At 37.5% G+C, this 69,649-nt stretch overlaps 8 protein-coding genes across 15 annotated transcripts; 3 read left to right on the top strand and 5 right to left on the bottom strand.

Moving 5' to 3' along the window:
• Positions 1 to 3,688: 3,688 nt before the first annotated feature.
• LOC103966943 (arginine decarboxylase) lies at positions 3,689 to 6,585 on the top strand. The gene is given in 2 exon segments (XM_009380179.3): positions 3,689 to 4,270; positions 4,273 to 6,585. Coding segments are annotated over 2 exon segments (2,190 nt in total). The 5' UTR covers positions 3,689 to 4,152; the 3' UTR covers positions 6,345 to 6,585.
• A 4,144-nt stretch (positions 6,586 to 10,729) lies between these two features.
• On the bottom strand, positions 10,730 to 11,608 carry LOC103966955. The gene is made up of 2 exons (XM_009380195.2): positions 11,476 to 11,608; positions 10,730 to 11,340 (listed from the first exon to the last, which is right to left on the bottom strand). The coding sequence occupies exons 1-2, from the start codon at positions 11,606 to 11,608 to the stop codon at positions 10,730 to 10,732; spliced, it is 744 nt and encodes a 247-aa protein (XP_009378470.2).
• A 10,507-nt stretch (positions 11,609 to 22,115) lies between these two features.
• LOC103966942 (ubiquitin recognition factor in ER-associated degradation protein 1) lies at positions 22,116 to 26,803 on the top strand. 2 transcript variants are annotated; one of them, XM_009380177.3, is made up of 10 exons: positions 22,116 to 22,215; positions 22,789 to 22,840; positions 23,399 to 23,476; positions 24,261 to 24,285; positions 24,374 to 24,406; positions 24,517 to 24,638; positions 24,779 to 24,909; positions 25,181 to 25,398; positions 26,135 to 26,385; positions 26,497 to 26,803. In XM_009380177.3, the coding sequence occupies exons 2-10, from the start codon at positions 22,838 to 22,840 to the stop codon at positions 26,593 to 26,595; spliced, it is 960 nt and encodes a 319-aa protein (XP_009378452.2). In that variant the 5' UTR covers positions 22,116 to 22,215; positions 22,789 to 22,837; the 3' UTR covers positions 26,596 to 26,803. The 2 variants fall into 2 exon arrangements, with proteins under 2 accessions (XP_009378452.2, XP_009378453.2); XM_009380178.3 differs by lacking the exon at positions 22,116 to 22,215 and adding an exon at positions 22,244 to 22,392.
• A 6,480-nt stretch (positions 26,804 to 33,283) lies between these two features.
• On the bottom strand, positions 33,284 to 38,995 carry LOC103966941 (epimerase family protein SDR39U1 homolog, chloroplastic). Of its 2 annotated transcripts, none has more exons than XM_009380175.3 (13): positions 38,724 to 38,995; positions 38,596 to 38,649; positions 38,105 to 38,180; positions 37,687 to 37,746; positions 36,748 to 36,866; positions 36,534 to 36,578; positions 36,323 to 36,401; positions 35,809 to 35,870; positions 34,907 to 35,009; positions 34,505 to 34,565; positions 34,122 to 34,192; positions 33,741 to 33,880; positions 33,284 to 33,665 (listed from the first exon to the last, which is right to left on the bottom strand). In XM_009380175.3, the coding sequence occupies exons 1-13, from the start codon at positions 38,799 to 38,801 to the stop codon at positions 33,552 to 33,554; spliced, it is 1,062 nt and encodes a 353-aa protein (XP_009378450.2). In that variant the 5' UTR covers positions 38,802 to 38,995; the 3' UTR covers positions 33,284 to 33,551. The 2 variants fall into 2 exon arrangements, with proteins under 2 accessions (XP_009378450.2, XP_009378451.2); XM_009380176.2 differs by having other exon boundaries at positions 38,105 to 38,190; positions 38,724 to 38,802.
• Positions 38,996 to 40,158: 1,163 nt separating this feature from the next.
• LOC103966940 (30S ribosomal protein S31, mitochondrial-like) lies at positions 40,159 to 40,630 on the top strand. Its single transcript, XM_009380174.3, has one exon. It carries the CDS (start codon positions 40,206 to 40,208, stop codon positions 40,497 to 40,499), a length of 294 nt encoding a protein of 97 aa, XP_009378449.2. The 5' UTR covers positions 40,159 to 40,205; the 3' UTR covers positions 40,500 to 40,630.
• Positions 40,631 to 41,785: 1,155 nt separating this feature from the next.
• Positions 41,786 to 43,217, bottom strand: LOC103966939. 2 transcript variants are annotated; one of them, XM_018652304.2, is made up of 2 exons: positions 42,420 to 43,217; positions 41,786 to 42,099 (listed from the first exon to the last, which is right to left on the bottom strand). In XM_018652304.2, the coding sequence occupies exons 1-2, from the start codon at positions 42,739 to 42,741 to the stop codon at positions 42,020 to 42,022; spliced, it is 402 nt and encodes a 133-aa protein (XP_018507820.2). In that variant the 5' UTR covers positions 42,742 to 43,217; the 3' UTR covers positions 41,786 to 42,019. The 2 variants fall into 2 exon arrangements, with proteins under 2 accessions (XP_018507820.2, XP_018507819.2); XM_018652303.2 differs by having other exon boundaries at positions 41,786 to 42,102.
• An 832-nt stretch (positions 43,218 to 44,049) lies between these two features.
• Positions 44,050 to 47,457, bottom strand: LOC103966938 (NADH dehydrogenase [ubiquinone] 1 beta subcomplex subunit 9). The gene is made up of 6 exons (XM_009380171.3): positions 47,268 to 47,457; positions 47,114 to 47,155; positions 46,796 to 46,877; positions 46,171 to 46,226; positions 45,357 to 45,431; positions 44,050 to 44,295 (listed from the first exon to the last, which is right to left on the bottom strand). Exons 1-5 carry the CDS (start codon positions 47,397 to 47,399, stop codon positions 45,390 to 45,392), a joined length of 354 nt encoding a protein of 117 aa, XP_009378446.1. The 5' UTR covers positions 47,400 to 47,457; the 3' UTR covers positions 44,050 to 44,295; positions 45,357 to 45,389.
• Positions 47,458 to 49,422: 1,965 nt separating this feature from the next.
• LOC103966937 (kinesin-like protein KIN-7E) lies at positions 49,423 to 56,713 on the bottom strand. 5 transcript variants are annotated; one of them, XM_048581071.1, is made up of 16 exons: positions 56,187 to 56,713; positions 56,043 to 56,088; positions 55,703 to 55,801; positions 54,725 to 55,028; positions 54,403 to 54,492; positions 54,220 to 54,320; positions 53,970 to 54,083; positions 53,803 to 53,884; positions 53,666 to 53,733; positions 53,507 to 53,572; positions 53,254 to 53,396; positions 52,409 to 52,745; positions 51,775 to 51,876; positions 50,833 to 51,684; positions 50,123 to 50,430; positions 49,423 to 49,968 (listed from the first exon to the last, which is right to left on the bottom strand). In XM_048581071.1, exons 4-16 carry the CDS (start codon positions 54,942 to 54,944, stop codon positions 49,647 to 49,649), a joined length of 2,805 nt encoding a protein of 934 aa, XP_048437028.1. In that variant the 5' UTR covers positions 54,945 to 55,028; positions 55,703 to 55,801; positions 56,043 to 56,088; positions 56,187 to 56,713; the 3' UTR covers positions 49,423 to 49,646. The 5 variants fall into 5 exon arrangements, with proteins under 5 accessions (XP_048437028.1, XP_048437026.1, XP_048437025.1 ...); XM_048581069.1 differs by adding an exon at positions 55,132 to 55,161 and having other exon boundaries at positions 56,043 to 56,713; XM_048581068.1 differs by having other exon boundaries at positions 54,725 to 55,161; positions 56,043 to 56,713.
• Between the last annotated feature and the right edge of the window lie 12,936 nt (positions 56,714 to 69,649).

Consider the following 69,649-nt stretch of genomic DNA (forward strand, 5'->3'; position numbering starts at 1 on the left):
CATGGTTGTTAGAGATAGAACAGCTGAGCAATTTTATATTTACACACTTTTGGGTTCATTGCCTCATTGGGTATGGAAGAAGGTGAGGAGGAGAGAGAAAATATTAAAATTTAATTAAAAATTAAAAATTCTTTAAATAGAAAATTCGAATTTGTTCAATTGTGGGATCCAATTAGTATATTATAAGAGAGAGAGAGTAAGACGTTGGTAGAGTTCTGCAAGGACTCACTTTATAAACGAGTCTTGCTAGTAAATTTCTAAACTATAAGATAATATATGATCGTCCACGTGATAATAAATTTAAAATATTGTAAATGCGTTTCTAACAAGAATTTTTAATTTCAATTTAAGGTATGAAAATCAATATTCATATCCTTTTAATTTTAATTTAATTTAACTCTATATGAACATGACATGCAAGAAAACACAAGGGAAGAAAGTTCCAAGTCAAATAGTCAATTGCAAGAAGTTGCGGGTAAGAGAAGAAGAAGAATGTAATGTCAATTATATCCTCTTGATTCCCCCTCACCCACCGCTCTTTAGTTCATTGGCCTAATTATATGGAAGCAAAGGTCTGATTGGTCTTCATCTTTGACTCACCATTTCTTGTTAAGTCAGTTTTTGTCATTTCCCTAAAGACCACTTTACCCATACCTATAGAATATTATATGTATTTATACCATGGTTTCGTTAGCCATTGTTTTTTGGTATTACAGTTTAGTTGTAATTCGATAGATAATCTGATTGATGCATTAGGGCATCTATAAAAGAGGAGTAAAAAATTTTGGGGTAAAGTAAAAAAAAACCACCTCAACTATTGGTGTCACAACACTTTCATACCTCATCTTTTAAAATTAATAAGGTCATACCTCATCTTTAGAATTTGTGCCAATGTTATACCTTCCGTTAGCTTGGTCGTTTATTTTTCAGTTAAATGCTGATGTGGTTTGATCCGGACCCATTTTCTATTAAAAAATTAATAAAATATTATTAAAAACTAGAAAAATACAGCTTCAATGTTTTCCAACCGAAATGCCAATTCCTACGTGGCGTGATATGAATTGACATCAAAAGTGATTGCTATTGAATTTAACAGTAATTTCAAATCTATTTTTAGTGATTAATAAATACTTTTTACCATTTTAATTATTAGTTTTTGTTTTTAGCATTAAATAATTGTTTAAAATTAACATATCAGATGAATTAGAAAATTTACAACAAGATTAAAGTGTCACGTAACGTAATAGTTTAAATTTGACACTTCATTTAGAGATGTTCTTAGGGCTTAATCTACTTGTTGTTTTACCATGGAAAAATTCTATTGTATGGGAGCTTTTGTGTATTCGTGGTCTGTATATTAATTTAATGCAACAAACATTTTATCTGAAATGGATTAGAATCAAATAGGTCCATAATTCGATTATCTTTAATGTAACAAAAAAAAAATGAAAACAACTTAGAAGAAATATAAATACTGAGATCTTTCTATAGAAGAAATGAATAAGGACGTCATAACCGAAATTACAATTGCGACTTAGCCTGATTCAACTGAATAAGTTTTATTTTGGTTTTTTTATTTGTCTTTCTTTATAAAATTCTTCCTTGAGCAATAATCCATGGAAAGAATTTCGCTGCTGAAAAAATTAGCAGCAACTCCTGTTGGTGGCCAATCACAACAGAACATGTGTCCAAATTATGATTAAAAATCCAGTTGTGATTGATCATCAATCGGAAATGCTGTTGATTTTTCAGAAGCCAAGTCTGGTTTGTAATCAATGCCTCCTAATCCAAAGTAATAATTGAGTCCAATCTGACGTCTCAAATGAAAAGATATAAAAGTAAAGTTTCATTTGCCTTTAATGACAAAAAAACCAGTGACTTTTAGTAATTTCAAGAACAAAACAAAATCATCTCACAGCAAGGTCAATGTCGTCCTCCCAAAATAACGCAACGCGTCCAGGATTTGGTAGTTCCCCACACGATCGTTGAAAATCACAAGCGTATTGGGAGGACTCAAAGAGATAAAGGGCATTTCGGTGAATTCCTACTGACATTCACGCAAGCCATGGCGTCCTCGCTCCAGAACAACTTACCCAGATACCACCCCCAGTGAGCAAGTCCAAGCTCCAATTCTTCTTTCGATTTTTTATTTTTTTCAGCCCATTTATTATATAATAATAATAATTAATATTGAGTATTTAGAATTTATGTGACTGTTAAAATTTATGTGACTGAAGAGAGAGAGAGAGAGAGAGACAGATTACTTCGTCAAACCTTTGCTGGATTTAGTTTTTCTGTTTTGGTGTTTGGGTCATGCTTTGTAGTTTCCCAATCTTTTGTCTTTGAACGTTGTTTACGTGTGAGATGCGCGTCAAATAAATTAGGCCTCTCACTGTCAAGATTTTTTTTGCACCTGTAATGTTTTTAAAATTTGCCCAAAAAATGGGACAAATACATGTCAAATTTGCAGATTCTATCACAGATAACGTGGATACAAAATAAAAGTACTAAAGAATTATTTGATAATTATTTAAGTTTTCAATTTTCAATTAAATGGACCACTACGCAAATGATTAGGAGGACCTTAGGTCTTGTTTGGTAGAAATTGTTAGGTTGTATTTAAGTCATTTTGAAGAGAGAAATAGATGACAACCTCCTATGTTGTCTAAATTAAATATTACTTATAAAGAAAAGTTCTCTTTTACTTCTCCCTTCGTTGTATTCATCCATCATTCCATCTACTTTATCTTGATATTTAAGTTACTTGTAATAACATTCCTTGAGATTCTATGATTATAGAATTTCTTAAAATTTGAAAAACACTAATACCGTATGAGGTTTCAAATTGACCATACTTTAAATCGAATAACGTAATGGATGATGTTTTATCACAATGACGAAATCAATTATACTTGTATATCCGGTATGAATTCAATATCCATTGATCATTTTTTTTATAAATTAAATAACAATTAATTATCTAATCCACTAAAATTATTGCTTTACAAAAAAATACATAACGTAAAGTGATAAATGAAAGTGAGGAAGGAAAGTCCAGCGAATCTAGTGCATGACCTGCACGTGACATTCTTCAAACCTGAGTTAATGTTCGCTGCGCGTTTTGGAAAACGTCAATGAGGCGAGTGGCAACGAACTCATCCATACGTGGCACTATCCTATCCGTCCATCGTAAAAATAGTCCCCAGAAGTCGCCTCCGTAAGAAACTTCGCGCCACTTTCCTGCTCAAAGTACCGCACTCCTCTCCCTCTCGCGGCGATATTTTAAAACCCATCCCATTTTCTCGCCACAGAATAAGTTCGAACCAGGAGACGCCTCGGGCGTCGCTCCTCCCCAAAGAGTGGGTCCCAGTCCACGCCTCAGTGGCCACGCGGCAACTCGACGCTGTCGCCGATGTGAGGCTACGACAGCCCCTCCCACAAATAATCGTCAAAAAGGAATCTAAATCTCACGAGAAAGCCAGTTGAACCACGAAAGAAAAAAAACATTAAAGTAAAAGATATTCATTGATCGAGGCCCAAATCAAAAGGCGGGTCCCACCGGCCCAACCCTAATCCCTTCGATTCCCTCCCTATATAAACACCCCCGGCCTCCCATGCAATTCTCGCCACTTCCTCCTCCTTTTCATTTCAGGATTCTTGACAACCTCCGAGGAAAAGAAAAGGATCCTTGATTTTTTTTTCTAATTTTCCCAGCAATTTTCTCGGCCTTTCCCGGAAAATAAAATTTCCCAGTTTCCATTTTTCTCAGGTGGCAAAGAAACCACAACAGCCCATCCCCTCATCCTTATCCTGTCACATGCACTGCATGGCTTCGTCTGATTTCGGTGCTTAAAACCTGTTTTCTGGGCAGCACAATTTCCACCGCTGTTATTCCGAAACGTTTCTCTTTCTCTCTCCTGAGGCTTCGGCGTGGGGATTTCGGATCCGACTGAAGGGGTTTCTGGATTCCTGACTGCTTTCCGTACACCCCTTTACTGCTCCGTTTGCGGGGGTAGCCGGGGCTCCGGCCTCGGCGGGTTCTAAAGCCCCCATTCATTACAAACTCACAATTTAACGATTCAAACCCTAACCCCTAAATTTCTCTAATTCTTAATTTCATTTTTTGATTGATTAATCGTCGCGGAAGAAGAGATGCCGGCCCTGGCTTGTTGCGTGGATGCTGCTGTGGCGCCTCCCGGCCACCACTTCGCCGGGGATAGCTCTCTTCCCGCGTCGCCGTTCTCAGGCGTACCACCGGCGACCATCACCACCGCCCCGCCGCCGACAATTCCCATTGGTCCCCGTCCCTCTCGTCCGACCTCTACCGAATCGACGCCTGGGGTGGGCCCTACTTCACCGTCAATTCCTCCGGCAACGTTGCCGTCCGTCCTCACGGGAGGGCGACTCTGCCGCACCAGGAGATCGATCTGCTGAAGATCGTGAAGAAGGTTTCGGATCCGAAACCGGACTGCGGGCTCGGGTTGCAGCTACCGCTCATTGTTCGCCTGCCCGATGTGCTCAAGAACCGGCTCGAGTCGCTCCAGGGCGCCTTCGATCTGGCGATCCGGTCCCACGACTACGGCTCCCACTACCAGGGCGTGTACCCGGTGAAATGCAACCAGGACCGGTTCGTCGTGGAGGACATTGTGAAGTTTGGATCGCCGTTCCGGTTCGGACTGGAAGCCGGGTCGAAGCCGGAGCTCCTCTTGGCCATGAGCTGCTTATGCAAAGGTAACCCCGATGCCCTTCTCATCTGCAATGGGTTCAAAGACTTGGAATACATTTCTCTGGCGCTGTTTGCTCGCAAGCTCGCCTTGAACACCGTGATTGTTCTCGAGCAAGAGGAGGAGCTCGATTTGGTCGTTGATTTGAGTCAGAAGCTCGGCGTTCGACCTGTGGTTGGCGTCCGCGCTAAGCTCAAGACCAAGCATTCGGGCCATTTTGGTTCGACGTCGGGCGAGAAGGGGAAGTTTGGACTCACCACCACTCAGATTTTACGCGTTGTGAAGAAGCTTGATAAGCTGGGTATGCTTGATTGCTTTCAGTTGTTGCATTTTCATATCGGGTCTCAGATCCCGTCGACGGATCTGCTCGCTGATGGCGTATCCGAGGCGGCACAGATCTACTGCGAATTGGTCCGCCTCGGTGCCCACATGAAGGTCTTAGACATAGGAGGCGGTCTGGGTATTGATTATGATGGTTCCAAATCGAGTAACTCGGACATTTCGGTCAGCTACAGCCTTGAAGAGTATGCCTCCGCTGTTGTCCAAGCAGTTCGGAACGTTTGCGAACGGAGGTCCGTGAAGCACCCGGTGATTTGCAGCGAAAGCGGCCGAGCCCTGGTGTCCCATCACTCGGTTCTGATATTTGAGGCTGTTTCTTCCAGTGCTTGTGACGATGCTCCTCCCATGTCCGCCTATGAGCTTCAGTACTTCATAGAGGGGCTGACGGAGGAAGCTCGTGCCGATTACCTGAACCTCTCCGCTGCGGCAATCAGAGGTGAGTACGAGGCTTGTTTGACGTACGCTGATGTGTTGAAGCAACGGTGTGTTGAACAATTCAAAGAAGGCTCTGTTGGTATTGAGCAATTAGCCACCGTTGATGGACTCTGTGATATGGTTTCGAAAGCAATCGGAGCATTTGACCCTGTCCGCACATACCATGTGAATCTCTCGGTTTTCACTTCAATTCCAGACTTCTGGGGTATTGGGCAGATGTTTCCGATTGTCCCGATTCACCGCCTCGACCAGCGGCCGGCGATGAGGGGGGTATTGTCAGACTTGACCTGTGACAGTGATGGGAAGATCGACAAGTTCATTGGCGGCGAGTCTAGCTTGCCGCTGCATGAGCTGGAAGGCAATGGTGGGAATAATGGCGGTGGGCAAAAGTACTATTTAGGGATGTTCTTGGGCGGGGCTTATCAGGAGGCGCTCGGAGGAGTCCACAACCTCTTCGGTGGCCCGAGCATTGTTCGGGTCTCGCAGAGCGACGGTCCCCACAGCTTTGCAGTGACGCGGGCTGTGCCAGGGCCGTCGTGTGGGGACGTCCTGCGGGTGATGCAGCATGAGCCCGAGCTCATGTTTGAGACGCTGAAGCACCGCGCGGAGGAGTGCGGGCAGGGCGATGATGGGGGCATGGCGAGTGCGGCTGTGGCCACCAGCCTCGCCGGGTCCTTCCACAACATGCCGTATCTGGTGACAGCTTCTTCTTGTAGCATGAGTGCAATGAATAACCATGGGTTCTACTATTGCAGCGAGGATGATTACGACGGTGTTGTTTCGGATTCGACGGGGACTGCTGCTTCTGCTTGTGAGGAGGAACAGTGGTCTTATTGCTGTGCTTAAGAAGTCTCAAACATCCCTTTAGTTTGATGTCGGTGTGTCTGCTGGGGCCGTCTGTTTTTAAAATTTAGTTTTAATCTTTTTGTTTTGGTTTTAATCCTGCATGAAGAGCAAGAAAGTCCTTTGTAATTTGTGGCAAAAAAGTTGGGGGAATTGGGAGCCGAATTCGCCCTTTTGTAAATTGAGGGGCTTATTCCCCTCTTCCTATGTTTTCTTAGTAGTCAAATATTTTTGCTTTTTAAGATATTATTGTTTTCCAACCAAATCTTAATTTTTGCCTTTTGTTCCCCCTTTGCATGGTACTCATCATGTTCTCGATTGCTTTCTTTCTTTGCATGTTAGGTCAGTTAACCAAAATAGTGTTCTCGAATTTGAATTCTTTTGTTAGCTTAGAATGCTTCGCAATTAGAGCTGACAAATCAACTTATTGAATTGGTAAGCTCCGTTAAATTTGATATCAAATTAAATGGATCTTAATGATTATCCATTAATAACCCGATAGGTTGATCTGCCACTTCTACTCACAATTATGCCTTGATTAAAATTAAATTTGGGATCTTGGGGGGAGGGACTTTGTGGGCGATTTGGTTTGGGTATTGTTTAAGTGTTACTACGTTTTCTTTCCAAAGCTAGTGACGGCGTTCTTTTGATTACCCTTTTTTCTTTATTCAAATTTGCGTTCTTTAACATATATATATATTTATATTTATAAAAACCACCTGTTCTAATTAAATTTCCTTCATTCTTATATTAGTCATTCTTTAATATATTAGGTCAGTTACCAATTTCTTGTAAATTAGAATAATTTAGAACAATGTGAATGTGGAATTATTTGGTAGGGCCTCTTGTGGCGGTTTGGTTTGGGTAGTGTTGAAGTCTTTGATAAAGAAAAATGAAATGGAATGGGGTCGGTGTGTTTAGAAAAGGGTTGGACAAGGAGATTCTGAGATCATGGGTAGTTGTGGGGTCTGCTGTGTGTTTAGTTTCTGTCTTTTTTGGGTGCCTGCCAATCATTTTGCTTGATTTTGCCTTAAATCGGAGAACATGGAACAGGATCACCGTCAATGTGATATTTTTGACATTACTTTATTGGACTAAAACTTCTTGTGATAATGAACCAGTTTTATGTAAGGCCTTCTGCATCAATTGAAAAGTTTCTGTCGAATAATGAATGAATAATGGTTGTTTTAAGGGTTGGGTTTAGTTCGGAAATCGAATCCAAACTCTGATCTGGAAAATCGAACTGAAAATTTCAGTTTGAGAAAATTACATACTGAAATCGAATCAAAATTTTCAGGATCCCGAAATTTGATTTAGGAGAAATAAGGGTCTGGTGGCGGTACAAGGATGGTGTCGATCGAAAACTGGAGTGGACGGAGTGGTGATGGCCGGGTGGCCGTGTAGAACGAGACGAAAGGAGTCTTCTATTCAAAACAATGGTTGACAAATAATCTCAACCAATCTGACGGTTAGTATTATTTAGGTTATAGACATATTAATAACAAAACTTAAATATACAAATAGATATAATATTTTAATATTTGGTTCGGATCGGTATATTGAAAATACGGCTCATGCGGTCCAGTACCGAATTATTGGAATTTTTCAGTATCGGTTCCCATTATTTTCAAGATTTTCTGTTTCGTTTTATTAGGTAGTCGTTTCGAGATTTTTCGAGTCTGAATTTGGGTACAAAAATTCCAGCCCTAGTTGTTTTATTCAAATTTAATATACACATCCTATAGAAATGGTGAATGCTTCCATGACCACAATTTTGTGGGCCTGTGGCATAGGCTTGTAGCATCAAGTCTCGAGACATGCTGTGGTCAAGATTGGCTGTGACACATGTTATATGCAAAGACTACAGATGCACGAAAACTACATATTCAAGTAGGAAACTTGGAAACTCAACAACTATGTAATGTATGACTAGTTAAACCTGTGCTCGAAGTTTTGTGTTTGATTTCTCCCTCTTGTTACATCATTTGTATCCAACAAAAAAATACAAAACAAGTATAGATGGCGATTTGAAATGAAGGAGGATAAGAGAGCTAGTGACGTGAGCGAGTGACTGCAGAATTTTAATTATCATCGACTAGTAACTAAAGTTAATGCCTTGTACGTGATAGGGACAATTAAAACTATCTTGTATTTTAATCTGTATTTGCTTTTCGAGAAGTTGGATGAAGGGTTGGAGATGCTTTGTGTAAAAAGCTACTGATACATTTGTATCTTGTACCTGCAATTGATATTTTGTTTTCTTTTTTTTCTAGTCAATTGATATTCCGTTGATGGTGGTTTGAAACGGGATTTTGGGGATGGAATATTCATAATGCAGCTTGGAACTAAGTGCAGAAGATCCTTGATGATATTTTGTACCCTCTAAGCGATCTTCTATAGATCTCCTTGTCTGTTGATTCCCTCAATTATGATCTCGCTAAATTTTTTAATGTCGATCGATTGATCCCTGCAAGTTTTCTTGGAGCGATTTTTCACAAATTTTGGTAATTTGTTGAGAAGTATATTACCAACTGTGAATGCAAATTTCCATCTTCTTTTTGGACGAAAATGTATCTGCAAAACAATTAACACCTAAGATCAAGGCCAAAAACATCACACGTCCAGGATGAATGGGGAGGGCCGAAAAGTCTCTGATGTCAAAGCTAGAATTTGAGAGAGAAAGTGTTTAGAGAATTTTAGGAGAAGAATGGACTTAGGTTTTGGAGAAAATGAGTGGTTATACATAGAGTTGTGGCCGGTCCTATTAGGAGAATTGGGACCGGCCACATTTGGTTGATTTGTGGGATTGATTGCAAGATATTATTTCAATTAGTTTGGCAATTAATCCTAATTTGAAAAAGATGATTGTGAGTTACCTTGTGGGTGAGTATTTGATGAAGAGTGAAGAGAGGTTTAAAAGAATACCATTTTGATCACCTTTGACCTTGATTGAGCCGTTATTGTCCGTTGCGTGCACGTGGGAATCCGGTGTGCCTCGAGGGTAATTTTGTCTTCTTTACCCGAAAGTCCACGTGTCGCCTCCTGATTTTCTTGATTATTTTTGGCTCCACAAATGCCCCCACACCTGTTGGGTTGCTCGTAGGAATTGGCAGCAGGTGTAGAGATCTCCAACTTTGACGCAGATTCCCACTTAGACTTAGAATTAGATTCATCTAGGAAAATGAAATAAATCATCTCCAAAACCTATTTAAGCCTACCTCAAGTAGGGGATTAAATCAACTTTGGAGGGCAATTATTTATCTTTACAAGAAAGAGAGAAAGCTAGAGGATATTTGTTCCCCCTCCCCTAGCACTCTTCTTTACTTACCTGTGCAAAGAACCATCTTCCGTTGATTTCTTTGTCTTCTCCGCGCCGCACCAATGTAAGAAAATTTTAATTTTCTTTGTCTTCTTTTTGGGTGGTGTTGCCACGGGGCAACCGTCGAGGTGGTGCAGCATGTAGGCTCGCAAAGGCCAGGAGCCGGCTTGGCATGGGTCGAGGAGATGGTATGGTAGGGCCCACAGCTTATGCTACTCGGCTTGACTGAAGCCAAAGGCTGGCTTAGCATGGGCTGAGGAAATGGAGTGGCATGGGCCATGGTTTGGGCTACCACGTCTGGGTTGCTTACCAAAAATGAGGAAACTGCTTAAGTTTGATTTATTAGATGTCATAGATAGAGCAATCAAGGATGAAGTTGCCAAGATCGGAGCTGCTAAAGATGAAGTGAGTGCGAAGTAGCTCCTGCCTCCTGACCATTTACTGCTTAGCTGGTCTTCAAGTATTCGATCTTTTGAGCTGTGTAGCCTTCTTACACAGGAGAGTTTACCCAAATGGATGTTGGGGAATTGGTTTATCCTCTCGCGTTGGAGAGCTTACCCAGATAGGTGTCGGGGAATTAGTTTACCCTCTCACACCGGAGTGCTATTAGTTTAACCTTTCACACTGAAGAGCAGACCCATATAGGTGTTAGGGAATTGGTTTACCTTCTCGCACTGGAGAGCAAATATGGGTGTCGAGGAATTGGTTTACCCTCTCGCATTGGAGAGTAATTAGTTTATCCTCTTGCACTGGAAAGCAAATCCATATGGGTGTCGGAGAATTGGTTTACCCTCTCGCACTGGAAAGCAATTAGTTTATCCTCTCATATTGGAGAACAGACCCATATGAAGGTTTGAGCAATTATTGTAGACAACAGTTGAACCAGGCTTATAAATAACTTCTTGAAACTTCATTGAGAATAAAGAAATTGATCAATTGTGCTGGAAGGTAGAAACTGCATAACAAACTGGATAATCTTTGGCTTGCAAAGTCTTATTCATCGAGCTACTTGAGACTTCAAACTTATTTAGAAAAGCCCTAACGAGGCTCAAGGGGGTGATGGAGACTTCTATGCTTGTGTAGGCTGTGTCGTTGACCTGTCAAGATACTTGTCGCACCGGCCTTCATTTGTCAACTTCTCAAGGCACTGCTTCCACTTATGGCAGCCGTTGGTAGTGTGGTCTGGTCCTTGATGGAATGCGCAGTACTTTGTCTGATCTAGCCTGGTAAAATCACCCTTCATGGATGGTGGTAGTTCAAACCAAGGTTCGTTCTTGAGCTTACGGAGAAATTTGGCCGATAGAACTGTGAACTTGGTGAATGTTTCAGGTGCTGAGTCTTCTCTAGTCGGGGAATGTTCTATATGCTTCTTTTCTGACTCGATTTTGTTAGAATGCTTGGCCTCATCCCATAGTGCGTGCTTCTCCACCAAAGCATACGAAGCTATCAGGGTCAATTCTTTTCCCATGATCAATTTTTCGAATAAAGGGTGTTCGGTGGAAAGCCTATTTCTAAATGCTGCCGTTGTTATGTCTTCGTTGTAGCCAACAATCTTGGCCTTCTCCACCTTGAACCTCTTGACATAGTCACGAATTGTCTCCCAATGGTCTTTTACGATGTTGAAGAGATGGTCGGATGTCCTTTTGATTGAGCGGTTTGACGAATACTCCTTAGTGAAAACTAAGGAAAGTTCATTGAAACTTCAGATTGACTACAGCGATAGGGTGCGAAACCAGTCTTGTGCCTCGCCTTGTAGAGTTGTGGCAAATATTTTGCACATAAACATGTCGTTGTTCTTGTAGAGGATCATGATACTGCAGTAGTGCTTGAGATGTCGATCTAGATCTTCGTCTCTCTTATACGGAATGAAGTGAGGCATAATGAACCTGCAAGGTGGATTTTTCCGCTCGATCTCATCCGTGAAAGGTAACCTACTTATGTTGGTCATGTCTCATCAAAGCGCATTGTCAGTAGCCTCATTGCGTTGGAAATTGTGCAATCGTTTAGTTAAGAGCCTCTCAACCTCTTCTTGAATTTGCCTCTGCTGGGGCAGTGGAACTAATGGCTGCTCGCGGTCATGACCTATTGGTCTGGGCCACTCTTTTCTATGCTCGACTAGTCTATGCCGTGGTTGCGGTGCATGTGACACGTTCCTAGAAAACGAGCAGGCTGTTTGCAAGCTGCCGGTTGAACTTAAGCAGTTTGAGTGACTGCTTCTCTTCGTCCGCCATGTTGCCTACCCCGATGTAAGGTGGAGAATGCTCCTTGCTAGCCTAGTTGATGAGGAGTGATGAAAGGGTTTAAAAGAATACCATTTTGATCACCTTTGAGCTCGCGATTGAGTCGTTATTGTCCGTTGCGTGTGCGTGGGAATCCCAGTGTGCCTCAAGGTTAATTTTGTCTTCTTAACCCAAAAGTCCACGTGTTGCCTCCGTGATTTTCTTGATTATTTTTGGCTCCACACCAACCACATTGGAAATAAGAATACTTGGGTTTATTAGCATGTTAGTGTGATTTTTAAATTAAGAAACTGTTTCCTATCAAATTAATTTAATGGAAGGGAATCTGAACAAACAAGATACAACAAGAAAGAGCATATCAGCTCTGAAGAAGATCCAAACATAGATTCTTGAGCCGGTATTTTCTAGCATGACGAATTATTTTCGCAGAGAATTAGTCTTTTACTGTTGTACGCATGAACTGCTTTCGTTTATTTCGAATTTTCTTGTCAATGGATACATGATTTGATCTATAAGATTGTGATAGTTTTCTGAGAAGAGATTGCTATCTATGTTATGTAGTTACATTTGCTGATTTGCTTAATGGAGAAGTACGAACTCAAATAATTTGACAGCAGATTCGCTTTCACTTGCTGTTTTGATGCCACGAGATGGAACACAAGATAATACTACAGATTGGGGATAGAAAGACTAAAGCGCAAGCAAGCAATACTAACGAACGTGGACCGGGAAGACCATCTGTGGAGAGAATATAAAACTGTGGGATTTGCAAGGTACACGTTCAAGAAAGGAATGGTGCAGTAGATGCAATTTCCTTTTTGTTAATTTGATTGTTACTTCGGACCACTAGGCATCGAGTCTTGCTTTCATGGTGTTTCGTAACTTTGGTATGCAATTATTTGTGGTACCAATGCTTGGGTAGCGTGACACCTTGAATAGGAATAAGGACTACTTCCACAGTGAACCAGTGTCACGACATAAAGTTTTGGCTAGCCTTTATGACTTGGATGTCTTTTATCTGCAATGATGAGGTACAAAGAATTCGCCCAATTACTAGAGTTCAGAATATATGTAGCAGGAAAATATGCACACGATATTCTTGTCCGCGTTCATTTCTAATAGATTGCCATAACGTCTATTTAGATGTAAAAACTTTGGTTGTAAGGAATAATATGGCTCGCACTGACGTCGGGTCAGACTAACTTTCAGTTGTGCTGTCTTATGCAGAAAGACGATCGCTTACATATGCAAGTTCATCCAATTACAATGGCAAATTCTATCTACTAAATGAGTGCTTCGTGTTAGGGAACAAAACACGCAGATACGTAACATTTATGCTTTTTTTTTTTTTTTTTAAATTATGGAAGGTGGATGAAGGATTGTAGATGCTGGTATAACAATAAGTGACTTCTGCGAAAACAACCGATCGTGCCCTCATACTTTGTAGGGGGATTTGATATTCTGTTCATGCTGGCTCGCACTTCGCAGGTGGACTAATTTTCATGGAATATACATAGTGCAGGCTTTGTGGAACAAAGTGAAGATCCTTCATGATATATAATTTGTGCAGCTCCAATTCACAATCAAGAAAGTAACCGACGCGAACATGTACAGTTTAGTTGCTAGTCGATTTCCTATATATCGATCTTGTTGACATTGAAATTATCAAGAATCTCATCAAGATAATTTTGTTTTTGAATGGAAAGGAATCTGAACAGAAAGATAGAACGAACAGTGGCGAATGAGCATATTCAGCTGCTTAGAAGATTCACAGAGAGCGCTGGACCAATCTACTTCTCACAGGACAGAATATAAATAAGGCTTTCTACTGCTGTGGACATAGATGCTTTGCTTGTCAACTTTAATGCATGATCTGATCAACACCTTTCTTAAATGGCCTCAAGCTGCAGGGTCAGCTTAAGCATTTGGTGATAAAGTGGCTTTTGTTCTTTCTTCTGGGTGGATTCTACTTTTAGTATTACTTTACTTCTTAAAACCTGTATTGAATCTGCTGGTGTCGATTGGAACATTCACTGATATGAATACAAGTGTTGAGAAGATATTATTTTTTTAGAGAACAAAGTTTGGCTCTTCTTAACTACAAATCACAAACTAACACATATGCTGAAATGATTTAAAACAATAACAAAGGAAAAAAGTTTTTTACACGTGTGAACTGTAATTTATTTGTACAGGATTCCTTTAATATAAGGAGCCAAGTATTTTCTTTTCTAATCAAAATTCTTTTGTTGGTTAATTATATACTGACTTCTCATTTAACTTTTGATGGAGACGCACGAACTGAATGAATTTGAGTGTTACACGACATTGCACTAATTAGTAGATTGAGTAGGAAAAATATAAAAAGAAATAAAAAGCAGCAAACAGAACCAGAAAAAGAATAAATAAGGTTATCCTCGAAAACAAGATTTTTCAGTGTCCCATGAACAACGGGCAAAACACCACATGTCATTATATAATTGGAGGGTCTCTTGAAAAACAAAAACTTCCCTCCAATTGTATAATAACATATGGTGTACCGTCTCATGTTTCAGGCACACTGAAAAATCTCTCCTAAAAGACCAATCTTGGACTTGGTAAAAGAATCAAAGAGGAAGGGGTTGTGGAGAGCCAAAAGATAGGGCAAACCTCTTTGTAGCAACTAGCAACTCAACCTGCTTGTTAAGATATTAGCATATTGTACACAAGCCATGTTCAAGTTGCAATTAGATTTTTGTTATCTGGATTCTGGACTGTTTACTGAGGATCACAAGACAGTGTGTCCAAGTTTTCTTGGCGTTTCTCATGTTTCTTACCCTATTTGATTCAAAGCTCACGATTCGTAGTTATCTCACACCTTCTTGGAAATTGAAGCATTCAGATTGATGCCTTGATGGCCTTACATCTTAGATAGGATTAGAGATTTACCATGGTGAAACTGAGTCATGATATCGTCAAATGTTTTGGCATAACATTGCCCAACTTGGATGTTCCTTCCCTTTTGTTCCCTTAGCCGTGCTATGTGGCGTGGAGCAACAAAGTAACTTATGTCGTACTAGCTAGCCCACGGCACTGAGGTGTGTCGTGACAATGACATAATGCGATGTGTACAAAAATTTGTATATGTCTTTAAAATATTGAAACAGGAAGCTACGGTCACTGGTGTACATGTATCATATAAGCCCTTCTCATGAACCAACATATTTAGAAAGAAAAATACTCTTATTAGGAATGAAGAATTATAGTTTTGAAATGTCAATAATAATTCCTATAAATAAATAGATAGATAGTATTTACAAAAGTACTAATCAAAACATCGTAATGTATTATATCCAAGTAATGAAAATTAATAAAAAACCATATGAGTGGATAATATTACCTATTCACAATAATTATAATTGTACCCAACAAATTTTGTGACGACCCATCCCTACTTTTCACTGTAATTTCTTTTCCGTTGGTGTGAGTTGACGATTTTACCCCTTTTTGGACAAAAGTGGAATCTGACGTGGACATGGTTTTTGGCTTTCAGTTTCATTTTCCTGGTTTCATACTAAATTAGTACTCGTTGTTACGATCACGTGAGTTAGACTCAAATTGGATCCGTAACGAAGAAGTTATGCCCCATTAAAGTACGTTAATTATGGGTATTTTTGTACATGCGCATACAAATTTATCAGTGCTTGAAACACTATAGGGAGGCAGATTTTGTACATTAAAAATTGTACAAAATCCACCAATCCCTTCCTTAATTGGTGTATCTGGTTCCCTTCACCAATCAAATCCCTCCAATCCCTCTAATCTCTCTCCACCACTCACATCTCTTCCCTCACTAATCAGAAAGCAACTCTCACTCTCTCTCTTCTCCCTCTTTCTCTTCCCGAACTCTCTTTCTCTCTGCAACAAGGATGAACCACCCTCAAACCTCATCAACGTGACCTTAAAACCATACCTTCGAACTCGTCTCACCACCACAGACACAACCATACCCTTGGATCGTGGTTTGATCGAGTTTTGGACGTCGAACTCGGAAGGTCCGACTCGGCATAGTTTTTCCCGATGAGTTATAAGTTTTTAGAAATTCTAAAGGCCTCCACTCAACTCTCCGAGGTCTCTTATGAAGGTTTGAAGGAGAAACAACCTCGAGACACAAGGTTTCGAGAAGTCGGAGTTTCGACCGTGTCTTTCGAGCCATTTTCAAGCCACCTCCGTCTATTTTTTGGACCTCCAAAAGGTATAATCGTGTTCTTCTCTTCATAAGCTTCATTTCCATATAAAGTTTGTGAAAAATGATTGAGAAATGAAGAAAATATGAAGGTTTGCAATTTTACCCAGAAACCAGCGACTTTTTCCAGATTTCGGGAACCAAACGATGACGACCGGAGAAGACAACGGAATATTCATCAACTCTGACGGAATATTCTAATGGCATCAGGTAATACCGTTAACTTTTGTTAAGATTTTAACGGAATATTCCTAACGTCGTTAGTCACACGGACCGCACGTGCTACGTGTGGTCGGCACATGAGGGAGCGTTCGGTGTCCAAAAATTATTTTGAAAATTTATGTAGGTCCGTGACATCAAGTAGATTGATTTTGTATATCAAACCCTATGTTTGAGCAATCTACAAAGGTTTTATTTAAGTTTCCGTATATATGTTATTAAATCAATTAAATTAGTAAATTCGCATATAGGGGAAACGTATTCCAAGGGCGTACGGGGTCAAGCAAGGCTCAGAGGCTTCGTTTCGACTGTGTATCAGTGAGTGGGCAATTTATTTTTATATACTTATGGCTTATAGTTTCCACAAATGCAGTTAAATGGATTTACGCCTATTATGCCACAATTTTAATTTAGTTTGGTAAATATTACCTTGTGTTTGGAATTATAAAATGACTATGGAATGTTCATACACATATTTACTTGCTTATAAATATAGTACTATGGTAGAATACTAAATAATTCTACAAGACACAGAGGTAAATTCAGGTGAGTTTAGTATATTGATTGAATTGTATGGCATACATATATTCATATAGTTAGCTCATCATTACTACACCCCGGTGTCAGTGCTCCCGCCCGAGGCCAGGGCCAGCCTTCACGTGTATGTTCACCTTCCGCACCACATGCTCATCTTGGATCCAAGTAGGTGCTAGCCTGTCATACAGGTCGTGTTAAGCGACTTCGACTTGAGGTGACTGCGCTTAGCGCAAGCTTCACGTGATTGCAGCATTAGAGCGTATATTATTATTACACCTAGCCTATCATACAAGTCACATTAGGTGACTTCGACTTGTGTGATAGTATAGATTAATGAGCCATAGGTGCAGTTGTACAAGTCACGTTAGGTGACTCCGACTTACGTGCTAGTATATTGTTAAGCACATGCCTATATTTTTATTGTTGATGAATTATTCCTGTTGTGGCATATTTCTGATATATATTGTTGGTATACATTAAATCTTCATACTTATACGTAGTATGATTTTAAGGAAACTATACTTGTTTTACAACAAGGGGTTAGTATGTTCGAAAGTAAAGGTTTTCTTACAAGCGTTGTTTTACTGACCCACTCAACTTTGATTTTTGCCCCTCCAGGTTTAGTAGTTGTGCTTAAGTGTAAACAAGGACTCTGGCAAATCTCAGGAGATGGTTATCTTCAATGGTATAACCATCATCTATTTACTATATTGTCTTATGCTCTGACATCACGTGTGAAATGGGTTCAATCTGCTCACCCACGTACTCTTTTGATTAGGCACTTTTAGGTTTAAATTTATTCATGTTTTCCACATCACTACACTTTATGGCTTTGTCACCTTCCAGGTATCGGCCAACACAGCTTGATTCAGAGTCCTAGTGGATATTCCGGATCGGGGTGTGTCAAATTTCCTTTTAAAACCGTTGCATAATGCCTCTTCATCTAAAATATCTTTTTCAATATAAACAATAAAACAATTGTTCATCCATAAAGCATCCTTTTGATTATGTAAGTTGTTATTCACATTAGTTGTGGAAAAGACCCGTTCTATACTTATGGTTGCAACTGATAAAATAAATCCCAATGTCAAAGCAAGTCCACTAATGAGTAAGTTTGATTTTTTTTTTAAATAAAATAAAAAATAAAAAAAATGGACAATTGGTGGCAAGCCACGGTTATCCACCCCTTCTAGGGGCCAAGAAGACTCACAGAGGCATTTCGGCCTCTCTCTAGCCACAAGTATAATCTTTTTTAGTCTTAACCATTTTTTTGTGAAAGATCATTAATTCCTTTTAAATATGCAAGCTTAATGTTAGAGCTCATGTCCCAAATGTAATTCTAAATTGTTCTTTGAATAACTCAAGATAGTGCTACGAAAAATCACTTGGATAAAATTGGACAAGTTGCATCAACTTTTCTATGTCAAAAGTGTATACTAGATTATTTGGACTCAAACATGCTACGGGCAAAAGTAACTCGGTATTCTTCTCAGTAACTCAATAAGTTGCTTGCTTATGAGTCTATGACATCAATGAATAAAAAACAATAATGCAGTGATAAGATGAGGTTTTCAATTTGATCTCCATCCACTCAAAAAAAAAAAAGAATTAAAAAAAAAATCATCCATGATAAATTTTAATATGATTCTTGTCACCAAAGAAAGAAACTTCAGAAAGCAAAGATTCCCAGCCCTGCACTCTCATCATTTGCATATTTCGACCAAGTCTACTGCATTCATAATATCTTGATACTTCTTTTGTAATGCACGTGATAAATTATTTGTGATTTCAAAAAGTTGAACAATTAAATAAAAGTAAATCGAACCTTTACTTTATCTTTTTGAAGTGTCAATAATAATTCTTATAAATAAATAAATAGATAATATTTACAAAAAGTACTAATCAAAACATCATAATATATTATATCCAAGTAATGAAAAGCAATAAAAAAAAACACATGAGTGGATAATATTACCTATTCACAATAATTATAATTGTACCCAACAAATTTCCTTTTAAAACCGTTGCATAATGCCTCTTCATCTAAAATATCTTCTTCAATATAAACAACGAAACAATTGTTCATCCATAAAGCAGCCTTTGATTATAGCAGCCTTTGATTATGTAAGTTGTTATTCACATTAGTTGTAGAAATGACTCGTTCTATACTTGTGGTTGTAACTAATAGGATAAATCTCAGTGTCAAAGCAAGTCCACTACCGAGTAAGTCTGATCTTCTTCTTTTTTTTCTTTTTCCTAAAAAATGAGACAACTGGTGGCAAGTCACAGTTATCCACGCATTCCGAGGGCTAGGAAGACTCACAGAGGCATTTCAGCCTCATCCTGGCCACAAGTCTAATCGTTTTTAGTCTTAACCATTTTTTGTGAAAGATCATTAATTTCTTTTAAAATATGCAAGCTTAATGTTAGAGCTCATGTCCCAAATGTAATTCTAAATTGTTCTTTGAATAACTCAAGATAGTGCTATGAAAAATCGCTTGGATAAAATTGGACAAGTTGCATCAACTTTTCTACGTCAAAAGCGTATACTATATTATTTGGACTCAAACATGCCACGCACAAAAGTAACTTGGTATTCTTCTCAGTAACTCAATAAGTTGCTTGTGATAAGATAAGCTTTTCGATTTGATCTCCCTCCACTAAAAAAAAATATCATCCATGGTAAATTTTAATATGATTCTTGTCACCAAAGAAAGAAACTTCATAAAGCAAAGATTCCCAGCCCTGCACTCTCATCATTGCATATTTCGATAGAGTATTGTATTCACAATCAGTGGCGGATCCAAGATTTCAAGATCAAGGGGTCTCAAGATAAAAATTCAAAAAAATATATTAGACTAGTTTGGTTCCATAGCACTATTTTTTATTGAATTTAGTTCATTAAATAATCAAAATTAATCAATCAATCAAGTGGCCCAGTGGTAAGAGCATAGATTTCGGCTCTCAAAATACAAAAAACACGGAGGTCCTGGGTTCGAGGCTCCAAGCTGGTGAGTCTGCTTGATTGTGGCCAGGAGAAAGCTGAAATACCTCTGTAAGTCTTCTAGGCCCCTAAAAGGGATAGATAACCGTGGCTTGCCAGTAGTTGTCCCGCTTTTAAAATAATAATAATAATAATAATCAAGATTCATCTCAATGATAATAAAACCAACAAATTCTCCTCAGCAACATAACGCATCAATTAATGACTCTATAAAGATGAAATTTGTTAATGTAACATACATATTACAATTAGGAGTTGAGACTAGAGTCTAGGATTAAAAAACTTAAATGAATTTGGAAGAAATAAATTTAGGCAGCTAGAGGTGGTGGAACGGCAAATGGTGTTAGGGGATGGGGTAACTTGAGTTTAAAGTTGGAAGGTTGCAACGATTTGGAGGATTAAAACAAAAATTAGAAACCTCTTCTTCTTCGTTATAAGCACTGCTGCATGCACATCTATGGAGGCAACAAGCCTCTCCGCTGCACCTGCCAAATTGTTGGAGGGTCCTGAAGGTCGATCACAAGTGTTTCTTCGAGCTTCTGAAGGGTCCTGGGACCTCCCGGGTTGCTATATGGATCCGCCCATGTTCACAATATCTTGATACTTCTTTTGTAATGTATGTGATGAATCATTTGTGATTTCAAAAAATTGAGCAATTAAATAAAAGTCAATCGAACCTTTACTTTAACTTTTTGTTCAAAACCTAATGCGGCTTTACATCTGGCTTTATCATCATTCAAAGAATTTGGGCACCCGAATACATTTCCCTTACTACTATTAGGAAAAACAGGCTTTTCTGCTGGTACACCCAGTGTCCGTCAACACAACTAAAATCCATATTTGAATGTTTCTGCTAGTCCATAAAACAATTTGAGACCCAGCCACTAGAGGAAACGTGGACGGATGCACCATGCAAATGCGTGTGTTGGCTGTTGTGATGCAAATTAAGGCCATTTAAGTAAGTACGTGAAAAGGAAGTCGGTTAGTAAGGTTGACAAAAGTACCGGGACGCGATGCAACTAAGCAAGGAAAACCCTAGCATGCAAAAATATATAACCGCAAGACGTCGCATTTGTATGGATCTTTCCAAACTTTAAATCGCATCCCATCAAAGAGAACCATGGATTTTTTACGGTATCTCAAAATATAAAATACTCCAAATGTTTTAACTGTTAAATTTTTGTTAAAACTACAAAATAAAACTTAACTATTAAAACACTAGAGAGTATCCATGCTCCTGAGCACCCAATAATTTTTCAAGGAGGGTAAATTCCTTGGATGTTTGATTTAATATCTTCTTATCTTTTTGGTTTGGGTACGTAATTAACTTATTAATTATATAACAAATGCAAGCAAGTAAACCCTAGCAAACACGTATAACAATTGCAAGCATATGCATTGCGGATCTCTCTAAAACTCACATGCATGCATCACGTCACTAACACCAATCGATACAAATGGTGGTTCGGGCATCCTCTCCCAGGTGTTTTGAGTGGTTGAACTTTTCAAACGGATGCCTACGAGGCCTATCAAACTTTACAAAATTTAGTTTAAAAATTTGGTCTTTCTAATATTATTCTTTAATATTTCAACATGATTTGTCAATAGGATAATGTTAGGAAGACCAAATTTACAAATCAAATGACGTAGTAGTTAATGATTGGATTATTACTTTAAGTGTTGATTAATGTACTTATTTCCTATTGATAACACATAATTTAATTTAAAATTTTGATTTCCCTAACATTTTCCCCATCAATAATTCCTTTACTTGTCGTTCCACCATTTATGCGGATGGGATACTGCTCAAGGAACCTGATGCAATGGCTCGACCCAACATTTATGTCACTGAGGATGAGATATTCACGTCGGACAAAATTGGTGTTTATTTTAGGTGTAAGAAAATTAAAAAGAATGAGGCAGTATTTAATAAATAAAAAAAGTGATTGAAGAACTAATAACTCACGGGTTAAAAAATTATTTGCTATTACAATATCCCAGAAGTTGAGGTTCTGAATTTTTCGGATTATTTGTATTAACGTTACTTTCGTTTGGTGTGTAATTTTTTAACTTTCGAGTTGTTCGGGTTAAAAGAACACAAGCATGGCCTTGGTGTAGATGTTAATTTTGGGCCAACATCACCAAAAGTGATGAGATACATTGGCATGGGCCAACACCATGGCGTGCACAAAACGCATAGAGGCGCATCTTAGCCTTTTCTTGCGCTACATTCCAACTATTTCTTCTACTCTCACCCCCCAAAACATATTCCAACATCGTCGTACTACTTCTTCATCTGCTCCTTCTTCTCCTTCTCTCTCCATCTGACGGTATCAGAATTCTCACCCGCTTTTTCAAATTAGTTACCGTTTTGTTTCGCGTTTGGTTTTTCCAATTCATAATCTAATTACGGTTCTAGATCCATCCAATTTTTCCTACCTAACAAAACACCCTCAAATTTCTCAGTTTTTCTGTTTCTGACCGTACTGTTTTCTTTTGAAACAAAGGTTATATCTTGCTTTTTTTTTTTTAATTAAGCTAAATATTGGGTTGAGTTTTGAGTAATGGTTGTCTGCAATTCTAGTATTTGATTGATTAGTTATCTTTTTTTTTTCAGAAATTGAATGCGATATGTGATTATATATTTGTTAATTTTATAATGTAATTGTTTATTTGATTCATTGTAGCCTGAGTTTTTCGCTCCGGTGCAATGAGAAAAACAAAGGAAATTTGATACAAGTTGGAAAAGTTGGAACCTTTGAATAATGTGGTTACTTTGATGTGGGCATTAGTTGCTCGTTAGGGTTGTTTGCTTTCAATTTATGGACTCATGATAGTTTCAGTAGTTGATTGTTTGGTTTTGTGCAAGTACATTGAGCTGTATTTTTGTTTTGTTTTGATAGGGAGCTTTCGGAGGTTGATAACCGGTGTTCAAATCAATACGCAGTCAATATGGTATGGGTTTTGCTTAGTATATCTTGTTATATATGTAAAAGAATAGAAAAGGTTTAACTTTTCGCTGTTTAATTACTCAGTACCAACGGGCAGGTGATGATTTTCTGGGTTGAAGAGTATATTGTTGACTAGATTAGTTCATTCTTTACTTAAAACCATAGATTATGTAAAGTCTTTACTCCTGGTTCAGTATGAGTAACGCTGATACCAGCTTTTGAGGTGGTAATTGTTTGAGAAGTTTTGAGTTTAACCCGTAGCTTACTGTCTACTTTGCATTGTCATGTGATGCGAGAAGTTACTAGTTGCGGGGTCTTTTTAAGACTAATGCTAGTCATCTAATATTAACTTATTGCAGACCAATTTAGATATTACTATCACTTCTTTTTTTCTTTTTGTGAATAAAAATATGCTAACTGCCGCCGTTTATTTTGGTTGGTTTTTGTGACTTGAAGAGATTGTTCTTATGCATTGTTCTCCATTCAAATTTCATGAAGTGCTATAACCTGTTATTCTTGATTAACCCTGAATGTTTATCAAAATTTGTCTGTCTTGTTGCAGGATTTTTATGGATACGGGTATCGTGGGACATCGTTTGAGCAGACATATCGATGTTATCCAGCATCTTTCATTGAAAAGGTTGAAATTCTTCATTTCTTTTCAAACTATGTATATGTCTCAGCACAGTTAAGGGATAGGTTATTGTCCTTAGTGGAAGGCATCCTTTCATTTTCTTTCTTCTCTCCCGTGTTCAAAAATCTTAACTAAACAGTTCTCATATACCTCTTGTATTAATTATATACACTCCGTTTATTGTGTTGAACAAATATATATATATATATATATATATGGGTTGCGATATGGGGACGCACGCTTTCAACACACATTTTGAAACCCATTTTGTAGGGATTCACTTCGTAATGTATTTCAATAATCCGAACCGTCTATATTTTAGTACATCATTCCTAGATCATCCTTGCAAAAAATTGAACAAATCCAAAACCATTAAGACATTCATTTGTGGTGAAGAAAATGGACGAATACGGTTCTACAAAGAAACACTAAATTTAATCCAACGTCATATCATTTCAGATTTTGGTATTTTTGGAAGACATGATCTTTGGAGGTAGTAAGACATAAAAGATAGATGGTTGGATCGTTGAAATACATTATGGAGTGGGCCTCAAGAAATCGTCTGTGAAAATATGTGTCAAAAGCGTGTGTCACCAGATACTAACCCTGTGTACATGTATAGATTCCTGAGTAAATTATTTTGTAGCTGTGGTGTGAATGTATACACACTTGGTTACTAGGCTTTGGTTTTCTACTGGATGAATTCCCCCTCCCCCGTGATTGTTAGTATTTTGTTTCTCACTTGTTCAGTTCCTTTATTCTGAAATCAAATTTTTGTTTTTATTTTCAGCCACAAATTGAAAGTGGTGATAAAAGTAAGTATCCAACTTGTCAATTATTTTGGTTAGGTTTTCCTTTTATTGTGTATTCCTAATTTTTTTTTTTATCTTACTTATTTTTCAGTTATAATGCCTCCTTCAGCCCTTGACCGTCTTGGTGAGTTGTTTTACTTTAGTCCTTTGTTATGAAGATTTCTATGTCAGATGAATTTATTTCGTATTAGTTGCCAACTATGATATATTAATGCTAATTTGATCCTAATACAGCATCTTTACACATTGATTATCCAATGTTGTTTGAGCTTCGAAATGATTCTGTTGACCGGGTCTCTCATTGTGGGGTGCTGGAGTTCATTGCAGAAGAAGGCATGATCTATATGCCATATTGGGTAAGAATTCAGTGTGCTCTAAACTTCTAATATATGCACGGCTTTACTTGGGGAAAGTTACTTTGAAGTTGATTTTGCAGCCAAAAATGCCTTCTGATCTTTACCTTGAGCTGTTTCCTTTTGGCGTTTTTATTTCTTAGATGATGGAGAATATGCTTTTGCAAGAAGGGGATATTGTGCGAGTGAAAAATGCGACTCTTCCGAAGGGAACATATGTTAAATTACAACCCCATACAAAGGACTTTCTAGATATCTCAAATCCAAAAGCTATGTAAGTAAATGATTCATATGTTATTCCATATTCATTATCCAAAAGCTATGTAAGTAAATGATTCATTGATATGACTTGTTAATGTTTCTTGTTGAGTTTTCTTTGTAATATGTATTGTGTGAGTGGCGTATCTATTTTATGCTGAGTACCTCTTCCATGTTCATTCCATGGAACTATCTATTTATTGTGACAATCATTTCATGATTTTGTTTCTTAAGTTTTCTGTTAATGTTCTGATGCCAAGGAAGTTGATTATCTTGTTGCAATGCAGCTTGGAGACGACGCTGAGGAATTTTTCTTGCTTAACCACTGGGGACAGTATTATGGTAGCATACAACAACAAGAAGTATTATATAGATATTATAGAAACGAAACCTTCTCATGCAATAACTATTATTGAGACAGACTGTGAGGTGGACTTTGCACCTCCGCTTGACTATAAGGAACCTGAAAGGCCTGCTGTCCCTCTAAATAAGGCAACTGCTCAAGGTACGGATTTCTATCCTCGTGGCCATAAGCACGGCTGGCATAATTTTTCCGGCTTTTCTATTTGTTTATTTCAGTTCTTGGTTTGTCGTTGATTGGATTCCTCTTTTGTTTCCTTATTGTGCCCTTTCCTTCCTCAAACTATTTATTTCCTGTCCTTGCTCTTTTCTGAGATTGAGTGGGTTTATCTGGTTTGTCTCTTGTATTGTATGTCAGCTGTGCTGGGAAATTTTGTTCTAGTGTATTCAGACATAGGCAATATACATTTTCATCCTGCTAGGGGATTCATTCACTAAGAAGCTAGATTGCTAAATGCCTGAGATTTACCTAGCGTACTGCCACTTGGCCATCCCGGTGAATTTTTTAAGATCTTCTGTGTTGTTTGCTACAGTTGACATACATATTGTTGATTAGACCTTTTGGGTTGAGTCCTTTGACTGAATCCTCATAATATTCAACTTTTTTGACATTCAACAAACTGGTAGAAAACTTTAACCACAGAAAACCAGTAAATTAACAATTACTGGAAAAATGTTTACATTTTCTGCTTGAAGGCTGGAATTGAAACTATAAACATTCTAGCATATAGTGGTGATTAAAGGTTTTATTCAAGTCACAGAAATTACATAGTTCTGTAGTCCTCTTAATTTTGAACACTACATGTATTTCAACATAATGGTATTCCATTGTCCAAGAAGAGAACAGAAAGGAATTTTACGAGTTTCTGAATTTCTTGCAGTTGAAGAGGATCCTGCTGAGGCTGAACCTAAATTTAACCCTTTTACTGGATCTGGAAGACGCTTGGATGGCAAACCTTTGAAATATGAGCCAGCACCGGCTTCCTCAGGGTTTAAAGACAAGAAACCTGCAGTCACCAATGGAAATGCACAATCTTCTACAGTATCTAGTTCACAAGCTACCAGTCGTCAGGCTCAGGGAAAACTTGTTTTCGGAGGAAATGCCAGTCGCACTCCAAAGGAAACAAAAATGGTACTCTTTGGTTCACTTGTTTCATGACTCAACTTTGGAATTATATTACGAACGTTGCCAGTTTGATGTGATGCTGATGGTAAATCACCCTTTATCTATTCAATTCTGCAGGAAGCTGCAAAAGAGACTAAGAAAGAGAAGCAACCGGAAGTGAAAGAAGACCCGAAGTTCCAGCCTTTTACCGGGAAAAAGTACTCACTGAGGGGTTGATTGGATCGGATTATCAAACCATGTGTTGCTTTTAACTTATGTTGTCCCACATCATCTGACCTTATCTGCGTCTGCATCGGATTGGGTGATTATAACTAAATTATGTACTGATCTCAGATGTTGTGTCGTCGGATAAAACACTAGATTTTGTCAAAACTGAGGATAGAAATACAATTTCAGTTTGTGCAGCAATTCGATTTTTTATTTATTTTCCCCTTGCAATCCATCTGCTTCATAACATGATTGCAACAAACACTGACGTTGTGAAAAGTGAAAACTATCATAACTGTGTTTAGACTTAAAATAACGCCTGTTCGAGGTCCAATTGCTTTGTCCATCCTGACCCCCCAAAAAAATAACAATTAAAGTTCTCTTGGCGTGGCATTGTTGGCGACAATTCTTCTTTCTAGAGTGCATTAAACGAAGACGGTTTTTACAAGCAGAAAAGCACTTTTTACGCGACAGACTTGTAGTTTTTCTGAAGTGGGAGATCTAATTTGCAGGGTAAGTTTTTCATTACATATGTGACTAAAACAATCCGTTTTGTCTCTGTTTTATTTTCAGATTCCAATGATGAGCCGGCCGATCCTAACATCATTTTTTAGGAGCTAGATGACGAAGCCTCCTCTTAGATAAAGATGTCTCCGACGCGGCAAGTGCAACTTTTCCGATTGTTATTTTTTGGGAGTCAGGATGGATAAAAGAAGAATGCTTTCTATTAGTCAAAAGCAAATACCATGCCCCCTTTCCCCCCACTATCCGCCCCCCCGAGGAATTGAAAAGGAGGACCGGGGGCAAAGGCAAGTTGGGTTGGGGTATAGAGCCATAAGCGTCATGGTGGGGGGGGGGGGTGTTGTTGGGTGGGTATGACAAAGGACGTGCTCGTACAGTTCAAAGAAGGGTATGATCAACTTGTTGATTGTTGGGAACTTTCACTCCTCTATATTTGAAATGTCTTTCTAGAAGCATTACGATCTGCAACTCAAATTCTCCCTTATGAAGTCTCTATTGGTCTTATTCTTATTGTGCACCTTGTGAGCATGTTTGGATCTGCGAAGGCAATTGCTCATATGTTCCCCTAACCCAACCCAGGAACGGACCGAAGGGAATTGCAGCATAGGGAATGTCCGCGTCTCGTTGCAAGGCTCATTTTAAATTGTGAGTCATAGGGCGGGCAACTTCATCTAATCAAGGGCCGGGGCACAAGGGTCCTGGTACTATCCATGTGCTAAGAACCCCAGAGGTGACTACAATGAGCAGAAATCTCACTCACCGACCTAAACGACAAGCAAACACTCAAACGTGAGAGCAAGTGATCACTCAACGAATGGACAAGCTCCAAGGAGGAGGAAAGAGGGAGGCAAAAACCATGCTTTCAGAGAAGTGACGAACTAAATCTTATCTGAATTGCGAGAATAACTAACTCAGGCGTGCCATAAGGGTTATTCTCCAAACGGGATGGGGCTAAGCCATTAGGTTGTTTAAGTGGGTTGGGTATTGGAGGAAAGAAATTATTTGAGGAGTTTAAAACGTGAAGTGGAAGGAATGTCAATCATGTATATACAACAGCTCTGTACTTGTATATATTTCTCTTTATGTTTATAGCTCTGCTAAAACACTTGTAGTATCGATTTCCATTAAAAGTCCAGCTTGAATTAGCAAATTCGTAGTCTCCACAGAGTGATCAAGAACTTGCCAGACTGACAAGAAAGTTTGCCCAATCTCTTATTTTATATCTCAAACTTTCTAAGTTGTAAAGCTTTATTTGCATGTTTACCAAGCATTCTAAGCCTGAAACTCTTAACGGTCAATTTAAAAGTGCCTAAGGCCTTCTTTAGAGCAGTTCCACCGGAGGTGGAATTGCCCAGCACCCTGTCCAAAACACAGGCCAGCACCCTATCCAATTGCTCCAGCCCGCAAAACAGCCTGGCACCCAGCCCAAGCTAGGCAGCAAACCAGCCCATTTCGGACAGACCCAGAAGTCGGCCTATGTGGCTGGCACGTGCACAACACTCGTGACTGGGCTCGAGTAGGAGACAAGGGTGCAGGCGGCGAGGCCCGCTTGTCAGCCCACTTGTGTTTACCTGGATGAGGGCTACGTGGCCCTCCTCAGAGTCGTTGGATTTCCAACGGCTAGTTTTTGTAGGCCGTTGGATTTCCAACGGTAAAAAAAATTTTAATTTGACTTTTAAAATGCACCGTCCTATCACAGATCAATAGTCCACATTTTTTTCACCAAAAAAAAAAGGCCCAACGGTCAGAATTTTGACCGTTGGCCACGTGGCAACTCGTTGGCTGTTGGATTTGATTATTTTTCAAATCCAATGGTCCAGATTAATTACAACATTAAAATTTATTAAAAATTAATTAAAAATTGTGAAATTTTTTTAAAAAATACAGAAAATTTTAAAAAATTAATTTTTTTTCTATAAATACCTAACTCTCGTCTTCCACCTTACACCACATTTCAATATTTTCTACACTTTCTACACTTTCTACATTTGAATATTTTGTACACTTTGAGAGAAAAAAATGACTTCGTGGAAGCTCATTGAAGATGTTACGTTGTGTGAATATTGGGTTCACACTACTCATGACCCGATTATGGGTAATGAGATGGATAAGCGAGAAACGTGGAGTAAAATTACGAAATCGTTTTGCGATGTACATGGAAAAGATGCCAGATCTAGTCAAGGTCTTCAAGGTTGTTGGAAAAAACTCAACGCATCCTTTACTTGTTGGAAAAATGCCATCTCTCATGCTTTTGGTAATCTGCATAGTGGGACAAGTTTAGCGGATCAGGTAACAATATTTTTATTTATTTATATGCATTCCACCCACATCAATAGTTTAATTTATTTAATTTCTTATGTAATTTTTATGTAATTTCTTATGCAATTTTTATGTAATTTCTTACGTAATTTTTATGTAATTTATATGCATTCCACGCCCATCAATATTTTAATTTATTTATTTGTGTTACACCCGTATTTTTTAATACTATCTTATCCCACATTTTTATAGACACTACAAGCACAAGCATTCTACAATGCAAAGAACCGTAACAAATCATTCAACAAATGGGAATGTTGGCAAATTGTCAAAGATTGCCCTAGATACAAAATTGTGGCAACTGGTCCAGAAGTTGTCATGCACGGTATGGGTCTACACAGTTCGCCAGAAGCAAACACGGCTGAACAAGAAGCCAACACATTTGAAGACACGGAAGGGATGCCTGAAGAAGTGTCGGAGACCCAACCGACTCGTCAGTCCCTCAGGCCTCAAGGTAAAAAGGCATCAAAGAAAAAAGGTAGTTCTTCCAAAAATGACTACACTAAATATATGGAGGAACTTGCTCGCCAAGGTGAACTGAACATGGCATGGGAAAAGGCTAGAGATGAGGAAAAAGCTACTGCTATGGCAGCAATAATAGCAGCTACTGAGGCTCGTGATGCGGCGGCTGAGAGACAATGAGAAATAGTTAATCGAGAGAATAAGATGATTAGAGAAGCACTTCATCGAGAGAATGAGATGCTTAGAGAAGAAAGGATGACTCAAGCAGATCGTGACACTATGAACAAGTCTCTAGTAGGACTGTCTCCGAATTCAAAATATTTTTGGACATCAGAAAAAAGAGATGTCGTGCGAAGGAGGCGTGCAAGAGATGCCGAAACAAGTCAAGGGAGTTCTAACTACAGAAATCCTAGCAACGAAGATCCTAGCACCACATATCCTAACTCCACAGACTTTTTATAATTTCGTTTTTATTTGTACTACTTTATTTAATTTGTTATGTAATTTCTTAACATTTTTAGAACTTTATTTAATTTCTTATGTAATTTCTTATTTATTTTTAGAACTTTATTTAATTTCTTATGTAATTTTTGTACTTTATTTAAATATTTGAATAAGATTATATAAACTCACCAAATAAACATTTAAAAAAAACACCAAATAAAATTACATAACCTCACCATATAAACTTTAAAAAAAAAAAAAAAAAAAAAAAAAAAAAAAAAAAACACACACACACACACACTAAATAAGATTACTTAAAAAACAATACACTTTATTCTTCAACCACAAGCCTTATTTTAATTATCTTCGCCTTCGTGCAATCCCCACTAGTGGTCAATCAAGTCATTCTTGCGGGTTATGTGCCAGTATGGCTCTTGCAATGAAGTGTATCGCTGAACAATCAATTCATTGTAACGTCCATCCCGTTCCAACGGCTCATGTTGCACGGGATCTTCGGTCCGGTCATGAGCATAGTAGATTTGTGTTCTTGAGTTGTTCATCGGATCCGACTCATATTCATCGACGGCATCATAATCATACTCATCTTCAACAATCATGTTGTGAATAATAATACACGTCATCATGATGGATCGAAGAGCCTCAACATCAAACATTTTAGTTGCAGCCCTGACAATCGCCCAACGAGCTTGCAAGATACCAAAACAACGCTCGACATCCTTCCTACACCCTTCTTGACACTTTGCGAAGTGTTTTTCTTCTTCACTCTATGGATGTGGCACTGTTTTGACAAATGTTGACCACCTTGGGTAAATACCATCTACAAGGTAGTATGGTCCTTCGTATTTATTACCATTAACCCAATATGTGCATCTCGGCCCATTTCCTTGTAGCAGTTCATCAAACACTAGAGATTGGGTAAGGACATTTAGGTCATTCTAAGCTCCTGGAACACTAAAAAAAGCATGCCAAATCCATGTATCAAAAGAAGCCACCACTTCCAAAATGATGTTTTGGCTCTTTTTCTGTCGCCATAAGCTCCTTGCCACGCACTTGGATATTTTTTCCAAGTCCAGTGCATGCAGTCGATGCTTCCAATCATGTCAGGGAAGCCTCGTATCTCACCCTTCCTCAGAAGCCTTCGCATGTCCCTTGGCGTGGGTTTCCGAAGGTACTCATTGGTGTAGAGGGCTTCAATTGCAGAGCAAAACCGCATCAAGGACTCCAGAACAGTTGTTTTTCCCATCCTTGCGATCTCATCCACTTGATCTGCAGATGCTCCATATGCAAGCATTCGCAAGGCAGCCGTAATTTTTTGCTCATAAAGAAGACCTTGAATATGAAAAGCATCATCTTTTTGCACAAAATATGGATCATGGTTGCAAACAGCACTCATGATTTTATCGAACAAACTTCGTTGCATTCTAAAACGACGTCTAAAAACATGATCAAGAAAAACGCTGTTGGGAATAAAATAATCTTCCAATAGATCTTTACCTCGTCTTTCCCTTCTTCTATCGATGTTTGTTGTACGTCTAGGTTTGGCTATCTGACCCACAGTTTCCATGATACGGCGGGAATGTGAGGCCCTCTACCTTCTATGGTGATCATCCTCATCCTCCTTTATTGCGAAGGCCTCATCTCCGCCTCCATCTTCGTCAAGATTGACCAATTCTTCTTATTGTGCCAACAACCATTTCTGCTACTCTTGCAACTGTTTATACACTCTCCTTGAAGAAGACATTGTAAGAACTCAAGATTTGAAAACGATAAAGAAGAATTCTGAGCTAAAAAAAAAAGGGTTGAGTTTAGTGTGAGGATGGATGTACGGATGTAGGGTTTATATGGACAAAAAAAGAGAAGGTGAGGTTCTGGACAATGCCACATGACACTACATGATTGGTTGAAAATCTTATCGAAATCTTGGCTAAATTATTGTAAACAGGAAGTGACACGTGGTGTGTCGGGATTGATTGAAAATCCTATCAGAAATCTATCTACAAAATAGTACGTTCGGATAATGACACGTGGCGTAACAAGATTGGTTGAAAATCTTATCGAAATCTTGCCTAAATTATTGTAAACAGGAAGTGACACGTGGCTTGTCAGGATTGGTTGAAAATCTTACCGGAAATCTTTTCACAAAATAGTACGTTCGGATAATGACACGTGGTGTGATGAGATTTGTTAAAAATCCGAACCAAAATTAAAACTATTTTTTTAATTTATTATTTTATAAAAAAATTATTTAATATTTTAAATGGACTGGGTGCCAGTGCATTTTGTAAGGATGGAGATCGTTTGTGCCAGCACATTTTTTATTGGGTGGAGATGCTTTGACCTATTACTGTTCATTAGGGTCTATTACTGTTCACTGAAGTGGATAAATGGACTGGGTGCTGGCGCAAAGTCTTTAGAGGTGGAGTTACTCTTAAGGCTGTAAAAGGCACTTGAAAGCTAACTAGAGTCCTTACACTCGCAAGGGGAATTGTGACACCAACAACCTGAACATTTGGAGGTATCATACTACAACAAGCACGGCTGTCCCCGCAAATCATAGCTTTGGTATCGCTATACATCTATGTAACAGTACTGATTATTACAAAAGGGGTTGTTTGGTGTCTATAAATAAAGGCCAGTTTGGTAACGTTTTACAAAACAATATTACTTCGCATTAAATTTGAATGATTAGAACCATCTATTTTTTTACGAGCACCTTCAATTGTATAGGCAATCAAAATAGGCAAAACAGTACTTAAAAAATAGTTGACCTGACACGTTGCCTACGCAATTAGGAAATCTCAAATAAGAACTTAATTTTAAAACACGGGTACGGTTTCACGGTTTAATGATAAGAAGAATCCCCTATCAATACAATGCCACTAATTTTGGATGTCCTTGGGTTTGGAACTAGAGTATAACACTTTCAAAATGTGTTCAGATAATACATTAACCACTTAAACAAGAGATTCACAGCATCCACAAGGACCCAAATTTCACCTGATTCCTCAAATCTTAATTTCTTATAATCTGGGATTACCTTGTAACTAAAAGAATGAAAACAAAGATGTTTCTTCTGCACCTTGTTACAGCATTTTCTTTACGATAATTGATCGTGATGCATCTTTCATATAGGTTTTGGAGATTCGGATACCCTCGACCTAAAAGAATGAAGAACTACATATATTTCCTCCGCCAAATTAGGCCGCCTTTTCTGAAATAATGGATTGTAATGCATCTCTCACATACGAGTATTTGAACGAGAAACCCAGCTCCTTGGCTCTAACTGGAAGCACATTCTGCCCATCCAGAACCTGCAACGACCTTGTTATGTATCTCAGCAATATGAAATTGGGAAAGGGTTGAAAAGAAAATAAAGACATTCTTACCACAGAAGCACCTTCGCCAAGGACTGCTTTCAGGGCAAAGTCCGGTACAGGCAGCCATGAGGGCCTGCCCAAGACATTTCCCAAATTTTCACACATTTCTGCAAATCGAACAGGGTTGGGTGCAGTTCCATTGATAACTCCTGAGATTTAGGTAAAAACTGTGTTCAATATGTTGAAAAGTTTCAAGAACCAGTGTCACACGACATTGTTGAAAAGTTGAACACATATCATCATTAATTTGTTTATAGAAATTCTTAAGAGCATCCGAACTCTTTAGAAGTGTAGTTATCTCCACAGGCCAGCAAACTTTAGATGAAACCAACATCAATCCTTTGGTTCTTTGTATTAACTTCAAGACGTTAATAAGTATTGAATCCTTACCTTTATAAGATGGATTGGATAGGGCTTCATATATCAGGTTCACTATGTCATCCAGATGAATCCAGGAAAACCTACACAATATTGAGAAGGATCAATTATCCAAGGTGTTGACAGGAAGGATGAAATAAACTAATAAATGACATGCAATCAGTACATACGAAACCTTTAGTAACTTTAGTTTCTTCTTTATTAAACAACCGACGTCCTCAGTTGATCATGAATATCCAAATGAAATTTAACCAACGATGTCATATTGTTTGATTAACATCACTCAAATGCTTTTACATATACAACAACCAAGCCTTGTCCCACTAAGTGGAAAGTGTTAGTAGCAAAACATCGACTGATACCCATCATACGAAGGACAGAATTGAGGACAATACCATTGCTTTCCAGAGCCCAAGGGTCCTCCAGCAAACACCATAAAGAGAGGGATCATTTTAGCTGCAAATTCTCAAAGGTGTCAGCATGCTTGAGGCAATCGGAGATTATTACATTCATACTAACCAGAGTTCAAGATATGTACACTTTGTAACAAAATCGAGTGACGTTTTAAATGTCTTTTGCCAGTATATTTTTCTAACATGACATCACAAATTGAAAGTTACAGATAATTATGCATAGAACAGCCTGGTACGATTACGAGGTCATGCAAGCCTCAGTGCAACCAGATTGGTCAATGTATAATCAAACATAAAGCAGAAAAATTGCAAAACAATGTCAATGTAGACAAGTCTAGTTAGTGAGCAAACATTGCAACTAAGAGTTCACAGTATAAAGCATACCTAAAGCTCCGCCATCTTTACCAAGGACAACACCAATGCGAATGAGCGCTAGCCTAACATCCTTATTCACTTTGCGGGCAGTTCCTTCCCATTCTCTACAAACCTGAAAAGACTTTTATGTTAGTTGAAGTCATGATAAGGCTTAGATGTGAGTTAAAGATGAGGACAATTTTGTGCGCAAAAGAGGAGAAGTTGTGATAGTGATAATGTGATATTCCTTCATGGACTGGAAGTTGTATTGGTAATAGAGTGTATATTTAAATTTAAACAGACTGACAATATGTCCAAAAGTCCATTCTACAACTCATAATAACAGTAGGCACCACAACCATGAATTCTAAAAGAAAAACATAAACATAATTCATCTGAGCTGCAATAGCCCTTGGCCAGTGATCCTAAAACTAGAAAACTGAGATTTGATATGATCAAAGTAGTCAGGAATTCTTCTACCTAATCAAGTCTTACCACACCATTGAAATTAGAAGGTTCAATTTTCCATTTAATTATTTCCATCATGTCTTTTTTTTATTTAAAATTAAATAAAGGTAAAAAGTTCCTCTATCACATCCAAAGGACATGCCAAGAACCTAGTATTTCAATTTCCGGAAATTCAAACCTTATTCAGAAAATTAGTCATCTGCAACCACAAAGCCTAAAGAAGGTTAAGGTAGCATCCCCAAAAGGGTATCAGGACAGTAATCAGTTTGATCCGACTACATTGGCTATGTTGTTGATCAATCTGACTATGCATTCAACATCTATTTAGTAAGACAGTCATTAGTCAGATAATTAAATACTTTCAGAACATAGAAATCTTAGAAGTTCTAACTTCTAAGCATATTGTACAACCTCAATTGCCTTTTCATACATTCTTTTTGAAACTGATTATTCATAAAGCTTACCTCAGCTAAGTAATCGTTCCCTGATGGACTTTGCTCATCAAATACTTGTGTCTCACTAGTACCTGAGCATAATGAATAGAAAATTAAACAAGAACCAAAAAGGAAAATTATCTTAGTAACTTTAAAGAGGCTCCTTAAATTTGGATTATGAATCTCCAGTAATGGAAAATCATATGCGAGCTATGGGGAGACAATAAGTGTTGCTTCAGCACAATGACTATGTAATTACTAAATGGTCTTCTAACTCGGTCTGACATCAGTTTGTATCACTTTTGAACTTTATCAATTATCTATGAACTTTATCGATTAACTAGCAGATCCAAGGACGCTCCAACTCCATGGGATATTGAAAGGCTCAGTCAGAATCTAATGATCCCAAGAAGAATAAATTCCACATAAATATCTAAAATGTTTTACAGAGGACTACTAGCAAAGCAAGAAAAATAACTGAAACTTCATGCAAACCAAGCAAATACGGTGGCTTAATAGATAATAAGCATGAGACTGAACGGACCATAGTAACCGACAGCTGTTGCGCTAACCAAGACTGTAGGTCGAACTGCATCTGGTAAATCGTTTATTAAATCTATGACCTTCACAACCAGTTGAAAAGGCCAAATCAGTTTTTGATTAAATAATACTCTTTTTATTAAGAAAAGGAACAAAAACTGAATTTGTCTTTTGACAGCCGCATCCACTAATCAGTATAAGAAACAACTACCAACCTTCGAGGTGACCCTAATCCTGCTAGTCTTGATCTCTTTCTTTATCTACAGTCCAATAAGAAGTTAGTAACTTCTAGGCATACATACATATGTTCACTTCTGATATTGAATCAACATGAATCACAAACTGTATGGCCTTAGACAGCAATATTCCGTCAATTCATGGCAGTTTTTTTTTTACTAGTATGAAGTTTAATTCACCACTGGTACCAACCTCAGGAGACCATCTTGTGCTTATGGGCAGTCCAGCCAAATTTACGACACCGGTTGAACCTTGAATGCTGTCTTTCCACTGTGCCTCCTCTGCAATCACGATTCCTGGAAAGTCCTTGACTACAGATGGCAGGAAAAATTTCAAGTGTTAAACCAAAATATCTGTAAAAACAAAGTATACAGATGACTAGTTATCTCAATATTAACCTGGACAATAAAGCCAACAGTTAACAATGATTCAAGGATTGGGTTTAATTTCATAATAAACAAATATAATAACTTTTATGTTAAGTTACCATGTTCCCAAAAGCTTAAGTATTAGGAAACAAGCACAACAATGCTATCAAGAATAATTTAACATGAAACACTAACGCTCCTTCTCACATGACGTTCACACAACAACGAACCAAATTAGGCCTTACAGGAGCATAACAGAAATTACCAGAAAACTGGGTATTAATACTAGAACCAATGGCTTGAGGAACAATCTCTCTCCAAACCCTAACTCTATCAAGCATCAAACAACAACACACACTAACAATATGCTTGAAGTACACACAAAATAATTCTTGCTTTAGTTTTCGTGCTGGTTCTTGGGATGAAGGAGGGGTTGTTGGACAGATATCCAACTATTTAACCAATTCTAAAGAGCGGATTTCTCTAGAAGTTGATTATGGAAAAGTAAACACTAGCTGCTTACATATCAATGCTTTTGATGTAATGAGGAAGTGACTGGTAGAAAGCAATGGTGGAACAATAGAGCAGCTCCTATTTCAAATGATTCACATGAATTTGATTTTTTTTTTGTACTCAGAAAATCTAACTTACAGTTTCATTTCACTATTTACTTGGATTTATTGAAACATATGCACACTTACTATTCATAGATTTCAAATTAAAATTTAAGCAAATAGCCAACAAGTGTACATTACCTTCTTACCCGGAAAAATTAACTCAGCCTTTGATCTGGACCGTGTCAAGACACGCACACTATGATTATCTGCATTACAAATTGGATCGAAAGAACGTTCAGGTAGTGAAACTATGGACATGTAGTATGAGTTTCAGCTTCATAGCAATAAGTATTAGGCAACGTAATCTTAGTTAATGCAACCAAGCAGCACCACAACATTGAATTCATTTGATTTGGTTGTAAATGCACCTTGTTATGCATAAATACTGAAAGATATGCATGTCCCTTCTTGCTAGCTCCAGTAAAATGAGGACCAAATCAAGTTATTGGAAATAATCAATCCGAGGTGGATGCACGAAAATAAAGTATAAAAACAACAGAATGGAAACACTACGTATAAGCCTGCAAGATTTTTATAATAGTGGAGAAGTAGAATGAGCATAACCTGCATGCAGCCTTTGCACCAATCTTCTCCCGATAAAACCCGTAGCTCCAGTTATTGATACAGTCATCTGATTTGCCTAAGACAACCTACAAAGAGTCAATATCCAACAGACAAAATGCAACCTATAAATGTTCAAATATATTCATGTGACGTTCCAACTTTTTTAACTACAAACATAAATGCAATCACCCTAAATCATCTGATTTATCACTGTTCATCAACCACTATGTTATATAAAAAGGGCTGATGATAAGTAACTTTCCGAAGCCCACTCCCTACAACTTTTGGGCCAAATTGACGAGGGCAATGTGCACCCTCCTTGCACCCAAGTTTGAATCTCCATCTCCGGAAAATGAATTAGTTTAGAATATCGCATGTGCCAAAGATAAAACATATTAAATAGTAAATATTGAATTGACCAAGTAAATTTGTATAGATATGAACAGAAAAGTACGTGTGTGTGTGGAAGGATTAATGTTGAAGAGCATTACCTTCTGGGTTTGATCAGAGGCACACCAAACACTGAGCCTCCGAGTCCCACGCTTCTAAAATTCCAGAAAAACAAAGATTAGAAACAAAACAAAGGAGAAATTCGAGAAGTGGGTAGTGAGATACTCACAGAGAGGGGCAGAGAGACGTGACGAGGGATAGAGACAGTGTGGGTCCATGAGAGAGCAGTGGCTCCACAGACCTCCATTGTTGCAGCAGCTTGCAAGCTCTCTCTTTCTGCTAAAACAAGATGTTTTGTTTCTCTTTTCTGAGATGGCGGTGAAAGGAAAGGCTAAATCACCGAGTCGGAGTCACCCATAATGGCAATGTGTTTGATTACGAACCACACCCAAATTACCCAAAACCAAACCAGCCACCCATTTCCATCGATTGCCTCTTCTCTTTTGTTTTTGCTCGGTCATTTTTTCCATGGATTTTAGTGACACATTTTTAGAGGAGTGCTATCCGGAGAGTTTAAAATTATTATAATTATGATGTTGTAAATAAACAAAAGTTAGAGAGATAATCATTGTTATGGGACATGAACGAAGCATGTGCAAAATATCACACTATTTAATTTCGTAACTATAATACAAAAAGATTGTAGGTAAAAAGAGAAAGGAAGGGATACTAATATTATTGCTTTCAGTTCTTTTTTTTCTTTTGTTGTGTGTATTGTGATCACAGGAGTTCTCTTTATATAGAGCAACATCCATGACAAACCAAGAAAACAAAATGATTACACTTTTTGAAAGTATCACACAACTACTATTACCTTACTATTCTTAAGTCTCCTTCACTGTGGACATTCATTCATCTTACAATTTTACAACATATAATAATTAAAGGACAAAAAATTTAAACTCGAAGCGCATGAGTCAAAATTCAACATTCTATCCACCTTCTAGGCATTTTAGATAACGTTCCTTCTACGAAAAAAGAAAACAAAAGAATCTACCAATTTAACAAGTTAAGTTTTTCGTTTCCTAGCTCTTGGGTCTTTGCTTTCCTAGCTCAACTATGAGGGTGTTTCCTATTGTGATGAAGCTAATTGGATCAAATGTTACGTGCAACTCTTTGGAAGAAAAAATGGCAGCAACTATTTGAAACAGCAAAAACATGAAGTTGATCGTTAATTTTTAAAATTATTATTATTATTTGTGTAATTCATTAAGGATATTATTTTTAACTCTAAATAAGTTATATATGACACTTCAAAGTCATATATAATCTCAATTTTTTCGGTATAAAAGAGTGATTGTGTCACATTTGGAGTCAAATATGACTTTTGACTCTAAATTAAGTTTATGTGTTGATTATAGAATCTGACATGAAATTATTGTTATGCTATTTTAAATTTGAAAAAGAGAGAAAAAAAGGAGATAATTCTCTGATGTAATTTGCATCACCCATTTTTCAATTTACGTAATATTATTAGAAACATAATGGACTTGGGCTTTTATTCAATTTATTAGAAACATAATGAACTTGGGCTTTTATTCAATCCAGGCCTACAATACAGCCCAACAACGCAAGCCCACTCTAAAACTAAAATATTTGATAACGGCAGCTGTGAAGGGTGAGTAGTGGTGAATGAAGTGGAAAAACGGCGATGATGATGCAGTGGTGCGGCGCAGCGGCGAGGCGGGTGCTGATGGCGGAGCAGCGCGCCCGTTTCACGACCTCCTCCTCCTCCGTGGAGGCATCAGCAGCAATTGCAAAAGCGAATGTGCTCGGGGCGCCGATGCTGTGCGGGCGAGGAGACAAGAAGACGAAGAAAGGGAAGCGATTCAAAGGGTCGTTCGGAAACGCTCGGCCGAAGAAGGAGAAGATGATCGAGCGCATCAAGGACAAGGTTGAGGTGCCCAGGTCCACCCCTTGGCCTCTCCCTTTCAAGCTCATCTGAATTTTTCAAATTTTCACTCTCTTTTTTCTTAGGATTTTAGCTCCATATATTTAATGTCGAACTCCCTAATTTTTTAGGGTTTTAAGTGTAGTGTACAATTTTTTTTTTAATGTCAATTCATATTTCGGCTATATATGTTTCAATTGTTAATTGTTTGTTTGATGGGTCTCTTGGTGTTGTAATTTTGTCGTCTAAAACCACAAAATGCATGATAAGATTTGAAACTTTGATTGAGAGCTACTTACAATGGGCAGATTTGAAACTTTGATTGTATTAGGATGCCGCTCGAGCTACTGAGAATGGAAATGTCGGGACTTTTGGTGTTTAACTGTGCTATTCATTCTTATTGGGGTTAAGGATGAAAATAGTGATTGCTGGTGTAGTAGGGATTTGATCTGCATACAGTGAAGTACTTCCATTTCTCAGGAGCATTTAGCATGGGATTCGGGTTTAGGGGTTCTAGCTTCGGGTTCTGTTTGCATGTATTTTCAGTATATCATCTTCTAAGTCCATGTTTCACTTAATTGCTTGAGTAACTTAGAAGATTTTCAGAAATATATTGAAGCAATTTTGTTGGAGCGGAACTGACAAAAAGAGTGACGGCAATACTAGGTGGAAATTGTGAACCAGGTGCGTAAATTAGAGTTTGGACTGGTTGGTGAAATGTGAGTGTAGCATATAAGGATGGTTTGTGCTATGATAAGATGGACACCAACTATTTTGAAAATGCTTTATGAATAGGAATAGGCGTCATGAGTTATGATATTCAGTTTGTGAGTGGGTTGAAAACGAATTGCTGTTCAATTTGTGACACTAGATGCTTTCCTGTGGTATTATTTCAAACATCGGTATGATTCCACATGGATAATAATGGTTTTGGTAGAACTTAGTTGCCTCAGTATTGTTCCTGATCATCGAGTCAATTAGCTAGATAAATGTTGTTGATTGATGTATAATGCTAATTTTGATTGAAAGCTAGTGAATTCTTGCTTATCTCCCAAATCATTTTGACTCTTGCTAGGCATGGAGGGCAAACCTTATAGGCAACTTAGATTTTCCTATTACCGATTGCAGATTGTCGGATGGTTCATAAGTTGGTAGGGAATTAAATGATAGGACATGATTGATAGAGCATTTGATACCAAAAACCATTCCATTTTTGTGGCTGATGCCCTGGAGCTATACTCGCAGCCTAAATTAGAAAATATAATTAGTGCAAAATAAGCTTAATCCACTTTCTAATCGAAAAGAGCAGTGTCTTTAGTATTTACACATTGTATGGTGTATTATAGCAGTGTCAAACTAAACATTTGACCTTTATTATGCATACTTGATGATTAACAATTTCATTTTCCTCTGTCGTTTGGAACTGATTTGTCAACTCGAGCGCTAGTTCTGCAATTACGCAGAGTCCAATGATAGAGTAAATGAAGCCAAACATAATAGTCACTACACCAACTGGGGATGCTAGAGGAAAATATTTTTCTCTTTTAGGTTCAGTTGCAAGCCTAAATCCAGTGTTAATTGCCCATGCTAGCATGACCATTGCGATGATACTCACAACCTATGCGGCTGACGATACATATCGTCTTCAGCTTCCCTGCTGCATCATCAGAAATTGAGTGAGATGATAGTTGTCGAAGGTAAAATGTAATAGATTTCATAAGTTTAGAAGCCATTGAATGTACTAATGAACTCTTTAGCTTTTCATGTGTGTTTGTATCATATGTTCATGTATATACCTGGAGAAAGACTTAACTACCCCGGTTTCATAGACGCCCGCCCCTCCTCTAACCTCTATCAGATTATGTGATGTGATGATAGAGATAGAACGGGTGTATGAAACTAAGTTTCTCGCACCCCTGAAGTTAACTCCTGTTTCTTTGTTTTAAATTCCTATTTCGGCGTTGGTTACATTACCTTGATTTGGAGGTTTCCTGGTCTCCTCCTGCTTCCTCTGCAATTGTTCTGAGAATTTTATGACCAAGTCTACCAGCAAAGGAAGACCAGCAACCAAAAACAGGAAACCGAGAACTATCGTCAGAAGTCCGACGCAGAATGCCCGGTTGTTCGACTCCCTTTTCATCCACGGCCTGTCTGCAGGCCCAGATTCCGACGTAATGGTCCACAGGAACAGAACTACCATGAGCAGAGACGTCAACACAGGAAACAATGTTGCATATAGGGTTTTGGCATCTCTACTTACCTTCAACCCCAAGGCTCTTGTGCCTTCTTCCTCCATCTTCGGCCCACCGGAGTTCGAGGAGAGAAGAAGAAAAACAGAGAAGAAACAAAAGAAATGGTTCTGGCACTGAGAAACTACAGAGGGTTATGGTTTAATGGATCACGCCAGATAAATGGGGGAAAATTTATGTTCAAAGTTAGTTGGGTCATCACTTAATTCAAAATTAAATAAACATGACAGAGATTGTGGTAATTAGCCGTGCTTTATTACCTAACACCCAATTTATGAGTGAAATGCCCTCTTGCCACTTGGTTTTGTTTTGTTGACCATTATCATTTATTTTTAAATGGTGCTTCATACGCCTATTTTTATCGTTCACATATCCTGCTAATTCCTATCTCATCATATTCAATTCATTTAATTTGACGATCGAAACTTGAAAGAATAATGCGGATAGGACCAACTTTATTTTTCAAAAAATGATGAAATAATTTACACTAATTATTTAAACAACAGTAATATGGGAGAACTTAAACCCGAAACTTAAAAACTTGAAAAAAAAGTACTTTATTTACCAGAATAATCCACCGTTTATTATTGCCGTCGTCAGCTTACATCAGTCATGAATATTCAAAAGAAAGAAAATGACAGAGACTTTTGGAATTTAATTGCGTTTTCCACAGTGAGAGCACTTTGAAATGGACACGCCACATCTTCAAGTTTTGAGGTAGTGTTTTTCCTGTTTTTGGTTCGTTTCCAATTCCAAAGGTCCACATTCGTTTGCAGGTCATCATGGCTTGAAAGGTAATTTAAATTTTAATTATCATGTCATGTCCTAATCACCCTTCAAATTCTTCAATTCAATTCACAAGTGGACATTGTAATGCTACTTGTTAGTCGTAGTGGAACTCGAGTCTCCTTAATCTCGTGGGCGTTTTTTGGTGGGTGGACAAAGACCGGAAAACTAGTTAGTGTCCGTCGATGAACTTAACAATGACGAGACTGGACTCGTTAGATAGAAGAAACGCATACCCAATGAGGCCCTTGGTCGTATCTCTAAGTGTGTGTGCGCGACGAGAATTATTCTGTATCTTACTATCAAAAAACTAAAAGAGGAAACATGTCCCGTTTCGTCTCAGTTTCCATGAAACTAGTTTAGCAACAAGAATTTTCTAACAAAGAGACGATTTCCAAACGACAAACCACTGCCTAAGTTCATACGGACCAAAAACCCCCAACTCACTACTGGTAATGCCTGGCTAGAACCCAACCTATCAAAAAAAATGTACGTGTGTGCGCGCGAACGAAAAGATGCACTCATGCACCCACACTACATTCTAGTGTCGCATATTTGCCCGCCAGCAATAACTCAGCGAAGGAAATGCAAATTACATGAACAGGAGAAAGTTGTTCATATCAAGCGTCACGCTTAATCCAATCCTGATCCTGCAGCATAAGCCGCGTTGTACTAAAACACCAAACATACCTTGAAAGGAGAAACTAAGCATTTAAAACTATTCAAAGCTTAAATTCATCATTTACTTAAGCAACGCGTCAATGATGCTGGCCTCAATAATTATCTTCATCATCATTTTCACTCTCCATCTTGATCTGCATCGTTAAAAATAACAGACATCATCAACATAAAAAACTTATTATTTATTTATTTATTAGAAAGAAGAAGAAAAGCATTGCGTGACGGGGGAATGCTTGATGTGTGTTAAACTGGGAAACACATTACTTCCTTCCTAGTCTCTCTCCCTCCTTCCTCCTCTAGTCCTTTGGTTTTGTCTCCATCTCCCTCAGTTTCCTTTCTCTACCAGGTTTCTAATTCTCGAAGCTAGCACCATCAAAATGTCACAGGGAAAACTTCTGCCACGGACTTGTACCTAAGGGCTTTCATGCACACACGCAAATTAGTGGAATTATTGAAAATCTTGATTCTCTCTCTTTTGCAATTTTTGGATTTCTGCAAATTCTATGAAAATTACATCTTAGGGCCTTCTACCTTCCACCATTTTCCCTCCGGTTATTCCTTCTCTTTGTTTCTATTGCTTTAACTCTATTTGGGTTCATATCATTTTTCCTCCAGTCATTCACTCTCTCTTCATTTTCTGTTTACCAATTTGTTTCCTTCAATTTTTCAAGATTAAGCAAGGAGCTGATACGAAATTAGTAACCAAAAAAAAAAAAAAAACAGACAAAATTTTCGTTATGACTATAATGCCCTCGCAATCAACAATGTAAATCAATCCGAAGACTCATTCATATTGAACCAAAAGAGGAGGAAAAATAAGATTTTGAATTTGTGGATGGTAGAAGAACAAGACCGTTATGGTAGCACTAGATTTGTGATTTCCTGTTTAAAACTTGAAATTACAGTAAGGCTACAAGTTATGCTCTTACTACACAAGTAACTTTAGCTATTTATTTATTTATTGGAAGTAGGAAAGAAGAAAATGTCATGTCAGTCTAGAGAAGATGTCACTAATGTGTTAAGAAATGGTGAGTTGACAAACTGTGGCACTTGTCATGTAAAAATTAGAAAGAAGGGAAAGTGTGATTCTCAGTCTCAGAAGAAGGGGTGAAAACTCAAGAAAGCCAATCAACTGAGCATCCAAACTGACAAGTGTTAAAGAAACACATATCAAGTACATAATTAAATTGCTCACCTTTATTTATTGCGAAGAAAAACATTTGAATTTTTAGTCGTTATCCTCTTTTCCATAGTCATATACTATCTCAATCTGCATTAAACAACAAATACCACCAGGGTTAAACCAGTTCAAGGTGACCGCATTGTTCCTGGAGGGAATAGCACTCTAAACGGGAACAATGCAAAGCCAAGAAATATTTGGAAAAGGTAAAGAACTTTCTACTTGCAATAGGAAGACACCCTTTTTTTGGAAACTGGCAACAGTAATGTTAATCGTAAGTAAGAAAACAAATTAGAGCTCCAAATCATCCTTTTAAGCTTGACCGATAACAGTATTCTATTTTCCAGAATGAAATAAAGGATGATGGTAGAACGTCAGTTAAAACCAATTAGTAGGTAACTAAGAAAACTCTCAAGGATCCATTTTGATTACTGGGCAATCACAGTACTCTATCTTCGTGAATTAAATAAAAGATGATGGTAGAAAGTAAAAAATAAAAGTAAAAGGTTAAGCAAGATAAAAAGAAACTCTTAGTTTTGAGTACTCATCTAGAAATGATAATTATGTCAGCAATTATACAACTATAACACATTACTTTTCTTCCAAAATGTAGAACAGCAACCAACTATGAGAATACTTGTCCAATTCCACTTGTGCCCTCTGGTTAGATAATAAATGCATGACTAGTAGAGACAAAGTAAACATAAAACACAACGCAAAAGGAATCATGAAAATGATTGAAAAAATGTAGATGTCCTAAAAATAGATGTGAACAAGCAATACACAGAAGCACAATGAAAAACTGAAGAATGAGTAATGATAAAATTACCCCAGCAGGTGGAGTAGGATTTCGGTGAAACTTAGAACCACCGGGGGCCCAAGGAACTGCACAGGCAAGATGGAGAGTGGAGAAGATGAGACCGTATAAAACCATTAGTAAAAACATAATATGGAAAACACAGGGATTGATTAAGTAAAATAAAGATAGACCAACCTATTAGAAGTTACAAAAGCAAACTCTTAATTCAAGTTTTTATCTATGTACAAATGAGAACAAAGATATGGTTGTAGGGATAGGTTAATAGGGTGCCATAATAAATATAACTTTCTAAGCAATGATGATTTTGTTGCTCATCCAAAACAATTTCTCGAGCATAAGGTAGCTTAAACACACTACGAAAATTTGAGGTGAGGTTGAAATGCCATCAAATCTAAAATGGTATCATATCAAGCCAGTTCCAAAATCCTCTCTCACTAAACTACTACCCATATGAAAGCTTAAAAGATGTCGGAGCTTACAGGAAAAGTGAGGTCCAGCATATCAAACAAGAAACAAAGAACCTAAAGACATATGCCTGGAAATTTATGAAAGCTGTTCCCTTGTTTTTCTAATTGGGGGGCAAAAGCAATGAATTTATGCAAGTAAACTTGGCATTTTACGGAAGGGATTGTACCAATGTAAGGATCGGGATGGCGCCACTTATTGTAAGTGGCTTCGGCATTCGCTATGAGTCTATCAATGGTGTCAGGATCTTCCTGTAAATCCATACCAATCAAACAATCAATCAAAAGGGTACCTTAATTCATTAGCAAAACAATCAAAAGGGTACGTTTATCCAATAACAGAAAATGCAGTCAAGCTAAATAATCAAAATTTAAACTGAATGAAAAAAATTCATAAGTAATCGAATCGAAATGGAAACAAATAAATAAATAAATAACAACAATAACAACAAAAATTGGGGAAATTGAATAAAAGGGAAAAGACCAACCACATGCTTGTTGGTTTCGAACCTCTCGCGGAGAGCATCAGCCTGAAGAACAAAAATAATCAGACAGCGATCGAAATTGAATGCAATGTAATCGTTGATGGATGGTTGTGATTGTATAATGAAGATTGGAAAGGGGGGCGGAGAGAGCGATTACATCTGGGTAGAAGAGGTGGCGGTGAACGGCCCAGTTAAGAGTGTCTCTGAGGGCTCGCCTGTAGAGGATCCGAACCTTCTCCTTCTGAGCTGCTCGACGAGCTACGTACGCTGCTGTTGACACTCCGCTCATCCCTCTCTCTCTCTCTCCCTCTCCCTGCACTCTTTCGTTGTCTCAGGCCTTTGGTCAGATGAAATTTGACGACAAAATGGCTGGCAAAACGAAGTCGTTTCCTTTCTGGGCCGAACGATCATAACTTAATCGGGCTGGGCATATTGTACCAGGAAGCGAAAACCCGGATTCGATATGAAACCAAACCTATTCTCTAATTATACGATTCGGGACCAGTTTTGAATTTTTTGAAGGATATTACTATTCACACGCACCTTTTTATCTTTTACATATTTTTATAAAATTTTGTCAATTGTTTTTCTTTAACTCATTCGATTCGACGGTCGAAAATTAAAAGGAATGTGTGAGAGTTAAAAATAGGTATGTAAATAGAACTATCATAATTTGAATCGTATCAACCAAACCAAATTGAACCGAATTTTTTAAAATTGATTTTGTTACGTGTCCAGCTTCTATTAGGTGAGGCCATACTTCTAGCATGGACTTGTCCAACCCAGATCTTCTCCGGATCTACAAATACTGAGCCTAAGGATCAAATGATTTACATCGTTGAAATTTGATCTAACAGCTACAATTATTATAACTTTTAGAGGGCCCCTTGTTTGTAACCGTTGGATCAAATTTTAATGGTCAGAATCATTTGATCCTTAGGCTCAATTTTTTTTTATTCAACGAGAATCTAGGTTTGACCTTGTCCACACTTCCAATCAAAGAAAAAACAAGCAAAGTGGCTTTTCTATAACACAAGTGAACCATGACTGAAAGCCCTCCTCCCTCCTTCACCCTCGTTCTAGTTCTTCGCCTCCTTCCTCAATCCCTTGTTCGAAGTTTGAACTTTCAACTTACTGTAAGTCTACCAATTAAAATTTATGGGAATGCAATTGGGTTAGAATTATGGGTTTTCTGAACCCAAATTAACAGTAAAACCATACTTTGGTACGGACTAATTTGGTATTACTGTGTTTTTTAAAAAATAAATTATTTCTGTTATACTGTGAGAATAAACAACTGTAAAATAAAGTTGCTGAGTGTTTGGTAAACTTTTTTTGTAAAAATGCTTTTAATAATAAAAAAACAATGTCTGAATGTTTGGTAAACTTTTATGTAATGTGCTTTGAATATATTAAACGACTAAAAGAATATGGTATTTAATGTGATATAATCAAAGACAATAATGTAGGGGCAAATATTGTAATTTTGTAAAACATGTGGAGGTATATTTGCTATTTGAAAATTTCATTAACTGAGCACTAATTACTATGATTTGAAGAGAAAAAAACACTTAATGTTTTTTTTTTTAAATTGCTGTCATACAAGGATACAGCACATTTCCACCACTGTGATAAAGGGCCACTTGAGAGAGAGAAGGGGGGTGGTGATGCAACACAAGGACTTCTCAAGAGGTTACCCATCCTAGAACTACTCTCGCCCAAACTCACTTAATTTCGGAGTTCTGATGGTATCCGATGCATACAGTTGTTTGTTCTTGCTTTTAGGTAGTTCTCGCACAACCATGGCAATGCGAAAATTTGGTTCCAACATAATTTCTAATCTTGTTTGGTTGTCCTACATCAGTGGTTTTCCAGTGTTGCTGGAGGTTGAAGAAGGTTATTCTTGTTCTGATGCAGGTGTTTTTTTCTTCTTGTGCAATCGGAGTCTCTTTTATCCAAAATTGAAGCATACATGATCTGATTTGATACATGTGTTTGAGTGGTGTGGAGCACCACCTGATTCAACTCAAGGTGCCCTGTAGAGGATAATTACCAAAGAAACGCCAGGGCAAAAATTGTTCTTCCGTACAAATTTGGATAGGGATTTTCTGATAATTCCAGCATTGGATCTACTCCTACGCATAATGCATGTTTTCGAAAACCCCACGGTGTGTATGAGACAAACGTATCCATTTCGATTAGGGTTTCTCTTTTAATCCAAAGGCTAAGGGAAATGAGATGTTATCATTTTGTGCATAAGCATTACACCCTGGGGCATTGGCTTGAGGGACAAGACCAGTAACAGTCACAAAGATTCTAAAAACCATATTTCATTAAAGATGCAACAAATCCAGGAAACCATATTACCAAAACACAACATAGCTTTCGCTGAGCATGCCGACTAAGATTTATACAATTCCTATAGATAATCGTAGGCAATCAGTTTCAAGTTTTGGTGACGAAAACAACGCTCTGTGGCCTATCTAACTTGAGAAACTGGTTATCTATAGTGGTATAATATATATGAGCAGCATGTTTATATAAGGGATGCCATGCTATTTTTCCATCCAAAGGATCTACGCCGTGCTTTCGGGGGTGTGAAACTAAGCCCAAACATTCCCTTGAGGGCCTGCCCCTGCTCTACGAACATCACCAGCTTTGCAACAATGGCGGCGCTCTCTGTAATGTGGTTCATATTATTTGTGTTACTCCACAAGCAGTTGGCCAGCTGCAGCCTCCTGCGCTTTGAATCCAGTGCAATACCCCACTTCTGGAAGAGTCTCTTTCTCTCTTCTGCCGAAAACCTTTTCTGCATCAGCTTGCTTAGCATTACTCTCTCGCGACCAATAGCTTTCATGCTGTGTCCAAATACACATGTTGCATCCATAAATCAGAACAGTACTTTAATCAACTTGTGCATGAAGTAGAAGTTAGCACAGAAACAAGACATTATTCAAAAAATAAGGACATCGAGTAAAAAGAAAGTAAAAACAGACACACGAGAGAGTGAACCTTGAAGCGAGTGTGAGCGCCTGACCATTTTCGACAGCTTGATCTCCACGGGAAAAAGTTTCCTCGAGGAAAGATAGTCTCCTAAGTTCTACCTCCATGTAAATGGAATCTGTTGGATCACCTTTGAAGAGCAAGAAAAAATAGGTTCGATGGACCACTGATATATGGCAAGTTTGCCAAAGTTCAAATATGGCCCTCTGCTGTCTCTCAAATTCCAGTGGCCAATCAGGATTTTCTGATAATTCCAGCATTGGATCTACTCCTACATCTTTCACTTTCTTTTCAAACTTTTCCCCCGTCTCTTGGTCCTAGCATGCACATACAGATCCATGTCAAACAAAGCCAAAGATTTGTGAGAAGCTGACTTGCCCAAATGCCTTCCAATAAATAAATGCAAATTATAGTAAGACTATTCGTATATAAGTTGGAGAGAATTGACAAAATTAAAGACGGTTAAACGTTTCAATAGGTAATGTGGCTTGCGTGGATGTAAAAATGCACATGTTGCATTCTCACCCCAACTTGTTGATATAAAAATTATAAACTTATAAGTGTGAATCTTAAGAGTAAGACTAATGCATAATATTTCACATTCTCATGAATTTGTCACCTTCAAGGATATGATCTAATTACTATAACAAGCAAAGACAGACACACAAAAAATGACAGGGTTTTTTAGCGGACAAACTCAAAATTAAGCACATTCTCACCTGACTGTTGACAAGTTGTCTGTCATTCTCAAGATTTTTGGCCATTTTCTTTAGTCCCTTGACAAAAGTATGAACACTGGTAATATCCTCATCTGCAGTCTGTCCTCCTAACTCATACACGGCACTCCCAAGGGAAGATTGAGAATCATTTCTTGACAACCTTGCGTTGGAATCATAATGTAATAGGGGAACCTTCCTCCCACTAAAACCTTCTGGTCTCCCAGGAAAGCTTTTCTCAAACCAATTAGGCGGGGTTCTCTCTGATTTATCCGGAGAAGATGAGCCAGCCATGAGATTTTCTCTACAACTCCAGCTCCTAGTTAACTTTAAACTTCTAGGTTGTTTTTCAGGGTAAGGATTACCAAGAGAATCAATGGTCATCTGTACATTATGTAGTCTCTGCTCCAATGTGCCATATGTAAAACCACTTTGCATCTGACTCCCTTCTCTATCTGCATTCACTGGGGTTGATATCATTTCTTGACCTGCTACACTTGTATCCCCAGATGTTACTTCACTTTCAACAGTAGATAAAGCAAGGGATCCAGAATTCTTGTCCGTGCTTGACTCTTCCATCTCAATACAGCGGACTTCTTTGCAGTTGTCATCAGTACCTTCTGCAGTCCCACCTGCGGGATACTCTAGACTCTGGCACGAATCAGATCTAAGCTTCTCATTAATCTGTCCGTATACCTCCTCGGCACTGCTCTCACCGTCTCTGTCATCAAAATGAGGATTGCTGAACTTTCTGACGCCATTCATATAATGAGGATCAGCCACACTTGATGATACTGAGCCTTCATCATCTGAAACATCCCCGGCATTCCATTTAGGATTAAGGTCATCTGAAGGCTGAAAGAGAAGAAACAAGTGAGAGTTACAAAAATAATGGTATATATAACACGTAATTAATCTCCATAGTCCATAAGCAAGAATATGTACTTGTCTGGAATCGTTATCCTTTCGAACCATCCGCAGTAAATCCTCCACTCGTGATTCAGCAAGATCACGTTGCTTTTTCAGCTCTCTAATTTCCTTGTCCATCTGAAAAAGGTCACATGTCATGTCTTGGTTTAAATGCATTCAGTTAGAAACTTGCTTAAATGAAAACATGGTTGCAGATTCCAAATATGGGCATGGATGAATTCAAAACCTACAGCAAACTTACACCTAAGCTGAGTATATGAGTCAAGGCAACCCATTTTATGATCTTATAAGAAGCACACAATTAATAATGACATCGTGTAGATGCTAGGTACATGGAGATTTCCTTTAGACCGGCCATTTGATATAGCCATACTGTGATCAGAATTATTTTTTTTCAGAATAAGGAGGTACGGTATTGTTTATGTTGGGAAGAAACTTGGAGAAACATGTATTTGTGAAACTTAGAAGCAAAATTCAATACATCTAAACTGCTGTCTTCCAGACCTATCTTCTCTTCTGAAAAAAATTCTTTCAATTGCCATCTGTTACGGGTCTTCAGAAATGTCAACATAACTGTGTGCTTATATTTAATTCCAGTTTATAGGTATTCTTCCCTAATTGTAAACTTTCTAAGAAAGAGAACCCTTGCCTTTTCTATCTGAAGATCTTTCTTTCTAAGCAACGCTGGGTAATCACAAGTTGACGAAGGAGGTCCAGGTGTCCTCAACTCACTCTCCAATCTAGCCAGCTCTTTCTGTAAATGTTTAACCAGGGCCTTATCTGACATGACTACATTGACCTGTGCTTTTGTAGTCACTTCTTTCGCACAACAAGCAAACAAAAGAGTGTTTCTTGTTTGCTCAACATGGCTTCGTGCAGGGCTCAAAGTGCAAATGATGGCTGTTCTAGCATTACCACCCAAGGCAGGCTGCAGTATGCGTGTTAGCTTCGAATCTCTGTAATTGACATGGCCATTCCTTCCTTTACTGCATGGAACAATATAACTAGATTTACAAATCACATCACCAGATAAAATATCTTAAGGAATAGGGATGTATACTCAAGGCCACTGGGGATACAATAGTAAATCTAAACGAATAGTGTCATTATCTCTTCAATTTATTCTTTTATAAAAACTCACCTTAAAATTGTGTTTCCTATATTAATAAGAAAAAATTGCTTCATTACAATTTACAACAGAGATAAAGATAAGGCATGTAATTGTAGTTCAAAGAGGTTAAGCCATTTTTGCGCCTCACTGCAGTTCCCATCCAAGAAATCAAATTTCACTTCTGCTGATATAAAGTGATTTTAAAAAATTATATTGAAAACATCGGATTTGAAATCAAAGATTCAAAACAGGTTAGTATACATGGGCGTAGAAAAACATATTAAAAAGAAAGTGTCAAGAATAAATAATAATATACTACACCTTTGCATGTCAAATGAACTTGGTAAAGTATATAACATAAAGGAAGGATGGATTATACAAACCTTAGCTTGCGAATAACAGTGCTAAGAGTTAGTAAACTGCGATTAATGTGGCAGCCTTCTTTTAATCTCATCCCAGCTGATAATGCCTGGGCTGCACGCTCGCTTCCTGCCAAGTCCACAAAGTTCTGCAACAAACCCATGACCTGAATTTAATATCTACTTAATATTGCAAATGGAAAAAATTAAATTAAACTAACACATAAAGTTTTATATATTCTACCAAATATCCAATCTAGAAGTAATTAAAATATACCACGCTAGCTGCAAGGGTGGTTGAATTGCCTTTGCCTAGGAACTCACGAGCAGAACTTTCAATTGCCTACAAGTTAAAGCTGGGTTAAGCAGAGAAGTCGAAGGCACTCCATCTGAAATGAATACACTTATCAAAGAAAACCCAAGGGGAGGGGCATACCAATCTAATAATTTGATGTGATCTAGAGCTTTTTTCGTTTAATGCGGTCTCCCCTATCTGTCTTTGAGCTGTAATACAGACAAATCATTAAGATATAACACTTTATGGTAAATGCAGTACTTTCTCAAATGCTTTACCTTCGCAAGTAGAAAGGAGCTCCTTTAAATGGCTCCAGTCCCTCAGAGTTTCCTCTGTGATTTTCTCTATTATGGTTCCCCGCTGAAGAGAATATAGAAGTGTTAAAGCAAAACTCATATACAAAATAACCATCTCAAGAAATTAAAAATAATTAAAAGGCATCCACCTCAGGATCATCTAGCAGCCTAAGTGGAGTATTATCTGTGCTTAGGAGGTCTCTGACAGCTTCATTGTATATCTCAATTGCTGAAAACTTAACAACAAAAGCTCGTTCCTCATGCTGAAAGAAATAGCAAACTTTATGTTAGTGATGTTTGCAATAGAAACTATCTTTATATTATTAACGTCTGCAAATAAACAGTAGTCAAGTATTAAAATTGAAATGAAGCAATGAACTTGTTAGTAATTGTTCTTACCGCATGTATATAGTCAAATATTTCTGCTACTGTAAACTCTGTTATACCATTCATGGTGTACGTTTTCCCACTGCTTGTTTGACCATATGCGAAAATACTTGCTGAGAAAGAAATTTTTGGTGTAAACTTCTCACTAATTACATAAAGTAAGAAGAACGTCAACACACAGATCTATATACTTACAGTTGATACCATTGACAACTGAAAGAGCAATTTGTTGGGCTCCTTCATCATAAACCTGCCTTGTAGAGCAATCACCCCGAAATACTTTGTCTACAATAAAAATATGAACAAAGATATATAGATAAAATAGATAAGATGTATCCCATAAATCAATGAACTATGACAAAACTATGCATTCCAAGAAATTCAAGCAAAGGCCAGTGCTGGATATTAATGGTAAGCAGATGTTCCATTATAATCTCAGATTCAAACACCTAAAAGGAATTACAGTGAGTACGCTGTATACAGATGTCCCACTCTATACAGATGAATATATTCTTACCAAATGTATAGGCAGTTGGAAATGTAGACCCTTCCCGCAGCGTGTTTCGGTATAAGATGGTTGTGTCATTGATGCATTCCCAATCTGCTACTTCATTTGCTGCAACCTCCTTCTGACTCAGAGGCCTCAACCTCACCAAAACCAGAATCTTCTCTTCGCGAGCACTTGCTCCTTGCATCTTCTCCCACTTCACTGCCTCTTCCCCACCAATTGCCCCCATTATCTCACTTGTCCACCCAATACTCTTGTCAACCCAACCACCAATTAATCAAAGCTTAACAAACTGAAAAATCCCATCAAATTTCTGAAAGCGGAAAAAACAAGCTCGGTGTTAAAGTACTCCAAGCCACTCTCATTTCCAAAATGCAAGATGATTTAAATGTTAAACACAGGGTTGTTGCACTTGCCATAAATTAGGCCCGTCATTACCAAATTATCTGCAAAAAGAAGCTAAATCATGGGCATTAACCCAACCACCTCAGAAAAGGCAAAAGAAGCATAAAGAATGCTAACTAACTATGGGTCACATCCGCAACAACAAGCTCAAACATGGGTTTAAGAATTTTAACCCGTAAACAACAGAGAATTAAAAAAAAACACCCCTAAATGCCAATCACGTCTTAAATCTGCAACCACAAGCCATTCGTGGCCAAATCCAACCACCCCCGGAAGACAACAGCCACAAAGAAAGTTAATTATACTTTAAAGCTTATTAAGATGAAGGGTTTTTTAATTTCTTTCGTCACGCTCATTCTTCGATTTTAAGCTTCATTTCCACCACATTATAAGAAAGAAACACAATGTCGTCTGTATTATCTGTCATACAGCCCTCAACAACGACTATGCTTCAACAGCAACCAACCGAATCCCCACTAATAAATTTCATCAACGGACCACCGAAACGTGCAACATTTCGGAGACAAAGGGTCCCCAAAAGCTTCAAGCTTTAACAACCAGAGATTAACCATGAGATCTTACCTTGCAAAGCTTTGTCGTCTTCAGAAAACCGTTACAGATTGCCCCACGACGTGTCTCTTCAGCCTGCACTGTGAAGCTTCTGCTCCTCTGATTTGTGCTCTGCAACACCAAAGAAATACAAAAACTTAATCATATTAAAAATTAAAAACTAAGAATTCAATGCAACAGTGACGGTGGCACTAAACCCAATTCCAACGGTCATTTACATCAAAAAAAAAATAACTAGTTAAAATTATAAAAAAATAAAAATAAAAAATAAAAAAACCAGAACAAGTGTGACAGAATCGCTGTATTTTTAATTCAGTCTCAGAAAATGCCCCTGCGAATCCAATTTAATTACCTTTTTGGGACAAGAAAAAGTCAATGCTTGGAATTTGGAGCTCCTTCTGCGGAGGAGGGGTGAGTAGGAGGAGGAGAAGGCATTAGGAAGAAGACGTAGCTTAAAATTCCAGAGAGTAAGAAACTTGACCAAAAGTTTACTCACTCAGACGAATAAAGCGACAGCCGACAAGGGAAAGGAAAAGAAAAAATTGACGAATAAAGCGAACACAACGGAACGGTACGGGAACGAAACGGCACCGTACTGGAGGTTGGAGGAGCTTTCGACGTAACAGTACAAATTGTGGAACAATATTTTCAAGCAGCCCATGACCTGCGTGTGAAGCTTCTCTTCCAAAACGGAGAGAAGACACGCTTGCTTGCTTTCCTTCTCCAACTCCAGCTTTCTCTGTACGGGTTGCAACTTAAAATTACGATTTTGTCCCTGACTTTTGGCTTCTCTGTCTGTGGGAAGGCACGCGAATAAAGGAAATGTTGGGGAGCTTTTTGGGATGAGGGACACGTGGGGGGGTTTGATTGGGTGAGGTGGTTTGCATTGTGTAACTGTTCGATGATGGCCGTTGAATTGTTCGGTTTTGGGTGGTTGCGGTCGACGGTCGGGATTGGACGGTGGATTGCAGTTGAGTAAAAAGGGAAGAAAGAGCGATCATGTGTAGTTCAAGCTTTATTTGAGTTGGAAGTTGAAACTGAAAAGGAAGGAAAGGAATCATGGCGAAAGAAGATTAAATTAAGATGCCTTTAATGATGATAGATCAATGTGACTTACCAAAAATAATCATACAGTAACATGGGTGCTTATCAAAAACGAAATCATTAGGTTAGAAAGTAAGATCATCTCTAAATACACCACAAAATTTGAGGTGGGTCAAGTTGGTCTTTTTTTTCTAATATTAGTTCTTGTTGGCTTGAGGAGCCTACATTTAATCCATGACGCTCTCTTTGAATTAGGAATACTATGTGATGTAATCTTTCATTTAAACCCTTAGATTAAGCTAATGGTGGATTAATCGATAACCTTATATTGTCTGTTTTTACATCCTAACAAAATAATGATCTCGATTAAAAAGAAAAAAAGGGTTTAGGCACGAAACACTTCGATATGTCTCCCTTCCATCCTTTCTCCCTCCTTCCCTCGCCATGGCGATGACAGCATCTCCTTTGGCCAAGCCCAGCATTTGGGCCCTTGCTGTCGAAAAACAGGAATCCAAATTTGAACAATAAGCCAAAAACGCATGAGCCTCCCTTCGTTGAGTTCTCAACTCTCTGCAACTGTTGCTACCATGCCCAAGAATAAGACACAGACCACCTCTGCCAATATGAACACCATCGACGTGCTCAAGCCTAACCTCGTGGAGCAACCCATGTGTCTGGTCCACAAGAACCAGATGTTTTTGTAGACCATTCAATGCAAGTGAATGGCTGATGAGCTTGATTAAAATTGGCTCAGCAGCGGATTTACGTCTTATGGGAGCGATTGGGAAGGAATAAACCGAGATGTGCCTTCAAAGGCAGACGAGATTATTGATTGGGGCGTCGTAAAGAAATTGATGAAGGGTAATGGGTTTGAGAGGTGGGTTTTTTGGTGGGTCACAGTCGAAAGTTGTTAAATAAGATCATTGGGTATATAAATATGTTATGCGTTGTGTGAAGGACAGAGATTTGGCAGCAATGGCCGCAGTGGTGCTAGTGGTCTGTTTGATTGAGATTCAAAATAGGAATGCCAGTGATAGAACTGAAAGAACTTAGAGGAAGTGGCCGATTCATGTCCCCAGAGGTTTGTTAGGGTGTCATAGGGATAATATAAGGTTAATCCACAGTTAGATTAATCTAAGGGTTTAAAGGTTTAAATGAAAAATAACATCACAGATCCTCAAAATGAGGACTGTAGGTGAAGATTGTATATGCCCTTAATTTCTTTAAATAAAATTGATACTATTTCACCTAAAAAAATGAAGATCCTAATTGCACATTTTCATGTTGAATCCAAGAGATCCCATCCTAAATTTTTCATATTTTATTGTATCAAACATATGAAATTATCAAATTGCCCTTGAGGTATGAATGTTGACTTTTGTTAACCGTCTCGTCAAAAAGCATATTACAAATCTTCTTAGTTTATTCTTATTGTACTCATCGCCACGAACGCGTGGGTGCGAATGGATTCAAATTTGGATTTATAACGAAGATTTTACATTACGAAACGTCGAACGTTTTTCAAATATTTTCGTGTTTCGTTTTTAATGACCTTGTTTTGTGAGCTACTAGGGCCCACATGTTTCCCCTTATACCCATGAGTCCCCCTTCCTTTCCTGAAAATATCTAACACACACACACTCTCTCAACTCCTTCCCTCACCTCTCGGCTCTTTCATTCTCTCTAAAAAACTAGCCCTCCCCGAGGGCACTACAACCAACGACAACAACAACACTCCCACCATCGCCCAAACCAAGAGCACCATGAGCTTCATCTCGTCCTCATGGTCCTAGAACACCCAAACTCACCTCGAACTTCCTTTCAGATCGTCGGGATCGAAACCTAAGTCTGTCTGCAACATTTCAAGCTATTTTCCGGCCAAACCACAACTAGTTAGCTGTCAAGAAAGGTACCATTATGTTCATCTCGTTCCAAGGTATGATTTTTGTTTTTGGATCACTCAATTTTGTTGAGTATTGACAAAGTTATGAAAGTTTAAAGTTTACCCAGAAATCCGGCGAGTTCCCCAGTTTTCCTGCGGACAAGTCACCTATCAGGCCATTTTTTGGTCATCTCCGACAACTATTGGGCTTCCAGTTAGGTACAAACTTATTCTACACTTTCTAGCTTTGTTTTGATATATTATGGGTTGAATTTGGTTAAAGAACGAATAAGTTACGAAGCTTTGAAAATTGCCCAAACTTCCAGCCAAAAACTATGATCGGGTTAACCCGCCCCGTTAACCGTAATCCGACACGTTGACGGTTGACCCGACCCGTTGAATTTTGATCAATCTTGATCATTAACCTGTCAACATTGACTTTTGGTTGACTTTTCGGGTCTCACAGACTAATTTCAACATCCTGATTCCAAATCCATGATCCGCTTTCCCAAATTCAATCGTTTTAGTAGAGTTTTATTAATTGGTCCTTTTTATGTGCTTAGGTGTGTTTGTTAATGGAAACCCCATCCTCTAGTTTGAGCGGCTCTTTGACGACGAAATATCTGTGAGTTGACCCCTTCTAAAATGCATGATTTATCATTAGAAATGCATAAATGAAAAGCACGCTTTTATGACTTCGTTTTATGAAACGTTTATGAGTAAATCAAATTTACACTTTTATGAATTATCATGCTTTATCGAATTTATGTTTACTGAGATATTTATGAATATGATTTATGATATGATGTTTGAGCTATTGAGCTCCGATGAGATATATATAGTTTGGAAAGATTATGTTTATGATTTTATGTGCTTACATATGGAAATGATACTGATATATGCCTTCAGCGGGTGATGAAGGGCCTTCCGGCGAATGATATTTATATATGGCTTCGCCCGGGTGATGTAGTGGCTTCAGTCAGAAGATATTTATATATGGCTTCGGTCGGGTGATGTAGTGGCTTCAATCAGAAGATATTTATTTATGGCTTCGGCCGGAAAATGTAGTGCCTACGAGCGGAAGATATTTATATATGGCTTCGATCGGGAGATTTAGTGCCTACGGGTGATTGTGATACCACTACTAAGCACACTATATGATATATGTTTTATGAAGGTTTTATGGCATGCTAGGGTTTTCGGAAAACCTATTACTTATTATGCTATATGAGTTTTTTTAACTATGGGTTAGTAAGTTGAAGAATAACTGTTTCAAGTATTACTTATATATAACTTGGTCCACTCATGTTTTGTTTTACACCCCCTCAGGACTTAGAATCGAGGCGTACAATGATAGCGTCATGGCACTCCCGCATTGGTATCTTCGAGTCATCTCAGTGTAGGACTCATTCTTCTTGTAATCGCACTTTCTAATATTCCTTCTGCTTCTATTTTGAACTAATAGTTTGCTCTGAACATGTCATGCATTATCACTTTTACATTGTTGGCAGTTGAATATTATATTTTATGAAGGTTTGTACTTGATTACTATATTGTGTTGTTACGCGCAAAATGACATGCTTCACATGTTATCGGCATATGCATTCATGAAATGGCTTGCGTCACCCTCTGGTGTTGACCAGCACGTGGCCATCATGTTGTCCTTTGGACATCAGGATCGGGGCGTGTCAATGATTGTTGTTCTCTTACATTTCACTGTCATGTGATTCAATGGTAAAAACTAAGCCCGACAAAGAATTCAATAATCATACTTCCAAAATGGAAAATCTTATCCAAACTGTTTGGACCATAATTGAACAATTGGGCCTATCTAAGGCCCAACGTCCCATTTAACTCATACTTGTATTTTTAACAGAGATTAATAGTGGATGTCCCTAGATTTTAAAGTGCTTTTGACGTGGCATGCTTGGGCAACAAGTTCACCCTTATTCAAACAAATAAAAGGTTTACTCAACCAAGTTTCTCAATGGGAAAAAGACATTCTGTTGCAAGATCTATAAATTCAACAGGATCAAAGCTATCCAAGTAAGAGCTCATCCTTTGATAAACATAACATCAATAACTTGGATGAAAGGGAATGAACTGAGTTAGAAAAGCTTAATTCAGAAAGAAGAAAGGTTCTATAAAAGGTAGCAAAAGGATTAGAGAAAAAGACATCTTAAACGCTCTGTAGTCTACTTTCAGTTATTCACTTTGTACTTCAGACATTCCTTTGTATTTAGAGCTTTACTACTCCCTTTCGTAGTATCGATCTTCTTTGTAAAAATTCATTTATTATTGTATTGCCCGCAATAACAAGAATTTGCCGACAGGCTTGGGAACTTGCTCGACTAGGTTGAAAACTTGCCCAAGGGCTTGTATTCATCATTTGCTTTCAAGTTATTGTCATCACATGTTATTACTAGCTGTTATATTAATGTTTCTTAAACATTTACTGACATAGTTCTCTGTTTGTTCACTTTACTTTATTTTTCTACATTCTCCCTTGCCTTAGTGCCTGCTCAAGGCTTGACTAAGGCACCTTGTACTAACAAGAGTTCACCACTCACTTTCAGGGGAGGTTATGTGAGGATCTCGCATCCCGACACAAACTTAGTTCCAAGTTATAAAATTTGACTAAAGAAACATGTATTTTTGTGATTGATGTTCCCATGCACATTTAAATCTCAAACTCGAGAATGTAAGACTCATTGTATGATAGTTCTCATACTACTTGCCATCATAGTAATAAGAAACAACTTATGTTTCCTTTTACCATTTTCAGACTTTACTTGCAAATCATTTGCAAGTTTCGATTCCATGGATAGGTGGATTGCCTAAAAAACAGGTCTCTCTAAAGAGAAAATTTCTTTGTCAGGCACTCACAGGTCCACTTGAATAGGGTAGAAACCTCGCCTTTAGAGCACTTCCAATGTGTAAAGGCCCCTTTTGGCAATAGGCAATTCAATCCCCTCAAGTGAATGGTAACCACCTTTAATGAGCAGTAATTGTTTATTGCATCTCCAACCCTAAATTGAATAGACCAAGCAATTCATATTAAAATACTAGTATTTTTTTATTTTATAAAATAATAAAAAATATTTTTACTTTTTAATTTCGGACAAGATTTTATTTTAAATAAAATATCAAATTAAATAATACAAATTACATAAAGTACCAAATTAAATAAATACAAAATTATATAAAGCACCAAATTAAATAAGGGAAAATTTGACATGAGTCCAATTTTGTGAGCTTTTATGAGGTATAGTCCAATTTTGCTTGATTATTGACTTAGGTCCAATGGCTCATTGTACACATCAACTTATTTTTATTCTCTTGCCAAATTTATCCCTAAATTGACTAATTAAGTAATTAATATATTATTAATTTTTTTATATTTATGATGATTTTTAATCCTGATTCATAGGATTATCTTATGCTTAATGATCGGATTAAGTATAGGAATTTAATTCTCTTTAAAACGTTTCCTATTCTTCCTTCTCTTTCTCCCTCACGATGTCTCCTTCTCATCCCTCACGATATCTTCTTTTTTTCCCTCCTCCCTGCTCCCAAGCGTAGATGATCAAAGATGTCCAACCTCAAATTTCTATTGTTGGTTTGATTTGTAGAATTTAGCCAATCTTGTATGCTTTAATTCTTTTTTTTTTTTTTTTCATGTTTCTCTGTTCTTTTTTTTTTTCTATTCTAAACCTCTTCGTGTTTTACTCCCTTAGCATCATCTTTTTATTCATCATTTTCTATGGATCTTCTTGGTATATATATCACATCTTTTTTCTTATCTACCTCTGTGTGTTTTATACTACCTGTGTCATGGATAAATTGTATTATCTACCTATCACACATTATTGATAATTTGTCTCAAGTTAATTGTGTTTATCTACCTGTATCATAGGTTATCTTGTTCTATCTACCTTATACCATGGATTAATAGTGCACACACACATTAGTTCTTGATATTCTAATTCAAATTAAAAGTATTTATCTACCTATACCATAGGTTTTTGTTCATTGCTTATATTACAAGTTTTTGTTCATAGTCTACCTATATCACAGGTTTTTGTTCATAGGTTTTTTCATATATTTTATATATATCATTCATTTCAACTTAAGTCGTGGGTTTATAGTCATACACATGAATTTACTTTTAAATTTTTTTCCTTAAATTGTGGCTAGACTGAGGAATTCGAAGAATCAAATTTTGAAATTCAAATTTGAGTAAATAATGCATAAATTAGGAAATTTAAATATATATTTATTTTTACTATAAAGGGCAAAACGGGAATAAGATGAGATCAATTAGACCTAAACTAGGAAGAATATCTAACTGGACTCAATCCAAAAGTAGCTGATTTTTTGGACCAGAATCTAAATGCCCCATTAAATAAATAGGAAATTACATAGAGTACTAAATTAAATAAATACAAATTACATAAAGTACCAAATGGTGTTATTAACTTAAAATTTTAAAATTACATATTTACAGAAGAAAAAAAAAATACAATTTACTTAAAGTACCAAACGGTGGCATTAATTTAAAAATTTAAAATTATATATTTGTAGAAAAAAATATAAATTACATATTCATATATATATTTTTTGAATTTTTTTGCATTTTAATTAATTTTAAAATTTTAATTAATTTAGTTTAAACCGAACCGTTGGATTACAAAAAATTGAAATCCAACAATCCAGATTTTGACAAGTGGCCCAATTGTAACATTTTTTATTTTTTATTTATTTTTTTAATTTTTAAAGGCGAGAAACATGAATCATTGATCTGGAAATCAAATAGTCCAGATTGTGCCTCGTCAAACTGTAACTGAGTGGCTTGCCACGCGGGCCCCACTGTCTAAAATGTTGTTGTCCACACACATCTAAATTTTTAGGACGTGGCTGACATCAGCATGACGTCACATCCATCCAGGCGCCCAAGCCTTGGATTTCCATCTAACATCTTGGTTGGGCTCCGAGTGGGCTGGAGGGGTTTAATGGGGGATTGGATCGGCGCAAACCACTATTGTGTTGAACTCTCTCAAAGACTCACTTAATATCTAAGTATGATCTGATATATATGAACTTATATGACTCAACTATTTAATAAAAAATTTACGGGTACATTACATAAAACTATCTCAATTATTGGTCTAATCACAATCTCATACCTCAAGTTTTTAACATTGCAATATCATATCTTAATTTATGAATTCGTCGCAATGTCGTAAATCCGTTAAATTTTCTATCAATTTGACTATTAAATGATAACGTGACAGGAGTGAGACACACTCCTTCACCAGCTGGACTAAAAAAATTAATTAATAATGTTTTACTTTTAACAAGTAAAAATCAAATAAAAAAGCCTCTCTCAGCCGCAGCCCCTGCCCCCCATCCCCAATCCTCTGTTGTGAACAGCAATCCCCCTCGTCCTCAATGAAAATTCCAGGGTTTTTATCTTGCATCAAGCTCTATAACTGCCGGCATTTTGTCTTCTCCTATCCTGAGCATTGAAAAAATCGAACATTTTCACAATATAAAATACTCAGTTTCTTCCTCCAACATTTTCCGAGCAACCAAACAAACCAAACCATATAATTTTTCCCAGAAAAAATTCAAAACCCAAGTTGAAAAATCACAAGAGAGTGCAGAACCGACTTTCGATCCCGAAACCGTGCATTGACAATGTAGATCCAGCAATTACAAGTAGGCCGCGATTCCCAAATCCCACAAATCAAAATTTACTAACCCCTTAAGCTTAAAATCCCAACAGATTTACGAGTTCCTAGAGTGGGATTCAAATTCCACGAAACTTTCATAGCCATTAGACCAAAACACTAGACTATTTCATGCTGGAGAAAATCAAGATTTAATTTTTAATTTGAACTCATGATGTTCTGGGGAAAATGATTTTTGGGCATCGGAGAGAAGACGCGCAGACGAAGGAGAGACCCTCCCCAAAACGACGCTTTCCATTACTCCAAAATCCCTACCGCCCTTGATTCAACCAGCAGCGGCAACCACATCAGCAACGACGACGGCGATTACGGTAGCCGGATCTTTAGAACCTTAAAGGCAGAGTAGACGAGGATTAGGAAACTCACAATCATCGCCAGGTCCAGGAATCGCTCACAATCATCGCCAGATCCAGGAATCGTTGGCTAGAAGCTCATACGGTAGTCGGATCCCGAGTTCAGGTGAATTCCATGTCAGAGGACTCGGTGCAACGGCGATTGTAGACGGAGAGGAAGCCCATCAAGAAGCGACGAGAGAGAGAAGAGGGGGAGAGACGCGAGGAGCGAGATGGTTGTTTAATTAATTTGAATTTTTTATATAAAAAATCTTTACTTATTAATATTTAATTAATTTTTTAAATTCAGTTGGATCACATCATTATTTACCAATTAAATTAACAGAAAATTTAACGGATATCTAACATTACAATGAATTCATAAATTGAGGTATGACATTACAATGTTAAAAAATAAGGTATAAGATTGTGATTCGACACATAATTAAAATAATTTATGTAATGTACCCAAAATTTACTGAATATGATGAGGGCTTTATATATCTGTAAAAGTCTTGTATCTCTTCAATTAAAAGGCAAATGTTGCACATTTTCTATTTAACTGAACAGTCACAACTTTATTCATAAATAATCACAACTCGTCAAATATAATTTTCATTCACATAAAATAATTTAATTCATTTTGAATTAAATTTTCCACAGTTTTTACAATAGGCCCGTCGATTCTTTAAGAGAGCCCATAAAGATCAACTTGTTCACCACTTCCACCGGCTGTCTCCCCTTCCAGTTTCCTCCCAGGGCCCCCACCAACAAAGGCAAAGAGCTAGGCCGGTCCACAATTCAGCAGCCCAGAATATGGAAAACTTCTCCGGCCTGAAATTTCCATAGGACCAAAATGAAATAGAGAAAGGAAGATTATTTTTCATTATTCTTTATTTTTTTTATCATCAGATTGAATAAATCAACATAAACAATGAAAATAATAAACAAAGTTGTGTTAGAGGCTAAAAAGAGCGTATATTTATCATTTCTTATAGAGAAAATAAAACGAGCATCTATAATTTTAATCACGTCCCTACATAAATTTATATCCACACCCAAGTTTCAATAACTCTTATGGCAAATTTAAAGCATTTACAATTCATCGGTCGTGATTTGGGGGTTATGGCTTAGATTAGAGGTTTGGTATTCATGATTGGCTCTTGGGTCTCATGTTTGGAGCCCTATAGCTCGGTTCATAGTCTCATTTTAGACCATGTTAATTTACTTGGGAATGATTGAAGTCATGAATGAGTAGATGACGCTTTACTACAAAAGCGAAAAGCAATCATGCTTATGCACTTTGATGCCAGTTCGGTTCCCCTTACCTTTAATAGCTAACATCTAACCAACTAATATTATTGCTCTACTAAAAAAGAATATGAAGTCATGAGTGATAAAGTTTGTAATGAATGAGACGTCAACTACCTTATATTTTTTGTAGCCTTTCGTGTTCAAGGAGCGTTTCTTTGTAAATGTTGTTTTCCTTCTAGAAAATAAACCATCGTATATTTTTACTTGATAAAAAACGACCGTGTGTATAATTCAAGAGCTGTTTGGAAACTATTTTGTTTTTATTTTTCAGTTTTTGGTTTTCAGTCTTCACTTTTTTAAAAATTGAAAACTGAAACCTTGTTTTGGTTACTACTTTCAGTTTTAAAAAAATTGAAATAGAAAACCAAAAAGTCAAAACTCAAGGTCAATTTTTGAAAACTCAAGAACTTGGTTTTCAGTTTTCATTTTTTTTTAAACTGAAAAATTAAAGTGGTTACCAAATAAAAATTGGTTTAGTTTTCAAAAAAAGTGAAAACAAAAACTGAAAACAAAAATTTTATCAAGCGGCCCCTTAATTCTCAAATTTTTTGAATCATAAATTGCAGACCTAAGTATTGTTTATTTCGTATATATTAGTATATTGAAAGTTTAAACCCTAAAGTTGCAGTTAAATTTGTCTAGAAATTCACAAATTTCATCTCATTCCTCGATCAAACTTCTAACCACCAAGTCCATCATTCAAACACACTAGAAGGTAGTGTTGAAATCCTTAATTTTAAAATGTCATTGAGTTGTACTCCTCTTGGCCACAAACGATCATATGATAAAACTTATATTTAAATAATTTGATTAACTATAAAGAGACCTTTAAAAAAGTTGACACGTGGGTCAATGAAGATATGAGATAAGTGGCTTGAAATGGATTCGAAGGAGCTTTCAATACATGACTCACGTTTGGTGTTTCCGAACTTGTGGCTATGAACAAGTGGGTGTACCACTAAACAACCCGTGGAACCAAAATGTTGGTGTGTGGATCAGTTTTGGTCTTCCAGATGCTTCGCACTAACACACCTCTGCACCCCATTTTCTTGGTCTTAACTAATTATATATAGTGTCTTTTAAAAGGTCGAGATTTGGATATAGATCTAGTTGCATTCAATGGTCTAAAATATACGTCAATGTAGATGGTTTTAAAAGAAAATTGTAGTAATGATTCTTTAACTTTAATACATCAAAACGTGAAATTATGATTTTTTTTTCATCAACTTTGTCATAGTTTTGTTAAAATGAGTCATGTTGAAATGATCATTGCTATAATTGGGTTAAAATTGAGAGATTGTTTCTCCAATTGGTTAAAGTTGAGGAACTATTTCTACAATTGGATTAAAGTTGAGGGACTATTGCTACAATTTTTCTCATTTGAATTTTCGTATTTGCCCCTTGATTCAGTCTCACGTGTGTTTTACGTGATTTATTTTGATGAAAATTCTAACTGAGTTGATGAAAAGGATTATAATTGCACATTTTAATGAATTAAGGGATTAATGGTCACAAATTTTTAGTTGATGAATCATTATTATAGTTTTATCTATTTTTAAACTAATACTAGATAAAGTCCACATCCTATGTGTGTAAATGTAAATATTAAGGGATGTGCTATCCACACACCCTTTTTTATTTCTCACACACCCCTTGTTAATTTATGTTCATTCATCATCTTCGTTTCATCCAATCTGACGGCCGAAAATTAAAAAAGTGTGTGAAAAGTAAAAAAAGATGTATAGATATCACACCCCAATATTAAAGATTTAAAAAGAAAAGTATACTTGAAAGAGAGAAGTTGGAAAGGGACAGAGGGCCTACGCGGGGAAGGTTTTATTTTTATTTTTTATTCTTTTAGAATTAGAGATATACTATAATGACATATGAATGAGAGTAGAAAAAAATTTAGTGTGTGCAAAATTACATTATTGTCCATAATTTTATTTGATGGTAAAATACCAAATTGTCTTTTCACCTTCTTATTGGTAGTTTGGGGTATCTTGTTCTTGAATTTGTTATTAAAATAATGTTTCTACAAAGCTTGTATTACAAAGAGATAATATTGAACAAGATGCCCCAAGCAAATAAGGTGACAAATTCGTAACTTTTATCATCATTCACTTTCTTTTATTTAGAAAGACATGTTACAAAAAGATTGATAATCAAGAAGTTTAGTATCCATTAAAAAAAAAAAAAAAAAAAGAAGTTTAGTATGTATCACAATTTATTATCAAGTATTAGAAATTTAAAAAACTTTTAAAGGCACGTAGTGACACATCCCGACCCGGAATGTCCACTAGGACCCAAAATCGAGTTATGTTGGCCGACACCTGGAAGGTGACGAAGCCATAAAGTGTGATAGTGTATAAAATGTGAATAAATTTAAACCTAAAAATGTCTAAATACCAGAGTGCGCTACAAGTGGGAGCGAACCCATTTCACACGCGATGTTAGAGTATAAGTAAAGTGCAGTAGTGTGGGTAAGAATTATACCCTTAAAAGTAGCCACCAATACTAAGATTAGCCATATATCCTCGTTGATACGAACTCAGCAGTTAAAACCTGAAGGGGTACAAAATAGAAAGTGTGAGTAAGCAGTAAAACCAAGCTTCCCAAAATTATTACCTTTCTAACAGTAATAACCCCTCATTGTAATTCCCTTAGGCCCCGTTTGTTTGGTGGGATTAAAGAGGACTGGATTGGACTGGACTATAGTCCTTTGTTTGGTGTGGTGCAGGATATGGTTTAATGAGATTAGGTGGGATTCGCTGGGATTAAACACCTCCTTACGAGGTCTTCCCCAAGATCCCCGAAATTGGGCGGACTCGTAAGCCCAGAGAAACTGAGAAAATCGCGAGGTTCCTGCTCGTCCTCCCTACCCTCGCTCATCGTCGTCTTGCCGTCGCTCATCGTCGTCTTCTTGACCCTCATCTCTGCGTCTTCCTCACCCTCATCTACATCTGCTCGCCCTCATCTGCATCTGCTCGCCCTCATCTGCTCCGAGCTGTCTGGTAAACTTCGAATCTTCGATTTATTTCGTCATTTGTTTTGCAGATCGTGATAATACTGAGCTTTATTTGATTTTGTTGTTTTGGGTTTGAGAAATTTTGAATCCTAGACCTCTGCACTTGAACAAATTAGGGTTTGGATTCTGCTATATAATTTTGCGATTTGGGGTTTTCTGTGATGGTAAATCTGAATGTGATCTGGCTTCGAATTTGTTATGCATGCTAAATCTGATATATGATCTGGGTTCTAAACAAATTCGAGATTTTAATTCGAATGGGATTTTTTTGGGTTTTTCGAAAACATGATGCGATAGTGTTGCTTCGGTAAAGTAGGAAAATGTTCGTCTTCTCAGCAGATTAGTAAGTCTGCCAAAAGAATACGCATACGAGTTAGCAAGCAACATGTATAGAAAATGTTGAATACATTTGGCTGTTGAATACATTTCATTTGCATTGTTTCTGAAGACACATTTTTCTGTTTGTACTGTCTTCGATTGATAATCCCGTTGTTATGGTTTAGATTGATTTATTCAAATGTTACTTGGGCTTGGATTGTTTAGACTTTGTAGTTTGCCATATGCTTTAAAATGCTCCAGCTAATTGCTTGTTAATATCGTTCGGAT

Source organism: the organism of the source record quoted next, unplaced genomic scaffold (genome assembly GCF_019419815.1).
Source record: "Pyrus x bretschneideri cultivar Hongxiangsu unplaced genomic scaffold, Pyrus_bretschneideri_v1 Contig16, whole genome shotgun sequence".
Taxonomy (NCBI): domain Eukaryota; kingdom Viridiplantae; phylum Streptophyta; class Magnoliopsida; order Rosales; family Rosaceae; genus Pyrus; species Pyrus x bretschneideri.

Bases quoted from the DNA above. Each gene is read 5' to 3' on its own strand.
- LOC103966955 (XM_009380195.2), bottom strand. From the start codon at position 11,608: ATGACCAACATAAGTAGGTTACCTTTCACGGATGAGATCGAGCGGAAA. The intron at 11,341-11,475 runs GTATCATGATCC...AACTTTCCTTAG, and splicing joins ACATCTCAAGCACTACTGCA to TTTTCACTAAGGAGTATTCG.
- LOC103966942 (XM_009380177.3), top strand. The intron at 24,286-24,373 runs GTAAGTATCCAA...CTTATTTTTCAG, and splicing joins AATTGAAAGTGGTGATAAAA to TTATAATGCCTCCTTCAGCC. The intron at 24,639-24,778 runs GTAAGAATTCAG...TTTATTTCTTAG, and splicing joins TGATCTATATGCCATATTGG to ATGATGGAGAATATGCTTTT.
- LOC103966941 (XM_009380175.3), bottom strand. From the start codon at position 38,801: ATGGAGGTCTGTGGAGCCACTGCTCTCTCATGGACCCACACTGTCTCT. The intron at 36,402-36,533 runs GTTGGTAGTTGT...CTGGTTGTGAAG, and splicing joins GGATTAGGGTCACCTCGAAG to GTCATAGATTTAATAAACGA. The intron at 33,881-34,121 runs GTAAGGATTCAA...CCTAAATCTCAG, and splicing joins ATCCAATCCATCTTATAAAG to GAGTTATCAATGGAACTGCA.
- LOC103966940 (XM_009380174.3), top strand. From the start codon at position 40,206: ATGATGATGCAGTGGTGCGGCGCAGCGGCGAGGCGGGTGCTGATGGCG.
- LOC103966939 (XM_018652303.2), bottom strand. From the start codon at position 42,741: ATGGAGGAAGAAGGCACAAGAGCCTTGGGGTTGAAGGTAAGTAGAGAT. The intron at 42,103-42,419 runs GTAATGTAACCA...CTGATGATGCAG, and splicing joins CAGGAAACCTCCAAATCAAG to CAGGGAAGCTGAAGACGATA.
- LOC103966938 (XM_009380171.3), bottom strand. From the start codon at position 47,399: ATGAGCGGAGTGTCAACAGCAGCGTACGTAGCTCGTCGAGCAGCTCAG. The intron at 46,878-47,113 runs GTTGGTCTTTTC...ATGGATTTACAG, and splicing joins TCGAAACCAACAAGCATGTG to GAAGATCCTGACACCATTGA. The intron at 45,432-46,170 runs GTAATTTTATCA...TGTTTAATGCAG, and splicing joins ATCCTACTCCACCTGCTGGG to ATTGAGATAGTATATGACTA.
- LOC103966937 (XM_048581071.1), bottom strand. From the start codon at position 54,944: ATGGGGGCAATTGGTGGGGAAGAGGCAGTGAAGTGGGAGAAGATGCAA. The intron at 54,084-54,219 runs GTAAGAACAATT...TATTTCTTTCAG, and splicing joins TATTTGACTATATACATGCG to CATGAGGAACGAGCTTTTGT. The intron at 51,685-51,774 runs GTACATATTCTT...CTTCTCTTTCAG, and splicing joins AGGATAACGATTCCAGACAA to CCTTCAGATGACCTTAATCC.